This window comes from Somniosus microcephalus, chromosome 2 (genome assembly GCF_052327205.1).
Source record: "Somniosus microcephalus isolate GS21.2 chromosome 2, FLI_Smic_1.0, whole genome shotgun sequence".
Lineage (NCBI taxonomy): Eukaryota > Metazoa > Chordata > Chondrichthyes > Squaliformes > Somniosidae > Somniosus > Somniosus microcephalus.
In genome coordinates this window covers 340,178,447-340,250,535 of record NC_140988.1, presented here as the reverse complement: position 1 = coordinate 340,250,535, position 72,089 = coordinate 340,178,447, and the positions used below count along the sequence as shown (strand labels likewise).

Below are 72,089 nucleotides of genomic sequence, written 5' to 3'. Positions count from 1 at the left end.
AAAATAAAATCTGAGAAATTGCAAATCTACAATGCCTAAACACGGGAATATTAGCACCTTTGATAGTGACCTCGAAGATTGGGCCATATATGTTGAAAGAGTAAAAAATTATTGTAAGGCCAATAAAATTCGTGACCAAGATAAAGCTCTAACATTATTAAATTTAATGGGTGCGAAGACATACGGGCAATTGAAACACCTGTTATCACCAGATGAACCGGCGGATAAGACGTTCGATGAGATTGTTACTGTCCTGAAAGATCATCTAAACCCCACGCCGCTGATGCTAGCGGAACGATTTAAATTTTACGACAGAAGGCAGCTACAGCATGAAAGCAATGCTGAATATTTGCTGGAATTGCGTAAATTAGCGAAATATTGCCAGTTTGGAATGGGACTGACAGATGCACTACGAGACAAATTTGTGTGTGGTTTATTTAAACAGGATACACAAAAGCGACTGCTCGAGGAGAATGAGCTGACGCTTGAGAAGGCGGTCACTATGGCAGCAGCACACGAAGCCGCAGCGAGAGGCACGGCAGTAATGCAGCTACGGTCACCGGAGCTCAGTGCACACAAATTGGGTGTGAGTTCTGGCAAATGTTATCGTTGTGGAAAGACAACGCATGATCAGAACCAGTGTTGGTTTAAAAACCAAGAATGTAGAACTTGTGGTAGGCTTGGACATATAGCTAGAGTATGCAGGTCAGGGAAGAAGACCAGCAACAAGAAGTCACCGCAAGGAAAATACGCAAAGGTACACAAGGTGACCGAACAGGAGTCCGATTCAGACGCTAGCAGTAATGAACTGGCTAGCTTAACCTGTAATGAACTGGCTAGCTTAAGAGTACTCAACGCTGGTAAGGGTGCAGACCTCCAGACGATTTGGGTCACTCTTCAGATAGAAGGAGTCCAAGTAAAACTGGAATTGGACACTGGATCGGCATTGACGGTCATAAATAAGAAAGATTACGGAAAGTTATTCCAACATATTCCCCTACAGGATACGGGGATTATATTGAAAACATACACGGGGCAAAGAGTGTACCCCATCGGGAAAATAGAGGTTGCAGTGGTCCACAAGGGCGAAGACAGTCAAATAATGGACTTATATGTGATATCTGAAGGAGGTTCTCCACTACTAGGACGGGAGTGGATTAGGAAAATGAATATGGACTGGCATTTCCTACAAACAATAACGAGTGAGAACTCGGTGAAGATAGTCGGCCCAGACTCTGGAACGGATGATGGTAAGCCCAACTCAGGTGCAAAAGACAAAGTTTCAGCACAGAATTCCACTGAGCAACAACAACATAGTTTAACTGTGGATTCTGAGTCTGGCAAGTCTACTGATGTGCCCATTTCTGAGGGACACCGGGCTCGAACTCAACTCCATTTCAAACTACAACAGCAATTAGAACAAATGCTTCGCCGTTTTGAGCAAGAGTTGAATGCAACGAAAGAGTTCTTTGATATAGAGTTGGAGAATCTGGAAAGACAACAGAAGCAGCTGATGGAGAAAATGGAGCAGGAGCACACAAAACATCTGATGTCAGAGGAGTTAACGGTCAGCCAACTCCTGCATATGCTGAAGGACAGGACTCTGAAATGGGAAAAACTTGAACACGAACTTCAATATTCAAACGAAAGGGGTTCGGAGCTCTCAAAGGTTATTGGAAGAGCTGAGGTGGCAACACAGACTGAGATGACTGCAACAGAGCAGCCCTTGGATGCCAAAAGTACGCTGACTCACGTCAACGTAGAACAACAGACCGCTGAAACAGCTGCTCCGGTAGAGGGATTGAATAGTCCGATCAATCAATCTCCAAAAGAAGTTGAAGTAGTAAAATCTCAAATGAGGTCATTAGTAAACGACTTGCTGAAAGCCCAGAAAAAGCTGGATGAAGAGGTACGCATGAAGAAGTCTCTTCAGGAAAGATGTCTGGACTTGGAACAAAAGCTGGCTAACGCCCAGCTGGGTATGGAGGAAATAGAAGACCCTCTCGCTGGCCTAGATCAGGACGACACCGAATATTACTATGTCCTGTCCTGCCCAACTTGTAACTTCGACTCCCACCATACAGAAATCATGGAGGAGCACCGAAAGTCTACGGAACATCGGAAGAAGGTGGCTCTACTACGGAAAAAGGAGGAAGAGAAGGAGGAACTGCGCATGCAGCTGGCAGCTGACAGTGGAGCCCAGAGAGTCTCCAAGAAGCAGAAAAGGAAAAGTCGAAACAGAAGATGACCCATCTGAACCATTATTACCTCTACCAGATCACACACGTGGTCCCTCCGAACGGAGCCAATTCAGTTCGGAAGTTCAAACTGTTAAATCCATGGAAGGACTATTGAATGAGTCACTCCAGCAACGTGAACCGACTACACCACAGAGATTGAATCTGTGAACTGTTTTCCGCAGAGACTGAATCTGTGATCTGTTTTGACATGAAGTTATCTATGTATCTATGTTATTCTGTTATGTAAACCTGAAGTTATATATGTATATATGTTATTACGTTATGTTAAATGGGGAGATGACTGTAAAGCTAGGAAGGGAGGAATGTTGTGTATGTAATATGTGTGCTACTTTGAACCTATGGACAGGACTGCACTACTTGTTGGGCGTAGTGATACGCAGTACCACTCCTGGCCATAGGGGTATAAATAGTACTGTGGATACTGATCTCCCCTCAGTTCCCGCCTGTGGGCATGAAGTAAAGACCTACGTATAGTCCCTACCTCCAACCAGTAAAGACCTGTTTGAGTTATACGTTTAAGTCTTTGTGTTAATTGTTCAATACAATACACATACTTAACAGGTATCACTACTGCTCTGTAGACCATGAGCTTGGTGCTGGATATGAGGTCCTGGTCTTCAAATACTCTCTTCCTCAGGTGACCGAAGGCTGCACTGGCACACTGAAGGCGGTGTTGGACTTCGTCATCAACATCTGCCCTTGTTGACAGTAGGCTCCCGAGGTATGGAAAGTGGTCCACATTGTCCAAGGCCTCGTCATGGATTTGGATAATCGGGGCGCAGTACTGTGTGGCGGGGGCAGGTTGGCAGAGGACTTTTGTTTAGTGTAAGGCTCATGCTCTCATACGCGTCGGTGAAGTTGTTGACAATGGTTTGGAGTTTAACCTCAGAGTGTGCGCAGACGCAAGCGTCATCTGCATACTGTAATTCGATGACAGAGGATGGGACGACTTTGGATCTGGATTGGAGGCAACGGAGTTTGAACAGTTTCCCGTTTGTTCTGTAGATTAGCTCCACTCCAGTGGGGCGCTTACTGAGGATGAGATGGAGTATTGCAGCCAGGAAGATCGAGAAGAGCATTGGTGCGATGACACAGCCTTGCTTGACCCCGGTTCATACATGAATTGGGTCTGTGGAGGATCCATTGGTCAGGATCACGGCTTGCATGTCGTCGTGAAGCAGGCGGAGGTTGGTGACAAACATTTGAGGGCAGCCGAATTTGAGGAGGACACTCCATAATCCCTCACGGTTGACGGTGTCGAAGGCCTTTGTGAGGTCAAAGAAGGCCTTGTACAGCGGTTGGTGCTGTTCCCTGCATTTCTCTTGTAGTTGATGCGCAGTGAAGATCATGTCCATTGTGACAAGTCCGATTGCGGTAATTACAGAGGAGTCTCCTTGCTGTCTGCTACAGGGAAAGTCATCGCAAGAATCCTCCTCAATCGCCTTCTCCCAGTGGCTGAAGAGCTCCTCCCAGTGTCACAATATGGATTCTGCCCACTAAGGGGCACAGTGGACATGATCTTCACTGCGCGTCAACTACAAAAGAAATGCAGGGAACAGCACCAACCGCTGTACATGGCCTTCTTTGGCCTCACAAAGTCCATTCCACTGATGAGCGGAACAACAACAAGAACCTGCACTTATATAGCGTCTTTAACATAGTAAAACGTCCCAAGGCATTCACATTGCCCTTCCCTAATTGCCCTTCCCAGTGCAAGTTGGCCACATTTGCAGATGATACTGAATTAGGTGGATCGGTCGAGTCTGATGAAGCAGCCAAAGATCTACTTAAGGACTGAGGTAAAATTTGCAAGCCGGCAGAGCTATACTAAATTAAATTCTAAATCAGTACATGCAAGGTGTTGTATACAAGGAGAAAAATGGGGAACACCCTTAATGAATGAATGCTGGTGGGCTGCCTAGAAGACAAAGTGACAGTAAACTCAATAATTATGACCAGTCATCGCAAGCAGCACTCAGCAAACCTTTCTGATGAAAGGTCATCGACCTGAAATGTTAATTTTGTTTCTCCCTCCACAGATGCTGCCTGACCTGCTGAGTATTTCCAGCATTTTCTGTTTCTACCCAGAAAACTATTCTTGCTGATGAGAACTCTTCGGTGATGAAATGGTTCCTGACATTAGGCCACATCCCATAAAACGAATTAAAAAAATTAACAGACAGCTACTGTCTATTATCATCCTCGGGAACATTTTTAGCAGTGAGATTTTTGATCACACAGGGTGACTGCCAATCTGTTCAAACTCATGGAATTATGTTTACTTTTTTTAAGAGTGAAATACAATTTGCATTTATACAGCAAAATACTGCAAGTCTGAAACACAAGCAGAAAATCTGTGGAGGGAAAGGTCGGTTAATTTTCAGATTGATCGACCTGAAAAGTTAACCCTATCTTTCTCTCTCCACACAGATGCTGCCAGACCCACTGAGTGTTTCCAGCATTTTCTGTGCATAATGAAAATGGATGTCGAGCCAAGAAAAAGGAGACTGGGAGGGTTGACCAGACGTTTTATCAAAGAGATGGGTTTGAGGTGATTTTAAAGGCGGAGGAAGAGATGCAGAGGTTTTGGAAGGTGGTACCAATGTGTAAGACCAAGGTGGCTGAAGGCTCATCCACCATTACTGGGGAAAAGGACAAGGGAAGTGCAGAAAAAGCCTAATTCAGAAGAACAGAGCATTTAACACAGAAACATAGAAGATAGGAACAGGAGTAGGCCATTCAGCCCCTCGAGCCTGCTCCATCATTCAATGCGATCATGGCTGATCATCCAAATTCAGTACCCTGTCCCTGCTTTCTCCCCATACCCCTTGATCCCTTTAGCCTTAAGAAATATATCCAACTCCTTCTTGAATATATTTAATGAATTGGCCTCAACTGCCTTCTGTGGTAGAGAGTTCCACAGGTTCACCACTCTCTGGGTGAAGAAATTCCTCCTCATTTCTGTCCTAAAAGGCCTACCCCTTATCCTTAGACTGTGACCCCTGGTTCTGGACTCCCCGACCATCGGGAACATCCTTCCTGCATCTAGTCTGTCCAGTCCTGTCAGAATTTTATAAGTTTCAATGAGATCCCCTCTCATTCTTCTAAACTCCAGCGAGTATAAGCCCAATCGACTCAATCTCTCCTCATACGTCATTCCTGCCATCCCAGGTATCAGCCTGGTGAATCTTTGCTGAACTCCTTCCATGGCAAGAACATCCTTCCTCAGATAAGGTGACCAAAACTGCACACAATACTCAAGATGTGGTCTCACCAAGGCCCTGTACAACTGCAGCAAGACATCCTTGCTCCTGTACTCGAACCCTCTCACTACGAAGGCCAACATACCATTTGCCTTCTTAACCGCCTGCTGCACCTGCATGCTTACCTTCAGCGACTGGTGCACAAGGACACCCAGGTCTCATTGCACTTCCCCTTCTCCCAATCTATTGCCATTCGGATAATAATCTGCCTTCCTGTTTTTGCCACCAAAGTGGATAACCTCACATTTATCCACGTTATATTGCATCTGCCATGCTTCTGCCCAATCACCCAACCTGTCCAAATCATCCTGGAGTTTCTCGGCATCCTCCTCACAGCACACATGCCCACCCAGCTTTGTATTGTCTGCAAATTTGGAGATATTACATCTAGTTCCCTTGTCTAGATCATTAATATATATTGTGAATAGCTGGGGTCCAAGGACCGATCCCTGCGGTACCCCACTAGTCACTGCCTGCCACTCGGAAAAAGACCCGTTTATTCCAACTCTTTGCTTTTTGTCTGCCAACCAGTTCTCTATCCAAGTCAATACCTTGCCCCCAATCCCATGTGCCTTAACGTTACACGCTAATCTCTTATGCAGGACCTTATTGAAAGCCTTCTGAAAGTCCAAATACACCACATCCACTGGTTCTCCCTTATCTATTTTACCAGTTACATCCTCAAAAAATTCCAGTAGATTAGTCAAGCACAATTTACCTTTTGTAAATCCATGTTGACTTTGTCCGATCCTGTCACTGTTTTCCAAGTATTCTGCTATTACATCTTTTATAATGGACTCTAGCATTTTCCCCACTACCGATGTCAGGCTTACCGGTCTGTAATTCCCCGTTTTCTCTCTACCACCTTTTTTGAATAGTGGGGTAACATTAGCTACCCTCCAATCCATGGGTACTGTTCCAGATTCCATTAAATGTTGGAAGATGATCAGCAATGCATCTACTATTTCTAGGGCCACTTCCTTAAGTACTCTAGGATGTAGATTATCAGGCCCTGGGGATTTATCGGCCTTCAATCCCATCAATTTCCCTAACACCATTTCCCTACAAATACTGATTTCTTTCAGTTCCTCCCTTTCATCAGACCCTATGTTCCCCGACATCTCTGGGAGGGGATGTAAGGCTGAAGGAGCGTGGAGAGATGGGGTGGGGAGCAAAGACATGGAGGAATTTATAGTCCGAAATTTTGAACTCAATATGTTGGGGGATGGGGAAGAGCAGTGTGTATCAGGGAAGATGGGGGTGATGGGTGAGCGGGACATAGTGTGTGACAGGTTACATACAACAGAGATTTGGACAAGTAAGAATTTATGGAGAACGAGAAGGTCTGCAAGAAGAGCTTTGGAGTAGCTGAGTCTGGAGGTGACAAAATCATGTATAAGGAATTAAATGGCTGAGGTAGGACCGGAGGCTCATAACGTTGAGGAGGTGCAAACAAGTGATCTCGGGGTGGATAAGAAGTGGGGTTTAAATCTCTCCTCAGGATTGAACAGGGTTCCGAGACTGTGAAGAGTTCAGTTCAACCCTGATAGGGTGGGGAGGAAGGGGTGGAGTCTGTAGTAAGGGAATGGAGTTTTTGGTTGAGACAGCAAAGAATGGCATCAGTTTTTCTGATGATGAGTTGAAGGAAATTGTAACTCATCAGGACTTGGATGTGCGACAAGCAGTCTGGCAGATTGGAGCAATCGAGAAGTTGAGAGAAGTGGCAGAGAGGTAGAACTGGGTATCATCATTGTACATATAAAAGCTAATCCCCTGCCTGTAAATGATGTTGCTGAGGGACAACAGAAAGATAAGGAAGACGAGAAGGCAACGATAAATTCTTCGGGAACCTGGAGGTAACAGAGCGGGGTGGGATGAGAAGTCACTGCTGAAGGTGCACTGGTAGTGTTCCCATAGGTGGAAATGGAGCCATACAAGGGCGGTGCCATGGAGCTGGATAACAGAGAAGACGCATTTGAGAATGATGGTTTGATCAACCTTATTGAATGCTGTGGAAATTTCGAGGCGGATGAGGAGGGACAGTGCACCACAGTGGCAGTCACAGAGGATGCCATTTGGAACTTTGGCTAGGGCCATTTCAGGGCTGTGAAAATTGAAAAGCCAGACTGAAGAATTCATAAAGGGATTTTGGGAAAGTTGAGAGGCAACAACACATTCAAAGACTTTAGAGTGGAAAAATATGTTAGAGATGGGGTGGGAGTTGGAGAAGGCTTGGTCTATATATTAAAAAATGAAAGACTTTGGGGTCAAAATTAACCTTAGGCGGGACGTACAATGGGCGGTAGTGGGCATGCTGTGACCTAAATAATATCTGATATAAATTCAACATCGCTTAGTTGCTTTTATTTTAAATGCACTTATGTGTAAAACCCGGAATCTCATTTGTTGTTGTGAAGCACAGGTTTACGGGGCCTTCAACTTTTTCCATTGCTCTAAACATAGTTATATATAGAGAACAGAGTTAATTTAATAAAAACCAGTAACAAGTCAACAACTGCAATGACACTTCATCTTCCTTCCATGTACTGCGCATGTGCATGTTTGTGTGTCTCTGTCTCACTCTCTCTTTTCAAAGAACCTTTTGAATTTTGCCGTATATGCGCAGGGGTGGGAGCAGCCAACTCCATCTTCCTTGTCCACTCTCTCAAGATCATTCACTGCATAGACATAGACCAGAAAAATAAGAATTAAAGCAAGTAGCATAAATGGGTTTAAGAGGAAACTTGAAATGTTTCTTGAGAGAGAGAGCAGTGTGCCGTTGTTGGCCAACTGATCTATTTGTGTTCTTAAAATTCCCCAAGTTCCTATATAAATGATGTCATTGTGCATGCCCCTGTTTTTAAATAATGCCTCTTTGCAGGATTTGTTGTCGATTGCTTGTGATTTTCTTTGGATTTTGCTGCGGGTGCTTTAGAGCACAAAACCAAGCCCTGAAAATAGGCCAGTTTTAGTTTGGAAGTAAACCAATTTCTGTTGAAACTAACAAAGAAAAGAACGTTTTATGTTACAATGATAAGATCACAAGCTCACTGACTTTCCATGCAACAAAATCTCTATTCGAACAAGTAGGTCAGTCTTCTCAATAAACTGTCCTAAGCTTCTTTAATCATTCAAATGTAGGGGTGAGGCAGGCAATGTTGTGGAGGTGGAAGTAAGCGGTCCTGATGATGGATAGGATTTGGAGTTTAAAGTTCAGCGCAGGGTAAAACAAGACAGCAACAGTTTGGTTCAGCCTAATAGAGTGGTGCCATCAGAAAGAAAAATTCTTAAATCATCTTTCGTTGGGGTTCATGATCCTTTCTGTAGGGGAGATTTGAAAACTATGAGTACTTTAAACTGATGTGAAATATGTGAAAACCAAAGTATCCTTTCGCTGGATGAAAATACAGTACCATGTATTACAACTTAATAAAGAAAGAACTTTCATTGGTATAGTGCCTTATCACATTTCAAAGTATTTCATGTCATAAATTACTTTGAATTGACCTGCTAAGCAAATGTAGCAGCCACCTTCAATAAGAGCCTAAGGCCTAGATTTTCAGTGTGCTGTGAGGCAGGCTTTTAGGCGTGCGGGGGGCAAAAATCCTGAATTCGGGGGTCCCGACACCATCCCACCCAAAACCCGCCTCCACGTAGGAAGCGAGTACCCGCCCCGCACTGGGACCCGCTGACCCGAGGCGGGAAGGGATTAGTGCCAATTAACTGCCTGTTAACAGATAGTTAACAGGCAGTTTTTAGCCTAATCCCTATTTTGAGTGTGGGATTCCTGACGGCTCCAAACCACGCCAGGTTAGAGCAGGCGGGCCGTCGGGTTGAAGGACTTGGAGGGGTCGAGATGTCGGTGTTCAGGTGAGTGATGGGTGCATGAGTGCAAAGGTAAGTGTGTTTGGTGTGTCTAAAGTGTGTAAAGAAGTTTAAATTACCGGTACTTACCTTAACAGCCTTTCTTCCTCTAGGCGTCGGGAGTCCATCATTCAGCCGGCACTGAAAGCAGAATGGCTGCGATCTGTCAAAAGTGATAGCCTTCAGCTTTCAGTGCCGGTGAGAGTTCTAACTGAGTCTGCATAGAGGACTCAGGTTAGAAGTCAGACTGTCAGTGTTTGACAGCTTCAAACAGCTGTGAAACACTGCTATTTCATCTGTCAACACCTCCTGACAGATGAAATTTCAGTCTGTGACGTCACCTTTTGCCGGGTGGTCCTTAATTGGCCTGCTGAGCCCGCTGGGCGGGTTCAACAAGGTCAATCAAGGGAAAATCACGTGGATTGGCCGGATGTCAATGGAGGCGGGACTAAAACCCGAAAGTTGTAGTCCTGCCTCCTTCCCGACTGCTGAATGAAAATCCAGCCCGAAGAATCTACCTTTGAAATTCAATGGCATCAACATCCTCCTACAGTCCTCTTAGATCTCTGCGCTCCTCCAATTCTGGCCTCTTGTGCATCCCTGATTTCCTTTGCTCCACTTTTGGTGGCCGTGCCTTCAGCTGCCTAGGCCCTAAGCTCTGGAATTCCCTTCCTAAAACTCGCCACCTCTCTCTCCTCCTTTAAGTTGCTCCTTTAAGGCTATGGGCCCTGACAACATCCCGGCTATCGTGCTGAAGACTTGTGCTCCAGAACTAGCCGCGCTTCTAGCCAAGCGGTTCCAGTACAGCTACAACACTGGCATCTATCCGTCAATGTGGAAAACTGCCCAGGTATGTCCTGTCCACAAAAAGCAGGACAAATCCAACCCGGCCAATTACCGCCCCATCAGTCTACTCTCAATCATCAGCAAAGTGATGGAAGGTGTCATCAGCAGTGCTATCAAGCGGCACTTACTCACCAATAACCTGCTCACTGATGCCCAGTTTGGGTTCCGCCAAGACCACTCGGCTCCCAACCTCATTACAGCCTTGGTCCAAACATGGACAAAGGAGCTGAATTCCAGAGGTGAGGTGAGAGTGACGGCCCTTGACATCAAGGCAGCATTTGACCGAGTGTGGCATCAAGGAGCCCTAGTAAAACTGAAGTCAATGGAATCAGGGGGAAAACGCTCCACTGGCTGGAGTCATACCTAGCACAAAGGAAGATGGTTGTAGTGGTTGAAGGTCAATCATCACAGCCCCAGGACATTGCTGCAGGCGTTCCTCAGGGCAGTGTCCTAGGCCCAACCATCTTCAGCTGCTTTACCAATGACCATCCCTCCAACATAAGGTCAGAAATGAGGATGTTCGCTGATGACTGCACAGTGTTCAGCACCATTCGCAACTCCACAGATAATGAAGCAGTCCTTGCCCGCATGCAACAAGACCTGGATGACTTTCAGGCTTGGGCTGATAAGTGGCAGGTAACATTCGCGTCACAGAAGTGCCAGGCAATGACTATCTCCAACAAGCGAGAGTCTAACCACCTCCCCTTGACATTCAATGGCATTACCATCGCTGAATCCCCCACTATCAACATCCTGGGGGTCACCATTAACCAGAAACTTAACTGGACCAGCCACATAAATACTGTGGCAACAAGAGCAAGTCAGAGGCTAGGTATTCTGCGGAGAGTGCCTCACCTCCTGACTCCCCAAAGCCTTTCCACCATCTACAAGGCACAAGTAAGGAGTGTGATGGAATACTCTCCACTTGCCTGGATGAGTGCAGCTCCAACAACACTCAAGAAGCTTGACACCATCCAGGACAAAGCAGCCCGCTTGATTAGCACCCCATTCACCACCTTAAACATTCACTCCCTCCACCACCAGCGTACCGTGACTGCAGTGTGTACCATCTACAAGATACACTGCAGCAACTCGCCAAGGCTTCTTTGGCAGCACCTCCCAAACCCGTGACCTCTTCCACCTAGAAGGACAAGGGCAGCAGGCGCATGGGAACACCACCACCTCCAAGTTCCCCTCCAAGTCACACACCATCCTGACTTAGAAGTACATCACCGATCCTTCATCATCGCTGGGTCAAAATCCTGGAACTCCCTACCTAACAGCACTGCAGCCCTCGGGAACCGGCGCCTCATAACTTGAGCCGTCTCGAGGAAATACCCTCCGTGCCTTTTCATTCTGCACGGAGGTGTTTCCTGTACGGGCTGCTCCTGCACACTTTCCACTTTGTCATCTTCGCCTGCCGTCCGGACATGCCGTGGCATGCCGTCTTGCCTTCCGGCGGAGGCGGAGGTCCCTGATGGAGGGCTCTCTATGCGGGAGTCCTCCCCTGTTCGATTGGGGACTTGGCCTGGAGGGTGTTGCATGGAGCAGTCCCGTGCAACATAGTTTTAAGTAGGTTCACGGACTCCCAGGCCGCCTGTTTGTTCTGCGGCCTGGAGGAGTCCGTTTTTCACATTTACGCTGAGTGTGAGAGGTTGCAGCCCCTCTTCCATTATTTGAAGGGGCTGCTCCTCGATTTTTGGTTGCACTTCAGTCCCACGCTCTTGATCTACGGTCACCCGGTGCGGAGGGGAGCGGGCGAGTTGGAGGACCTCCTCGTGGGTCTGCTCCTGGGCCTGGCTAAGAAAGCCATCAATTGGTCCAGGCAACGGGCGGTCGAGGGGGTCGTCCGGCCAGATTGCCTCCCTCTCTTCTGCGGCCATGTTCGCGCCCGGGTGGCCCTGGAGATGGAGCACGCGGTGTTCGCCGGCACGCTCGAGGACTTCTGCGACCAGTGGGCGCCGTGGGGACTGGAGTGCATAATTGATTTGGATAACCAAATTCTGATTTGATTTGTTAACATTTATTTAAAGTTCTATTAGTTACAGTTTATTTGTTTATTTTTGATTGGTGCTACCGAAAGAGGAACAGCACTGCGGGAGTACCATCACCACACAGACTGCAGCGGTTCAAGAAGGCAGCTCACCACCACCTTCTCAAGGGCAACGAGGGATGGGCAATAAATGCTGGCATTGCCAGCGACGTCGTGATCCCATAAAAATGAATTTAAAAAAAATTAACACCAACCTCAGTGGTCAAGCTTTGGGTCACCTGTTCTAATATGTGGCTCGGTGCCAAATTTTGTCTGATAACGCTCCTGCAAAGCACCTTGGGAAATTTTACTACATTAAATGTGCTATAAAAATGCAAATTGTTGTTGTGGTGGTGGATCAAGAAAAAAGGCATAAACATAAGATAGCCACTAAGAGACCAAGTGTAGTATGGCCTACTTCTGCTCCTAATTCTTATGTTCTTAAATAATTTAGGAGGAATTTATTTAAGTGAGTGGTGAGAATGTGGAACTTGCTGCCACATTGAGTGGTTGAAGCAGAGAGCATTGCTGCATTGAAGGGGAAGCTTTCTGCATACATGAGGGGAAAGGGAATAGAGGGATACAGGGGCACAGTGGGAAGAGGTAATTACAATGTGGGGGAGGCTTGTGTGAAGTATAAATACCTGCATAGACCAGTTGGGCTGGATAGCTTGTTTCTAAAGTTGCCAACCCTTCAGGATTGTCCTAGAGTCTCCAGGAATTAAAAGATTAATATCCTGAACACTGATGCGAGCAGCCCAAGAGAAAAAAAAATAATTTTTTTTTCTCTTTTTTGAACATTTTCATTCATTAGTTCTAAAAATATTGGAGATGGAAAAAAATGCTGTTTGACTGGGCCGGGTTATTGGAGACAGGAGGTCATGTGATGAAACCTCCAGGGATACATCCACCCAGAGTTGGCAACCGTTGCTGTTTCTGTGCTGTAGATTCCCTGCAATCCTATGTAAAAGTTACTCAGGGGTGTGTTTACTTCATTAAATACAAGTATGCAATTTGACATGAAACACATCATGTGCCAACCACAGTGGGCCATGGGGTTTAACATAATGTGTGAAAAATGTAACTTCTGCTTCCTTGCATTCCTGGTGATCTGAATGAAAGCAAGCCCCTAAAGTCAATTTTTTTGTCTTATAATACTTCTGTGCAGCCCCTTGGACCGTTTTACAACGTTAAAGGCGCTATATAAAATACAAGTAGTTGTTGTTAGGCCATCGAGAAGAAACTGTCCACCTACAGTAGAGACAGGGGAGGAAGCTCGCAACGCATGCGCAGTAGCGGCGTTGTTACCTTCTCGCGAGGAGAACACGGACTCAGACTGGAGTGCATAATAGGTCCAAATGACCAAATTTTAATTTAATCTCTGATTTGAGTTTTTTTAAAAGTTACGGGTTTTTAGTTATATTTGTTTTTTTTGATTTGATTTGATTTAACACAAGAGGAGAACACGGACTCACGGCACTGCTAATTGGTCAGTTTTTGAAACAGCTGACCTTTAACCTAAGGAGCGGCCGCTTGTTATTGGACGCGCGAATAAACGGTCGGATTTTTAAAATTTGAGCGAGCGAGCGGCTCAGAGACTGAAAGAAGCGACGGGTCAGTCCAGCAGGCAGGTAATGGGCCGGAGGGAGCAGAGATTGAGACAGTGTGAGGTGACTTGCTCGGGCAATGGGGGCGCGCGGCAGGGGTGAAGAGGGAGTGTAAGCATTTGCCCTGGTATTTCCCGTGGCTCGGTGACAAATGTTGACCGATCGCGCGCTTGTTGCAGCGCCTTACGACGTTTTTGCTGTTAAAAATCCGGAGACCCGAGTTCCAATCCCACCACGGCGGCTGGGGGCATTTAAATTCACTTAATTAAATCTGGAAGTAAAAAAAGCTACCATCAGTAACGGTGACCATGACACTTATTGCATTGTTTTTTTTAAACCCACCTGGTTCACTAATGTCCTTTTTTTTAGGGAAGGAAATCTGCCATCCTTTCCTGGTCTGTATGTGACTCCAGACCCACCGCAATGTGTTTCTCTTCACTGCTCTCTGAAATGGCTTAGCAAGCCACTCGGTTGTTAAGGTGGCAGCTCTCCAAGCTAATTAGGGATGGACAATAAATGCTGGCCTTGCCAGTGATGCCCAAATCCCAGGAATAAAATTTTAAAATAGTGTTATATAAATGCAAGTTGTTGGGAGAGACAGATCCTCTCTTTTTCCCCCCCCCCCCCCCCCTTCCAAAAAAAAGGGACCCAGGGGGATGCATCATTTTCCCCCCACTCTGCCTAGCTGGTGTTTATTCCTGCCCCTAAATCACTCCACCTCACCTTTTTATGATGCTGCTTAAAACCTAACTCTGACCAAGCTTTTGGTTATGACCTAATATCCCTTTATAAAAAATTTGTAAAAATCACTTACGGGATGTGGGTGTTGCTGGCAAGGCCAGCATTTATTGCCCTTGAGAAGGTGGTGGTGTGCTGCCTTCTTGAACTGCTGCAGTCTGTGTGGTAAAGGTACTCCCACAGTGCTGTTAGGTAGGGAGTTCCAGGATTTTGACCCAGTGACTCTGAAGGATTGGCGATATACTTCTAAGTCAGGATGGTGTGTGACTTGGAGGTGGTGGTATTCTCATGTGCCTGCTGCACTTATCATAGGTGGAAGAGGTCACAAGTTTGGGAGGTGCTACTGAAGAAGCCTTGGTGAGTTGCTGCAGTGTATCTTGTAGATGGTACACACTGCAGCCACAGTACGCTGGTGGTGGAGGGAGTGAATGTTTATGGTGGTGGATGGCATGGGCTGCTTTGTCCTGGATGGTGTCGAGCTTTTTGGTGGAGTTGCACTCATCCAGGCAAGTGGAGAGTATTCCATCACATTACTTACTTGTGCCTTGTAGATGGTGGAAAGGCTTTGGGGAGTCAGGAGGTGAGACACACTGCAGCATACCTAGCCTCTGACCTGCTCTTGTTGCCACAGTATATGTGGCGGGTCCAGTTAAGTTTCTGGTCAATAGTGACCCCCAGGATGTTAATGGTGGGGGATTTGGCGATGGTAATGCTGTTGACTGTCAAAGGGTAGTGGTTAGACTCACGCTTATTGGAGATAGTCATTGCCTGGCAATTGTGTGGCAGAAATGTTACCTGCCACTTATCAGCCCAAGCCTGAATGTCGTCCAGGTCTTGTTGCACGCAGGTATGAACTGCTTCATCATTATCTGAGGAGTTGTGAATGGCACTGAACACTTGTAACTCTGTCAAATTTTGTTTGGTGATGCTCCTGTGAAGCACCTTGGCATATATACAGTCAGTCAGTCAGTCAGGCCTGTTCTGCCATTTAATGAGATCCTGGCTGATCATCCAAATTCAGTACCCTGTCCCTGCTTTCTCCCCATATCCCTTGATCCCCTTAGCCTTAAGAAATATATCTAACTCCTTCTTGAATATATTTAATGAATTGGCCTCTACTGCCTTCTGTGGTAGAGAATTCCACAGGTTCACCACTCTCTGGGTGAAGAAATTCCTCCTCATCTCAGTCCTAAATGGCTTACCCCTTATCCTGGGGTATTCAGGAAAGATAGGCGAAAAGGAGGTGGGGTAGCATTGCTGGTTAAAGAGGGGATTAACACGATTGAAAGGAAGGGTATTAGCTCTGATTTAGAATCTGTATGGGTAGAACTGAAAAATACCAAGGGGCAGAAAACATTAGTGGGAGTGGTATATAGACCTCCAAACAGTAATGCAGAGGTCGGGGATGGCATTAAATGGTAAATTAGAGAAGCGTGCAATAAGGGCACAGCAGTTATCATGGGTGACTTTAATCTACATATAGATTGGGCTAACCAAATTAGTAACAATACTGTGGAGGAGGAATTCCTGGAGTGTATACAGGATGGTTTCCTGGACCAATATGTCGAGGAACCAACTAGAGATCCGGCCAGATGAGCGGATTAATTGGCAATCTTGTTGTGTGTGGCCCCTTGGGTCAGAGTGATCATAATATGATAGAATTCTTCATTTAAGATGGAGAGTGAAATAGTTGACTCAGACTAGGGTCCTGAATTTAAATAAAGGAGACTACGATGGTATGAGGTGTGAGTTGGGTAGGATTGATTGGGGAATGTCACTCAAAGGGTTGACTGTGGATGGGCAATGGCAAACATTCAAAGATCGCATGGATGAACTACAGAATTTGTTCATCCAATTTGGCATAAAAATAACACAAAAAAGGTGACTCAACCGTGGCTAACAAGGGAAATTAGGGATAGCATAAGATCCAAGGAGAGGATATATAAATTGGCCAGAAAAAGCAGTAAACCTGAGGATTGGGAGCAGTTTAGGATTCAACAAAGGAGGACAAAGGGATTAATTAAGAGGGGGGAAAATAGAGTATGAGTAAGCTTTCAGGGAACATAAAAACTGACTGTAAAAGCTTTTATAGATATGTGAAGAGAAAGATTGGTGAAGTCAAGCGTAGGTCCCTTGCAGTCAGAATCAGGGGAATTTATAATGGGGAACAAAGAAATGGCTGACCAATTAAATACATACTTTGGTTCTGTCTTCACAAAGGAGGACACAAATAACCTCCCCAGAGATGTTGGGGAACATAGGGTCTAATGACAGGGAGGAACTGATAGAAATCAGCATTGTTAAGGAAATTGATGGGATTGAGGGCTGACAAATCCCCAGGGCCTGATAATCTACATCCTAGGGTACTTAAGGAAGTGGCCCTAGAAATAGATGCATTGTGGGTCATCTTCCACAATTCGATAGACTCTGGAACAGTACCCATGGATTGGCGGGTAGCTAATGTTACCCCACTGTTCAAAAAGGGTGGTAGAGAGAAAAGGGGGAATTACAGACCGGTAAGCCTGACATCGGTAGTGGGGAAAATGCTAGAGTCCATTATAAAAGATGTACTAGCAGAATACTTGGAAAACAGTGACAGGATCGGACAAAGTCAACATGGATTTACAAAAGGTAAATTGTGCTTGACTAATCTACTGGAATTTTTTTGAGGATGTAACTGGTAAAATAGATAAGGGAGAACCAGTGGATGTGGTGTATTTGGATTTTCAAAATGCTTTCGATAAGGTCCCGCATAAGAGATTAGTGTGTAAAATTAAGGTACATGGGATTGGGGACAAGGTATTCTCTTGGATAGAGAACTGGTTGGCAGACAGAAAGCAAAGAGTTGGAATAAATGGCTCTTTTTCCGAGTGGCAGGCAGTGACTAGTGGGGTACTGCAGGGATTGGTCCTTGGACCCCAGCTAGTCACCATATATATTAATGATCTGGATGAGGGAACTAGATGTAACATCTCCAAGTTTGCAGATGAGACAAAGCTGGGTGGGCGTGTGTACTGTGAGGAGGATACCGATAAATTCCAGTATGATCTGGACAGGTTGGGTGATTGGGCAGATGCAATATAACGTGGATAAATGTGAGGTTATCCACTTTGGTGGCAAAAACAGGAAGGCAGATTATTATCCAAATGGCAATAGATTGGGAGAAGGGGAAGTGCAATGAGACCTGGGTGTCCTTGTGCACCAGTTGCTGAAAGTAAGCATGCAGGTGCAGCAGGTGGCTAAGAAGGCAAATGGCATGTTGGCCTTTGTAGTGAGGGTTTGAGTACAGGAACAAGGATGTCTTGCTGCAGTTGTGCAGGGCCTTGGTGAGACCACATCTGGAGTATTGTATGCAGTTTTGGTCGCCTTATCTGAGGAAGGATGTTCTTGCCATGGAAGGAGTGCTGTGAAGATTCACCAGGCTGATACCTGGGATGGCAGGAATGACTTATGAGGAGAGATTGTGTTGATTGGACTTGTACTCGCTGGAGTTTAGAAGAATGAGGGGAATCTCATCAAAACTTTTAAAATTCTAACAGGACTAGACAGACTAGATGCTGGAAGGATGTTCCTGATGGTCGGGGAGTCCAGAACCAGGGGTCACAGTCTAAGGATAAAGAGTAAGCCATTTAGGACAGATGAGGAGGAATTTCTTTACCCAGAGGGTGGTGAACCTGTGGAATTCTCTACCACAGAAGGCAGTGGAGGCCAATTTATTAAATATATTCAAGAAGGAGTTGGATATATTTCTTAAGGCTAAGGGGATCAAGGGATATGGAGAAGGCAGGAACAGGGTACTGAATTTGGACGATCAGCCATGATCTCATTGAATGGTGGAGCAGGCTCAAGGGGCCGAATGGCCTACTCCTCCCATCTTCTATGTTTTCTGGACTCCCTGCCATTGGGAACATCCTTCCTGCATCTAGTCTGTCTAGTCCTGTTAGAATTTTATAAATTCTGTATGTGGAGCTGGCTCGAACGGCTTACTTCTGCTCCTATTTCTTATGTTAAATTTTCAGACTGACCCTGACTGGCTTAAAAACTGGAAATAAACCCAGTGTTTTTTAAGGAATAAACTAGGTTTCATTGTGAAGTTTTATGTTGCCATTAGCTGTGGCCCCAGTTAATAGTCAGGGTTTGGCAGTTGCTCAGTTGGGGAAAAACCTTGTAGCTCTGTCCCAAGGTCCTGGCGAAGATTTCCACCTGTTAGGTTTTGAACAGGACTATAATTTCTCAATGGTATCTGGAAACTTGCAGAATGCAAATGGGGAAAAGTTCTGACTTTTTAAAAAAAAAAACAAAGTTCCAGGATTAATTGTTTCTAATTACTCTGGTAAATAGCAGAATTAAAACCACACCCCACCCTTCTGTCTCTGATCCTCTTATGTTCTATTGAGTTCTGTATGGTGTTTAATGTGGCAGTTGGTTGGACACCTAGAATGATCCAGCATGGAAGGATGCCATTTTGGCCTGTGCCTGTGCTGTCGAGTTATCCAATTAGTCCCATTCTCCTGCTTTCCCCATAGCCCTGTAAATTTTTCCTTTTGAAGTATTTATCCATTTCCCTTTTGGAAGTTATTATTGAATCTGCTTCCACCACCCTTTCAGGCAGTGCATTCCAGATCATAACTTGCTATGTACATTTTTCACCCTCATTGCCTCTGGTTCTTTTGTCAATTACCTTAAATCTGTGTCCTCTAGTTACTGACCCTTCTGCCAATGGTGACTATTTCTAACTATCAAAACCCTTCATGATTTTTAACACCTATTCAATTTCCTTAACCTTCTCTGCTCTAAGGAGAGCAACCCCAGTTTCTCTAATCTCCCTGTAACTGAAGCCTATCACCCCTGCAAAACTCCTGGACCCTCCAAAGCCTTGACATCCTACTACTCCAGTTGGGGTTTGACTAGTGTTTTATAAATGTTTAGCATAGCTTCCTTGCTTTTGTACTCTATGCCTCTATTAATAAAGCCAAGGAACCTGTATGCCTCTAACAGCCTTCTCAACTTGCCCTGCCACCTTCAAAGATTTGTGTATGTATAGCCCTAGGTGTCTCTGTTCTTGTGCCCCCTTTAAAATTGTACTGTTTATTTTATATTGCCTCTCTTCATTCTTCATACCAAAATGAATCACTTCACATTTCTCCATTAAATTTTGGCTTGTCAATTTCACCAGCCTGATGTCGTCCTTATACTCTTGCTGTCCTCCTCACTGTTTACTACATTTGAGTTTTTGTCATCTGCAAACTGTGTTTATGCCCTGTATACCCAAGTCTAGGGCATTAATATATTAGAGCAGTGGTCCCAACACTGACCTGTGGGGAAACACCACTGCACATTTCCCTTCAGTCTGGAAAAACAACCACTCCCCATTTAGCCAATATTGTATCTATGCAGCCACTGCCCATTTAATCCCATGGGCTTCAAATTTGCTAACAAACCTGTGGTACTTTATCAAAAGCCTCTTTTGAAGTCCATATAGATGAACTGCACCACCCTCTGTTACTTCATCAAAGAACTCAATCATGTTAAACAGTATTTGCATTTAACAAATCTGTGCTGGCTTTCACTTATTAACCTATATTTTCCAAGTGACAATTAATTTTGGCCCAGATTAATGTCTCAATGTTTTTCCACCACTGATGCTGGGCTGATTGGCCTGCATTTGCTGGGTTTATTGACCCTTTTTTTAACAAAGGTGTAACATTTGCAAGACTCTTGTCCTCTGGCACCACTCCCATATCTAAGGAGGATTGGAAGATGTGGCCAGAGGCTCTGCAATTTCCATCCTTACTTCCCTCAGCAACCCAGACCTTTTTAAGTATCTCCTCTAATTTTTATCCTATCCAATTTCTCTAACTCCTTTACTGTGACATTGGCAGCAGCCTCTTTAGTGAAGACAGATGCAAAGTACACATTAGTACCTCAGCCATGCCTTCTGCCTCCATAAGATCTGCTGTTGTCCTGTATAGGCCCACCCTTCCTTTGACTACCCTTTTTTACTATTTGTTTATAAAAGACTTGGGTTCCCTTTGTTACCTGCTAATCTATTCTCGTACATTTTGTCCCTCCTGATTTCATTTTTAGTTCTCCTCTGTACTTTTTGTATTCAGCTTGGTTCTCCACTGAATTATGTACTTGACATGTCTGAGCCTCCTTTGTTCTATTTCATTTGAATCTGTTTAGTCCTCCAGGGAACTCTAACTTTGGATGCCCTTCCTTTCCCCTCATGGGAATGTCTAGTCTGTACCTGAACTATCTCCTCTTTGAAGTCCTTCCATTGCTAACTTACTGTTTTATCTGCCAATCTTATTCCAATTCACCTGGGCCAGATCTTTTTCAACTCCTGAAATTAATTCTCCAGTTGAATATTTTCACGTTTGATTTTTTTCCTTGTCCTTTTCCGTAACTATGCTAAACCTAATTGTGTTTACATGCTCCACAGCATTTCCCCAGAACTAGATCCAACATTGCCTCCTTCCTTGTTTGGCTGGAAATATACTGATCAAGAGTTCTGTTGCGCACTTCAGGCATTCCTCCCCCTCTTTGACCTTTTACACTGTTATTTTCCAAGTCTATATTGGGATAATTGAAGTTTCCCATTATCACTACTCTCTAGTTCTTGGATCTTCAATTTGCCTGCAAATCTGCTCCTCTCCTTGCCACTATTTAGTGACCTATAGCATACACCCAGCTGCATAATAGTTCCTCTATTCTTTAATTCTACGCAAATAGATTCTGTCTTTGAACCTGCAAGTACATCATCCCTTTCTAGTGGTGTAACAGTGTCTTTGATCAATACTGCCAGCCCCCCCTCTTTCCCTCTTCCTGATCTTTCCTGAATAGCTTGTAGCCAGGAATATTAACTGCCATTCCTCCCCTTCTTTGAGCTAGGTCTCCATATTGCCACTATCAAAATCCCTCGGTGCACCTTTGTATCTCCTCTCTAATGTGTCATTCTGGTGTCGCTTGCCCTGTCAAATTAGTGTAAACCCTCCCCCACAGCACCAGTTAACCCCCCTGCGAGGACATTAGTCCCAGCCCTGTTGAGGTGCAACCCATCCATCTTGTACAGGTCCCTCCTGCCCAGAACTGGGATTCTTGGATTCAGTGTGATCCTGTTGCGCTGTTGAATTCAAAATTAACATTTAAAGCTGTTTTTAAAAAAAAACTGACCAACTGTTGAAGCCTAATCAGCATGTAATCTTCTAAATGCCCACTGCCATCTGTTATGATTATTTGCAGTGGCTGTCTTTCAGTTATGCACCTTGTTTACATGTACTGTTTGGTTTTGTTTTAGCAAAGAGGGCATGGGATTTGCATACTAACTTACTGATTTCTGAGTTGAGTGAAATCTTCATCAGGACTTTGTTGGTTCCCTTATTGTGGAATCGGTACTGTTGAATCAACCCAATTTACACTGCAGGGCAAATTTTACTCTCTTGTACATGTGTGGTTTGCAACTCAGTGCATGTGACTTTTTGGTTCTACCAAGTAAATGTTCCTAATGCATGGGAGGGTCAGAATGGACCAGCAAATAGAAAACTACTGCATTTTCAGTTAAGTCCAACACAGCAAGTTAAAATGGTGACTGATGTCTGGGGAATGTCATTTTGGTGTTTCTCTGTGCTTATGGACACAGAATTGCTGTGAAAGTGGAGATTCTATTGTTTTAAATTGCTGTAATGTGAATGGTCTTGACTCCTGTCTACTAAATAACATTGCTGCTGTCTCCCAGCTGTAGCTGGCTTGCATTCATGTACAGATTTTTTTTGGCCATCTGCTTGTGGGGTCCAGATGAAGTGATATAAAAATATATATCTCTATTGCCAGCCAAATAGGAACTGTTAAACTTTCTGGTGTTTCCAACATTAAAGGAACATTTATTTGGTGAAGGGTGAGGTCCAAAGTAGTTCAGATTTCTATTCTCCCTTCTGCATTCTCCATGTGCTGTAGGACTACACCCTAATATTGTGAAGTGTTGAATATACACAAGAAATGGCACCTTGCAGATAAATGGTGCTTCACATAGTTTCCTACTCCTGCATTGTATAAAGCCCAGGCGCTGCCCCAATTATTTTCTCTTTTTCCAGGTCATTTTGTTTCAAATCTTGTACAATTAATAGAAGCTGTCTCCAGCTGTGGCAGCAGTAGGTTAGATGGTATCAAATGACTGATTGATCCAGAAGTGGCCAGATATATTGCAAATTAAGCAAATTATCACTGGCACACTTGGGGCTAGGGCACAAATTGGAATTTGTGTCCTTTTTTATGATATCATGCCCTCTGGTAATAACTTATTCAGTAATGCCTGTGGCATCAGTCAGTATTTATTTCAGCATAAATCTCTCCAATTATTCCTGAGTCCTTCTAAGCCAGTAACAATTAGTCCAGTAACACTGGACTCCTCCAACTTGCTGTTCAATAGGGCTTTTAATATACGAAGACATTCCTATCTATATCTAGTCAGTCTTGTGGGACCCATGCACTGGGAGCTGGTGGCACACCAGAGTCAATATAGAAGCAGCTAAACAAGATCCTACTGAAGTGGGATGAATTGAGCCCTTTGGGATTTTTGTTTTCAGCAAACTTTCTAATTAACCCCTCTGGCAGACAGCTAAAACTGCTAATGGGCTACGTTGGGTGTTTAAGCCTTTCTCCACACATGGATTCTATGCATGTTGGCAGAGGTGTGAAATTAATTTTATATAGGTATCTTCCAAGTGGAGTTTAGATTTTTGCTACATTTTTATATTAGTCCCTGCCAACTCTCTCTCCTGCAAATGGCAATTGCTACTAGATCAATTAACTGTAAATCTGAGATTGATAGCTTTTTGTTAACCAAGGAATATGGGCCAAAGCCAGGTATATGGAGTTAGGTCACAGATCAGCCAGGCTTGAGGGGCTGAATCTCCTACTCCCGTTCCGATCATGGACAGCAACATATATCGGTCAAATACTGTTTATTAAAAAAATGGTTACTGCCCACTGTGTATAGCAGGTAAATCAGTGGGAAACTTGCAATAACACCAACGTGCTTGCTAGAAGCAGTGGAGACTGTTAACAATTTCAGGCACAAGAAGGTAGTTGGTCCATCTTATCCACAGTAATCCCTTGGTACATTTCTAGTAACTCGAATCCCATTTGTTGATTAGAACCGGTCTTCTTGAAATCCGTTAAAGTTCCTTGTGTCATTACCCATGCTGGTAATATGTGCTACATTCTTGAGACTATATTAAAAAAAAAAAAAAAAGTTCCTCCTTTGTCCTTAATGTGTAAATATGGTCCCTTGTGCTTAAATTCTGTACGCAGCAGAAAAGCTTTTTGATCCATTTTGTCCAAACTTTCAAAATTAAACACTTATCATATCTCCTCAGTCTCCCCAAACCCAGGGTAGTCTCTCTTTCTTGTCATTCCCTTAAGTTCTGGGATCAATCATGTAGCCCTTCTCTGTACTGTCTTCCAATAACTGAATTTTCTTCTTTTAAAATGGGTGGGGTGGTGGTTGGAGGGAGGGGAGAAAGTGTAGCAGTGGTGCAGAGGAAGAGTGCTGGGCCTGTAATCCAGAAGTCAATGGACCTCTTCAGATTTGTTGTTGGGTTGCAGGGGACCAGCACTCCTGCAGTAGCTCCCCACATGTGCATAAGAGAATCAGGTGTGTACAGATGCCAGTTTCCTGCAATCCAACTGAAACTAAATTATCTGCAGGTAGTCACTGTTAAAAGTCTGAGGTCTGGAGTTGGGGAACAGAATAGTAAGCTGGGAAACTCTGCCCTTTGTCTGCTGGTGGAATGGCTAAGGATCACAGGAGGTCAGAATGTTGGGAGCTTGCAAAATCTGACCAACATCGCATTGCAATCAGCTGAGCGTCCTTATCATTTAGCATACTTGTCAGCTGTGGCTCAGTGGGTAGCATCCTCGCCTCTGAGTCAGAAGGTTGTGGGTTCAAGTTCCACACCAGGGACTTGAGCACATAAAGCTAGGCTGACACTCCAGTGCAGTGCTGAGGGAGTGCTGCACTGTTGGAGGTGCCGTCTTTCGGATGAGATGTTAAACCGAGTCCCCATCTGCCCCTTCTGGTGGATGTAAAAGATCCCATGGCACTTTCGAAGAGCAGGGAGTTCTCCCTGGAGTCTTGGCCAATATTTATTCCTCAAACAAACAGATTATCTGGTAGTCATCACATTGCTGTTTGTGGGAGCTTGTGTGCAAATTGGCTGCTGCATTTCCCACATTACAATAGTGACTACACTTCAAAAAGTACTTCATTGACTTTGAGACATCTGGTGGTCGTGAAAGGTGCTATATAAATGAAAGTCTCTTTTTTACACTTGTGATATAGATACAGCAGCTGAGGGAAGAAGGGTTAGTAGTGAAAATGTGGTCAGAGGAGGGTGATTTGCAGGCAATGAGGATACAGATGGAAGGAATTTGAGTGGGTGGGGCATAGACACTGAAGGAGCAGTAACCAAGTATAGCAGAGGATTGAGGAGTGGAGGATGCATGTAAAGGTATATAGCTGCAGGAGATTCTGGGGTAGTGAAGAAGCCATGTGCTCAACTCTAGTATGGCTTGAACCTGCAACTGTTGGCAGGCAGGTGCTACTAACTCAGTCAAACTGCCTCCTTGTGAACATAATTCCATGGAGCTGCATTGTGAAGGAGTGCATTTTATATATGGAATAATTGAGTAGCAACAGTGAGCCATGGTGACAATTTGCAGGATATGTTTGACTTTGATAAGTATTTTCTTGGTATGGTAGTGTGAAAGCTCGATTGGAGGGTTTTGAACAGTGAATGGTGAGGTTCTGTTGGACTGCACAGCCCAATTGTATCCCCTGCAGAATAAAACTCATACTGTATACTTGTCTATGGCCATGATGGGATGGTAGATCAGGAACTTTTATTTCCACAGCGCCACTGTCTAATAGTAATCCAGTTGGTTTGTTGCTGAACGCTTGATTATGTCTTGATGTCTTTCTACATTTAAAGGTGCTATGTAAATGCAAGTTTGATTTAGATGTAAATTATTTTGTCCCCTTTGCAGTGTGTTCTCAAACATTCACATTGGCTGTGCTTTCAATGATTTGTGTATTTACAACTTAATGTCCATCACTAAACTCCTGAATTGTGAAGTATTTAGAAAATAAATTTGGCAGTCTTGCACATTTCATGTGCCTAGTATTAGTTATATAAAAGCAGGCATCCTTATCTGTAGATACAGCTTTTTCAAGTGGATACTCTCTTATCTTGTATTTTTCTTCCCCTTACTAGCATGAGTTTGCATTTGGATGAAAACACTTGCTTGGATTTTGACGGTTCTACTATAATGGATGAACCATGCGACCCATTAACACTGGCAGAGACCACGGGGAGACCATCAATTCTTCGAATATCTCAGAAGGAAAACTTACCTCCCAAAAGTTCAATGAAACCACCCAAGGTAGACTTTCTGCATTCTTCCAGCAGTGGACATTAGGTTCTTGATCTGCTTGTTGGAGCTTTAATAGCTAATTTTTGTTTTAGTATAGTACATGTTTTCTGAAGTTGGGAGCTACATATATTAAATGTGTTTAGACTGAAATTACTAGGCATTTGTGGTATCTTACCTTGCCAAAATTAACTCAATTAACCTTTGAGCCCAGGCAGTCACTGATATTTAACAATAGAGGCATCACTTTCTAATCTGGACTTCTGCATTGAAAATGTTGATGCAATCTACAATAAGTTTGTCAATATAAAGTCTCTGAAATAAGGACCCCATCTCCAATTCCGGGTTACAGTAACTGTGTTTATGGTACTGGACTGGCAACCCAAAGTTGGAGTTCAAATCCCACCGTTGGCAGGTATATGGAGCCATGGAAGAATTCTACATGTAAAACAAAGGGAGTTTAACTTCAGCATGAACTGGTTCTGGTCCCTAATTTAAGCTTCAGATGTCTCCTGTCAATTCTCTGCTTTTGTTGTCGTCATGTGTATTTAAACAATAAATGAAGTTGTGAAGGGTAGAGGGGTAAGAATAGAGTGCAACCCTTTATTTTGAGGTGCTGGTGACTTTTCCTCTTAACTTCAACTTCAGCATAGCAGCTAACTCTTCTATTTGAAGTGTATTGGGTATAAATTTGTAAATGCTGTAATGTTATTGGTATATTCCTTCCAACTATGGAACAAAGTTTCAAGCTTTTTTAAAAAAAAAATCTAGGTATCCTTCCAAACTCCTGTAAGGGATCCTGTTACACGCAAAGTATTCAGTCCACACCGGACCAATAAATGGGATGGTAATATTTCATTTGAAGAAGCTGGAAAAAATGAAGAAAAAGTGAGCGAGACTGGGGGTTCAGGAAGTCTTAATGTGACTGAGGAAAAAGGGTAAGAACAAGTGCTTTGAGATGTTACAATGAACTACAATTTGGATACCCTGTTTTAAGCTATACTGATTTATTTTATTGCCTCTAAGACTTTGTTGGTACTGATGACCTTCTATTCTGGGATGCAGCCTATGTATTTAACTCTTAACTGTTCGAGCTATTCTATGAAGAATTTTAGGGTGCTTTCCATCTGGTCTGGATGTCCTGAGGGGCATGCCTTATTGATTACAATCCTGAGGTGAAATGACTGAATTTGTTATTTTGTTCAGTCTCGCTGCTATTTGTGAATGCCCTGATAAGGTTTTGGGTTGAATTTTTCTGGTGCTTGAACTTTGGCACCTGTGATTCAACTTTTTTTTCTTGAGCTTCCCATTTTGGAATTCTGCGTGGATGCAACTGGAGAGAGAGGGGATTTATGACTGAGGCTGCACCATGCTTCTGCTATTTGATATACATCTCTTCTGCTTGAACGCAAGACCCATGCTTAGTTTGGTCAAAGTCCACCTGATGTGTGCTGCATTTGTTGACCTTCCTTTACCACCCAAAACATTCCAAGCTCTGCACTCACCTGAGTCTTTGCTGTTAAAGGGACCTGTGGTAACATTCATGTATGCTGCATATATAGAATAAAATCTGCCCTGTGAAGGCTACCTTTCCATAGCCTCCTTGCACCCTGTTCACTTTTCTTGACCCACATGACTAACCTAGCACCAGTTACAGAAGTTTTGTTCAATCCTTCTGTATTTTGCACACAGGCCATTAACTTTGTCTGCTCTGGACTTGCATTTCAGCTATGTTTAAATTGGTTTTAGTTTTGAAAATACTTAATCAAGTGTAATCACTTGCTTAGAAAGACTGAGTGCTGCTTCAACAATGTTGGGGAGGGAGTGTGGAAGGGGAAAGGCAAAAGGACAGTCATAATGTTGGCAAAGGGTGTGTGTATTTGCTTGCATTCTGCCACATGTAAAAGATTTTCCATAAACATTGGATTTTATTTCTACCTCCGGCTTTGTTCCTAAAGTTGCAAAGCTCAAAACCATGTTTGACTGAGTCGGATAATTAGTCAGTGCCTGAACTTATTTATACTAAATAAATTCCTTTTTATTATTCTTTCTCCCTTCCCCACTTAACCTTATAGGGTTCTGTAGTATTTCTATAACCGTCACAAACTGCTTATAGTTTGAAGTTGAACTTTGTGCTGTTAAAATAATGGATGTCTGTTTTGTAGAATGCTTTTCCGCATTAGCATTCAGTACTCTTGGGCTGGTGTACTGTGGGAGACACAAGCGGAACTTGCTGCTCTGGCAATGTATGCTAATCCCAATGTTAAAATATCTTGACTCTACTGTTTTGGATCTCTTGATATTCTGTGAGCTACTTATTTTGATATCTACCAATTTGTGCTAAATGTATACTTTGGAGCAGCACCTATTAGAAAGTGAACTGAAACTGCCCAAAATTTTGTGCAGGTCCTTATTTAATATTTTATTGTTTTGGACTGGATTTGAGCTCATGTCCTGGAGCTTTTTTTCATCTCTGATGGTGTTGACTCTTTTTACTGGGTTATCGTTTTATGGGTGTCAATTGTCATCTGGTACTTCTAAGTGGCTTTTTATGAGCCTTAATAGTGAATGAAGGTAGAGTACCTGGATAGCATGTAGTGACACAGCCTAATCCTATCCTCTCAAATTCCACAAATGCTATTTGATAACTAGAGCAGGCAGTTTTCCTTCTCTCATCTGGGTACTGCAGCTAGTTGTAGTGCCCCTACTGACTCCCTAACACAGATTTGGAATTAAAATTGGGATCTTGTTTGTACGTCAACTGGCTCATCAGATTGCTTAAGTTTAAGTACTTGGAATTACATAGTAGTTACAGCACAAATGGGCTGTTTGGCCCAACAGGTCCATGTTGGTGTTACGCGCAACACAAGCCGCCTCCTCCACCCTTCATCTAACCCCCTCATATATCCTTTTCTCCCTTGAGCTTTTACCTAGCTTCCTCTTTAATGCACCCATGGGTTAGACAACAGTTGTGAATGGCTTTTTTTTGGTATACAATAGTGTTCCCCAAGGTTCGGTACTAGGACCACTGCTGTTTCTGATGCACATTAATGACTTTGGGTACAGGGCACAATTTTTGAAATTTGCAGATGAGACAAAACTTGGAAATGTAAAATAGTGAAGATAGTAGACTTCAAGATGACAGGCTGGTGGAATGGGCAGGCAGATGCAATGCAGAGAAGTGTGAGGTGATCCATTTTTGTAGGAAGAATGAGGAGAGAGTACATGCTAAATGGTACAATTTTAAAGGGGGTGCAAGAACTGAGACCTGGGGGTGTTTGTGTAAAAACCATTGGGTGGCTGGACAGGTTAACAAAGCAAAATACTGTGGATGCTGGAAATCTGAAATAAAAGCAGAAAATGCTGGAAATACTCAGCAGGTCAGACAGCATCTGTGGACAGACAATGGCCCAGAAATTCGGGTCTCCACGGGTGAGTACGCATGGGGTACTCGCCCGTAGGCCCAATGGAAGTGCCGGTTTCGTGCATGCGTGTGAAACCGGCACTTCCGTTCCCCTGAAAGAAGGGGTTCAGAAGTCTAACACGTGCGCAGGAGAGGCAGCACGTGCGCATCGAACTTACGTTTTTTTTGCAGGTTTTCCTGGGAGGGTAAGTCTCCAGAGGTTAGACATGTAAAAAGCAGTTGCAAGGCCTGCTTTTTACAAGGTAAGTGGTGAATTAATTAAAAAAAACATTTCCACAAGTTTATTTTTACATAAATACTTTTAAAGCAAAGTAAGATTTTTAGCCCCATTAGAAAATGTAATTTTTTCAAATTTAAATTATTTCATTTATTTTAAGTGATTTTTAAAAATTTATTTGAGGTTTGATGTTTTGGGGCTTATAGTATTTTTAGGTTTGACAGCCCTTCCTGTCAAACTTATGAAGCATTCCCTACTACCATTGGCTCTCCATGGCCCATGTGATCCCAGGGGACACATCGAACTAACTGCGCCCCTGGGATACGCAAGCACTGCGCGCCGGCAGCTGGAGGAGGCCCAAGATCGCAATTCCACAGGGGCCCACCGCTCAATGGCTGGCGCGCAAGGTAAGTGCAGGTCGGAGGCTTGCACCCGTGGGAAGCCCCCGACCCGAATTTCTGGGCCAATGTTTCAGATCGATGACCCTTCGTCTGAGCTGGAAATGTAACAGATTTTAAGCAAGGGCAGGGGGAGGGAGGATAGAACAAAAGGGAAAGTCCGATGGGGTGGAAGGCAGGAGAGATTAAATTGAAGGTATGATTGTACAAAGCAAAAAGAGATGGCAATGGGATGAGTAAAGAAACAGATGATCGGTCAGGTGTAAATGTGAATAGCAGAATCATCAACAGCTGCCATCTGGGGGAAAAAAAATAGGGGCAGAGGTTATGGTCTAGAATTGTTGAACTCAATTGAGTCCAGAAGGCTGTAATGTGCCTAATTGAAAGATGAGGTGCTGTTCCTCACTTGCGTTGAGTTTCGTTGGAGCAGTGCAAGAGAGGTCAGTGGAGCAGAGAATTAAAGTGACAGGTGACCAGAAGCCAAGGGTCACACTAGTGGACTGAATGGAAGTGTTCAATGGTCTCCAATGCAGAGGAGACTGCATTGTGAGCAGCGCACTAAATTGCAAGTAGTACAAGTAAATTGCTGTTCACCTGGAAGGAGTGTTTGAGGATGGTGGGAAGGGAGGAGGTGAAGGGGCAGGTGTTTCATCTCCTGCACTTGCACGGGAAGGTGCCTATCCGACTTTTGTTCGTTCTTCCCTACTCTTCACGTGCTTGAAATCTAACATTTCTAACTTTTTTCCAGTTTTGACAAAAGGTCATCGACTGTAATGTTAACTCTGTTTCTCTCACCACGGATGCTGCCTGACCTGAGTATTTCCAGCATTTTCTGTTTTTTATTTCAGTTAATAAAGCATATGGGATCCTAGGCTTTATAAACAGGCATAGAGTACAAAAGACAAGTTCTGAAAGTTATGTAAAGCTAGTTCAGCCCCAGATGGATTATTATCCAATTGTGGGCACCACACTTTATGAAGGATGTGAAGGCTTTGGAGAGGGTACAGAAGTGATTTACTAGAATGGCTCCAGGAATAAAGGATTACAGTTACATGGAGAGATTGGAGAATCTGGGGTTTTCCTAAGAGAAGGCCGAAGGAGATTTGATTGCAGTATTTAAAATCATGAAGGGTTTAGATAGAGTAAATCAAGAGAAACTGTTGCTAATGGCTGATGGGTTGATAACCAGAGGGCACAGATTTAAGGTGACTGGCAAAAGAGCCAGAGGCAACACATGGTAAAACTTTTAAAGAATGAGTGGTTAGGATTTGGAATGCACTGCCTGATAGGGTGGTGGCTACAGATTCAATAGTAGCCTTCAAAAGGGAATTGGATAAATACTTCAAGGAGGAAAAAATTGCAGATATGAAGAAAAGAGCAGGGATGTGGGACTAACTGGATTGCTCTTCAAAAAAGCTGGTGCACATTAGATGTGCTGTGCTCTGTGCCCATCTTTCCCTTAACTCCATGTTTGAATCCCTCCAATCAGGTTTTCACCTTACCATAGTACCAAATCAGTGCTCAGTCACATGACATCCTTTGTGATTACGACACAAATGTTATCTCGACTTGTCTGCAGCCATTGACACGGTTGACCACTCATGCTTCTCCAACTCCTCCACAGTGGGTGGGGCTGGACTCGCCTGGTTCCATTCTTCTAGCTAATCGTAGCCAGAAAATTGCCTGCAATGGCTTCTCTTTCTGGTCCTGCATCGTTACCTCTGGTGTCCCCCAAGGGTCTATCCATGACCCCCTCCTATTTCTCATCTACATGCTGCCCCTTGGCGACATCATCTGAAAACACCATCAGTTTCCACATGTACACTGACAACACCAACTCTACCTCACCACCACTTCTCTTGACCCCTCCATGGTCTCTAAATTGTCAGACTGCTTGTCCAACATCCAATTCTGGATGAGCAGAAATTTTCTTCTATAAAGTATTGGGAAGACTGAAGCCATTGTTTTCAGTCCCTGCCACAAACTCCATTCCCTAGCAACTGACTCTATCCTTCTCCCTAACATCTGTCTGAGGCTGAACCACACTGTTTGTTTACAACCTTGGTGTCATATTTGACCCCAAAATGAGCTTCTGACCACATCTGTGGCATGACTAAGACTACCTATTTCCACCTTTAACATCACCCCTCTCTGTCCTTGCCTCAGCTCATCGGCTGAAACCCTCATCCATGCTTTTGTTAGCTCTAGACTTGACTATTCCAACGCACTCCTGGCTGGCCTCCCACATTCTACCCTACGTAAACTTGAGGTCATCCAAAACTTGGCTGCCTGTGTCCTAACTTGCACCAAGTCCCATTCACCCATCGCCCCTGTGCTTGCTGACCTATATTGGCTTCCAGTTAAGCAACGCCTGTTTCAAAGCTCTCTCTCCTTGGTTTTCAAATCCCTGCATGGCCTCGTGCCTCCCTATCTTTGTAATTTCCTCCAGCCCCACAACCCACCACCCCCAAGATATCTGCACTCTAATTCTGCCCTCTTGAGCATCCCTGATTATAATCGCTCAACCATTGGTGGCTGTGCCTTCTGTTGCCTTGGCCCTAAGCTCTGGAATTCCCTGCCTAAACTTCTCTGCACCTCTAACACATTCCTCCTTTAGGATGCTCCTTAAAACACCAGCTCTACCTCATCACTTCTCTCCACCCCCTCCATGGTGTTTCAAAGTTTTTGGTCATCTGTTCTAATTTCTCCTTGTATGGCTTGGTGTTGCATTTTCCTGCGAAGTGCCTTCAATGTAATACTGTTAACTAATTTTTGCAGGTAAATTACCTAGAACACCATTTTATTAACAGATTGTGGACCTGTCCAGCATCTAATTCAGTGAGAATTGTGGCTTTTCAACAGTAAAGTTGCTCCCAAATGGTTAAGTCTGCATTTACAAAACATTTATCCAATTAACTTTTCAGACAATTGAACAGGCAATGGTTAAAAGGTCACTTGTTTTATACTGCAGATATGTTCTGTTCAACTGAGCATGTTCAACTTTCTGCCCCATTAGCAAGAATAAAGATTCTGGAGGTACCTCTGAAGTTCTAGATTCTAATCTGGGACCTGAAATGCTACTAAAACCAAGTAAGCATGTGGTTAGATTTAAATTTGTAAATGACGCATGGGTATTGACCATAACTTTTCAGTTAAATCTATTTCATTGACACTATATATGCAAATTGTGAACTTATTTGCTTTGTAATTTGTGTAGAATTTAAATATTTAAAAGGGAATCTTGGTAAAATATAGTAATGGGTAGAAACTAATGCAATACTGTATTACCAAAACCTTAACTTTATGCTATTTTTGCTGTCTGCATAACAATTACTGACAGACTTTGCTTTTGTGTAAAAGAGTTTAAAAAAAAAAAAAAGTCCTAAATTTTCAAGTTCTGTTTTCATTGTTACAATTACCTTAAAATCTGTATATTGAATACTTGCTATGGCAGCCAGTGCACATGACAAAAGGTGCACTAAACTGATTTACCCTGTGATTTGTAAAACTAAAGATTTCATTGTACTAAAACTTAATTCTTATTGGTTGGGTGTTTGGCAAAAAATCTTACTCATGGATTGAATTTTGGAACAAAAATAAATATTTTGGATTAATTTGTAGACTTTTCTGAACAATTAGATGTGGCACCAGGTTGCTCGCTAACTTTTTTTGTGAATCATTTATTGCTATTGTCAGGCATTAATGAAACTACTGCCAGTGATGTTGGTCTTGGGGATGAGGAGCAGATTTCATCTAAAGGAACATATGCACTTGATTTTGACATGCTTGATGCAATAAACCCTTTTCAGGGTATGTCAAAAGTCTTAAACTCCCCAGCAAAGAAATTGAGTGACTCTGAGCTTGACTGTCAGGAACAATGTATTTCCTCTGTGAATGACCAAACACTGCTGAAGAAAACTGAGCAAATGCCAGAAGTCACACCTTGTAACAGCAATGCAGAACATGGTATCCATGCATCAGCAGACATCTCTTCACAAGTGGAAAGTCAAAGCAACAACATTGAACAAGACTCTGAGATGATCAAGCCACAGACCTCATGCAACTTTGAGGAAGACAGTCTTGAGAAGATTGATCCTTGTGCAAGTGAGATGAAAGTGCAAATGCCACAACTTCCCCCAAAAGACTCCTACAATCTTGATTTAGAGAACATTGACTCAATCAACCCATTCCAAATGGGAGGGCCAGGACTTCAGAATTCATTACCTGGGCAGGATATTTTGTCACAAAACATGAAGAAAGATGTTGTAGATGCTGACCCAGTACAACCAGTGAAGTTGGAAATTGAATTTAATGATCTTGTTGAAGGTGAGAAGAAACCTCCCCTGAAAAAGTTGGCTAAAAGACCTGGAAGCTGGTTACAGCTTAAAAAGCCAAGTGTAACTACAGAGAAGACTGCACGCAGCAAATCAGAAAAGCCAAAGAAGGAAGCTGGGAAGCCAAAGACTGATCCTTTAGTCCCGAAGTTGGTGTACAATGTTGAGTGGGACAAACTGGACGATCCAACTTTTGACCCTTTTGGTGGAGGCTCTAAAATTGGTAATTCTCCCAGTTCTGCAAAACTGCCAGCAGCCAATTCTGATGAAATACTTTCACTGCAAGATACAGTAGAAAATGTTGAGCCTATTGCAAAGGAAGTGGAAGAGGTGCAGAAGCCAACAAGCTTTTCTCAGACAGACAACACTAGTGGAGTTCCTACTGAGGCTGTAAAGCAAACTGCCAAAAAGTGAGTGGATAAATCTAATATGCATAAATTTAAGTAAAAATCTTATTTTCCTGACTGCACTCTCTCCTGACCACCCCTTGCCCCCAAGAACTAGTTTTCAAGCATGCACATTTAAATTGGATCCTGGAAAAATCAATTTACAGGAAACTTTTGTTTAACCAGAGGTTAAATGTCCAGAAAGCTCTACCGGCAAAATTCAGGAGCCGTTTCCTATAAGTTTTTTTACTTCTCGTTGCTTTTTTTTTCCAGTCAGGCTCTGCAAGGTCTAGCTGAAGCTGTTGCTTAGCTACAGAGACACTTTTAAGCTGCGGCCGACTGTTTTGAAGCTGTTGCTAAGCAACAGGGTTTGTTGATTCTCACGGAGCTCAAAAGCTCCGTATGTTTTAACATTAGCACTGGTTTCTACGGCAGTTTTGATTGGACTGAGCTGGTGCCGTACCGTCACTGCCGGATACCAGAAAGTTTCCTGTATTTGAGAAAGTAGTATAAAAAAAAGTGTAAGTATAGCAGGGCATTTACATGCCAGCATTCTCCAATTGTACAAGGGTTGTGTTCAGATCCCATTTTAAAAAAAAAAAAACCATGTTCTGCAGTATCCTAAAGTTGACTCCTTCATGGCTTTGCACCAATTGGTGTTCTAACCTGGGGGTGATGGTTACTATGTCTCATTAGCCATTTGATCAAAGCACTTGTAATGCATGTGCAGAAGTATGCTTAACAGGTGCTCTTCAATTTTTTGTCTCGACGTCACTGAACCTACTCTTTCTAAACCTTAATCAAGTCTGTCCCTCTGCATGCTTCATAAACAAGTGTCTAATCCTAAACTGCCCTCTTGCATTGCCCTTCCTCTGTACATAGGAATTCTCCATCTCAACCTAGTCTCAATGTTTTGGGATATTGGGAATGGAGAAGACCAATGCATTCTTTGTGGCTTTAGCAGGTTTATTTATTTTTTAACCTTGTGATCTGTGTAATGGTCATAGTCTTTGGCCTTGCCTGCCGATTTGTAGCAACTACAGAAGTTTAACCTCTTTGGGCAGGAGGTTCTGAACACCTTGTCCATTAACTCTGGACCTTTGGAAAAAGTAACACAACTGACTTCTGTTTAGCAACCAGAGACCTGTTTCGTAGAATTTTCTTCGAGGAGGTGCATGAGAGCGCCATCGCCAAGTCTCGCACCATCCAGACTTTAATATATGTTGCTGTTCCTTTGTGGTTGCTGGTTCAAAATCCTGCAGCTACCTAACTGCACTGTAGACCACATGGACTGCAATAGTTCAAGAAGGCTCACCACTTAGTCCAGGGTAACTAGTGATGGGAATGCTGGCATTGTTGGCAATGCCCATATCCCCAAAATGAGTTTTCTATTTATAAAAAAAAAAAAAAAAAATTCAGATGTGCATTAAGTAACTATAGAAAAGGGAGCTTTTGGTTTAAGTAGTTGGCCTGCAGGAATATTACTTCATTGTACACACTGATGAAATTTTAAATGCTCTTGTAGCATTTCCTTTTTCTTTTAAGTGCACCCATATTACCATCAAATTAATGATCCATGAATAAGATGGTCAATGTTCCACCTTCTCCTGCCTGAGTCTTGCACTAGCTAGGCCTTTGTCACCAGTTCGCAAATGTTAACACTTGAATTTTTGTACCAAAAATTCTGCCTGACTTTGGACAAGGAGAGAATTTCCAGCAATGTAAATGCATTTCCTGCTTTGGGGAACATCCTGATCCCTGTCCCAGGATGAAGCCACCACTATGCAAAGTGTCCCATGAGTTCAACACATGGGTAGATTTTAGTTGGCAGCTGTGGCCTTGAGGTAGAGACTACATTATGGGAGGTATGATTGCTTTCACCACCACCATCCCCCCCCCCCCCTTAAAAATAAATAAGTGCTTATGGTTAGATGCCTGTGTTGTGGATATAACGGTTATGACCCCTCCTCTTGTCTGCCTCCTCCCTTACCCAAAAATGGAAATCTCAAACTTTTGAGCATTTTTTCCAGTTCCCTATCAAACTGGTTTTGCTTTGACTCTTAATTTATTAAAAATAATTGTACTTGTCTCCATATTCACAGGAACACTTGTAAAGTTAAACCAATGATGGAGGTCTCGGCAGTTCCTTTATTGCAGGTAGGTAGAAATAACTTCTGAATTTCAAATGGACACTAATCTGGTCTACCTCTTTTTGCAGTTTCAAGGATTTGAAATGTACTATGAAGTTTGGGCAAGATTTGTGCTGTGCTGAAAACCTTGATTCTTGGTATATGTGGTATTTAACATCTTGTAATCAAAGTTTCCAGGAACAGGACAAACCAGGAGTAAGAAATACAAGTGCAAACTGGATGAAGTTGCTTGGATTTTGTGGGCTGGATTTCCCTCTAGGACATTAAGATGTGCAATGCTGAAAGAATTAATGGGTTTTTTTAAACTCCAGAAATGCATGCGACACACAGGCCATAAAGTTGAAGACTTGTATTTACAACTTGCAATTTTGATGGTGCAGGATGCTGTGGCAATTGACAGTTGACTACAAGACTACCTTTTCTTTGGTTCCTCTTAGCTATTCCAAAACATCACCTGCAAAGATTTTCTCCCACCCCCTACATCTCTAAAATAGCTTTGGTCTCTATTCCTTGGCCCTTTCCCTTTTTGCCCTTTGGAGATATCTGCAGACACACAATCTCTTTCCATATGTATGTTAAATAACCCAACCCACCCTTGTGCACAACAGCCATGTGTTGTCAAACTGCTTATCTGAAGTGTTGGATGATTCTGAACTTTTTCAGTCTAACCGGGAAAACAAAAGTAATCTTGCTTGCCTTGCCAAAAACTTGATATTGTCATATCCTCCACAACACTGCTTGTTCAGACTGAACCAGACAGTGCAATCTGCTTTTTCACCCAGAGATGATCTTGAAACCCCCACCTCTTAACCATCCCAATGATCACTTACACTCTCCTCTGCTGTGTTGCATGGCTCTGACTTGCCACACCTGAGACCTTGTCCACTGTTTTTCTATCTTAGCACTTGGCTGTTCCAATGCTTTCTTCACTGGTATCCTGACCATCCTACAAAAAGTGGAATTTTGTCCAACTTTACTTGCATCCCCGCTCCTATACGTACCCATTCATCAATCGCCTTTGTCCTTGCTGGCCTTCACTGGCTCCCTGACCCACATTGCACTAAACCCTCTCTGGCCTTACACAGCCTGACTTTCAGTCCTGTTATTCTGGTCCTGTGTTTTTTCCTCCATCCTGCTGCATATCATTAGGTTATCAAATCTTGAGCTGTTTTAGCTCTACTTTCTGATACTTTAAAGACAGAACAAAACAGTATGCTTCCTCACTGGATGTAATGAAATGAGCAAGTAATGGTGGTGTCTTGAATTCTCTCTTCCCACCCACCATAGAAGTTCATTTATGGACAGACTATTTAAACTGACCAAGTTTAAGACCGCTTAACTGTTGAATTTAAAGCTTGGCAGTTGGGCTGTAGACTTGCTTTAACAGGATAATGAGGAAGTGCTTGTGTAGTACAGGGATGTCCCAGAAATGCACGGTGCCATATAACTTGTTAACATGGCTGCTGAAGATAATTGTCAACTATGACTGGTAGTTTATTCATTTGTAGGATCCTGTACTTTCACCTGCTGCTGGAAATGTCACCGAGACCAGGCTGGCATCCAGTTTTGAAAGGACAGCTGCTTACAACACCAGAGTACAACCAACAGGGAGTGATCCAGAAACACTGGGCATGAATGGCCTTGACTTCTCCATGCCAGGAACCTCTGCATTCCTTAATGCTATTATTGAAGGTGAAGCTGAAGAATTCAGGCCTGCTGACCAAAGTAAGATTGGTTTTACTTGGCTTTTCCTCATCAAACTGCTATTTGTCAATCATATCCTATTTGCCTTTTGGAGTTTGATTCTTGACTCGTGCTTAATTGTTTAATTTGCAGTAAATGGGCCTCTTTGAACTGTAATCTAGCTGTTGTCCAGTTTTCACTTGTTCTCTCTAGCTATAGCCAGACCAGTGGCATGCAAGTAATCAGTCCTGATGTCACTGGAGGGAGGGGTGACCAGGAGTAGCAGCTACAATGAGCATATGGAATGTTAATTCAAGCAAAGGAGGAAACTCACATTTCTTCTAGAGCTAAGGAGGATTGTATTAATGTGCAACATAACTTTAAAGCATTGTTTGAAACTGCTTAATTGTCTTCAGGAGAGTCTATTCTAACTCTGCCATTGAAATAGGCTAAGCTGAACCATTGGCATTTCTGCAAAAGCAAAGTCTCTTTTTTAAAAATACAATACAATTTAACTCCAAGCTCTTCATTCTCCATTAATATGGTTGTCACATCCACATGCTCCATTAATATGGTTCACATCCACATGCTATCTTTAAGAGCTGGTCCTTTCTACCCTGTTGTCTGGCCCATGGTTGAATTTTGAGGAAGTGCTTGTGTAGTACAGGTAGACTACCCTTTATCCGGACTTCCGAAAACCGAAACCCTCTAAAAACCGAAGGTTTTTTCGTTCAGCGTAAGTCGTGCGTACGAACGAAAAAACCTTCGGTTTTTAGAGGGTTCCGGTTTCGGAAGTTCGGATAAAGGGTAAGTCGTGCGCACGACCCCCCGCCGACCCCCCCCCGCGGACCCCGACAACCGCGGACCGCCCCGACAACCGCCGACCCCCCCCCGCCGACCCCGCCCCGACCCCGACAACCGCCGACAACCGCCAGCCCCGACGGCCCCGACTGACTTACGCTGAGCGTCAGCGTAAGTCGTGCGCACGACCCCCCGGCGACCCCCCCCCCCCCCCCCGCCGACCCACCTTCCGAAATCCGAAATTCTCCTTTATCCGAAACTCGGCTGGTCCCGAGGTTTCTGGATAAAGGATAGTCTACCTGTACAAGGATGTCCCTCATTTTTTCTCCTTCCACCCCACCTAGTTCGTTCATTGTGAGCAGAATCTCCAGCTGATTCTTAGTTCAGACTGGTTTCTTGATTGGGAATTTAGCCTGCTAATATTGTAGCCTTTCTTAAAGTTTGATACTAATGTCTTATAAACAACTAGAATTGAGTGGGTTTGATATCTGCAAACCTTAACAAATAGCAGCTTACACATGCTGTCTTAAGACACTTGGTCAAGGAATGTGACTGCTACCCAGATATCCATGCCCCAGCATGGAAATTGATGCCTTCAGGAGTGAGGTTAGGTGGGGGTGGGGGGGAAGGCATATAGTTAGGGTAATTTGCTTGTCAAAATGAAGTTTCTTGCACTCTCCACAATCTTTGGATGAATCTCCAATTTCCTGTTAGTAATGCCTCCCAGTTGTAGCACCATGTGCTAACTGTGAATAAATATTTATACTGAAGGGTCAAACAGCAAGTGTATTTTTGCAGAAAATGTTTAGGAACTTTTTTTAACATTGGCATCACTGGCAAGGCCATCGTTTATTGCCCTGAGAAGGTCATGGTGGGCAGCCTTTCGCAACTACTGCAGTTTGATGCAACGGAGTAACTCGCTAGGCCACTTCAGAGGCTAGTTCAGCCAAACGTGTTGGTGTGGAATTGGAGTCCGGTATCTAGGCCAGACTAGGTAAGCACAGCAGTGGGCTCTTGTCAAGCTGGACAGCTTCATGGTCACATTTTACAATACCAGCTTTTTATTTCCAGATTTTATTTAAACTGAATTCAAATTCTCAAACTGCCATAGTGGGATTTGAATTTGTGCTCTCTGGATTATTAGTCCAGGCCTCTGGATTACTAGTTCAGTAGCCAAACCACTTTTCCATTTCATTATACAGTAGGTGATTCCACATATTTCCTTGTATAGTTTAGAAAATTCTTAAACTAGTGTAAATTTTCTGTTTTTTGTTACAGTCCCAGCATTTAATCAACCAATAGAAATTGATTACCTGGAACAGTTTGGCCACTCTTTAGTAAGTATAAATCTAATCTTGTTTTCAAAATGTCATGACTTGATTGCATGTTCTGTCAGTTAATGAAATCCACACTTGCTTTGTAGTCACTAATAGGATAAGCATATTTACTTGAGCAGTAAACCAGCATAAACCAACACTTCATTGATGCTGGATAACTACAGATCTGTCCTCTGGTCTAAAGCTGCATTTAAAAATGGCATGTGTTTTATTTCTGGCTTTATACAGCTGTCACTGACTACTTGAATATAACTTGCTCTCATTCTGAACTAAACAGTTGAGTTTACTCACCTTGTGGAAGGCTATTTGGAACTTGTGTATTTTGACAGATGCTGTTTTAGCCCCAAATAATGTATCCAATTGTAGGTGTTTTGGGATTCAGACAAACGGGAGAAATACTTGGAAGAGATTAGTTGTGAGGTCAGTGATTGCTCATTATAGCATTCATCAAGGTAATGAAACTTGAGCCCCAAACTATGCTTCTCTCAACCCTGGTATTCATTCCTGATCTAGACAAGTTCACATAACTTTCATGGATGTTGTTTCCAGAATGCCAGTGGTGCAACTTACAAACTGGGAATTAGGTCACTCTTTTCCCTCCCTACCTATCCATTCTTTCTCCTCCCACAAATAAAACAATGGCAGCTGATTAACTGTTTTCAACTGCTGATGGGCTAGTCTATAATTCAGTATAATGGTTGTAGAGTGGCACGCCCCATTGGAGCCCCAGCATGTGGCAGAATTGTCCAGAGTGCATGTCTAGTGTAGTTACTGTCATCTGAGTTCTTGTTTCACTATGTAGTGACATTTCCATACTTGCTCCTCTAGGGTAAAGGGACAAAAGTCATACAGGGCTATGCTGGTGCTTGCTTAAGAGTACACATCTGGTTGCAAAAATCAAACTTAATGATAACTGAAGTTGTCTTTTTCTAAATTGTAGCACTTTTTTTTCAGTTCCACGCATCTGCTTTGAGAAAGCAATCTCTGTACCTGAAGTTTGATCCTCTGTTGAGGGAAAGTCCTGTCAAACTGCCAGTTAAGCCGGTGGAGACTAAATCTGGTCAGTCTGACCCAACAACCAGTAGGTAAATCAACTGCTTAACTTCCTAATTAGTTTATTACTGTATGCCTGGTCAATATAGCATTTTTGTAGTTGAGTAACTACCATTTGAGAACTGTCAGTAAAAGTGAACTTCAAATCACTTGAATATTTATTTGAATCCACAGTATCTATGGTAGACTTTGGTTAAATGGCTTTAAATTTCAGTGATTCTCTCCCCATCTGAAATTTAAGAGTCAAATTTCTTTAAATCTAATTTGTCTATCTTTCAGCTGCATACAATTATTTCAGCTCCTGTAGCATGCAATGTTTTTCACCAGTATACAATCCATAAAGAAATATTAACAATTGAGGCAATGGGTAGCTTGCTTTAGACTAATGCATAGTAATATGAATGACTCTCACTGGGTGACCAATACATGCATATTTTTGAAGTTTAAAATGCTTGGCAAACTTGAGACCTGGGTTGCTTCACTGAAGTTCAGTTGAAGATTCATTTGCTTATTTTTCTATTTTAGGTCTCCCAGCAACTTGCATTTTATATACCATTTTTTAAAAAGCAAAACCTCTCGTCTATGAAAAGTATTGTTTGCTCTTTGCGTTTTCCCCTTGATATCTCAACTACATATCCGCAGCATAACAAAGACTACCTACTTCCACCTCTGTAACATCGCCATCTCCGTCCTTGCCTCACCTCCTCCCCCTGCTGAAACCCTCCTCCATGCCTTTGTTGCTGCTAGACTTGACTATTCCAATGCACATCTGGCTGGCCTCCCACATTCTACCCTACATAAACTTGAGCTCATCCAAAACTCGGCTGCCTGTGTCCTAACTCTCGCCAAGTCCCATTCACCCATCACCCCTGTGCTCGCTGACCTACATTGGCTCCTGATTAAGCAGCACCTCTATTTCAAAATTCTCATCCTTGTTTTCAAATCCCTCCATGGCCTTGCCCCTTTCTATCTCTAATCTCCTTCAGCCCCACAACCCCCTGAGATATCTGCACTCCTCTAATCCTGCCCTCTTGAGCATCCCTGATTATAATTGCTCAGCCTTTGGTGGCCCCGCCTTCTGTTACCTAGGCCTGAAGCTCCAGAATTCCCTGCCTAAACCTGTCCACCTCACTACCCCTCTTTCCTCCTTTTAAGACGCTCCTCAAAAGCTTGGTCAAAGAGGTAGGTTTTAGTCACCTGCCCTAATTTATCCTCATGTGGCTTGATGTCGTCATTTTTTTTGTCTTAAAATACTCCTGTGCAGTGCCTTGGGATGTTTTGCTATGTTAAAGATGCTATATAAATACATTTTTTTCAGACTTGTAGGAAGGGTGAAACTTGGCTATGGCAGCCATAAATAATGTTTTGAAAGTAGCCTGTGCAAGTGAGTGCTTCCCACCTGTCTAGGCCTAATGTATAGAGTATTTGTCGTCCTGTTCTGCTACACTATGCCTTCCTAAGGCTCAGTTATGGGATCACTGCTCCCTTGCCATATGGCACACTCATTTGATATCTGATCTACATAGTTTTGAATGTGGATGCCTGTTGTGTAGATACTGGGAACAGGAGTGAGATGCTGAAATGTGGGCAACCATTTAAATTTGGAAATATAGTTGTAAATCATTAAACACGTCTCAAATGTCCTTTTTTTGTTTACAGTTCTAGCATTGTAGATCTTGAAATGAGACAATTTACAGACCAACAATCAAATGAAATGGACATAATGGAAATGGTCGTAAGTACCTAATGTGTGTTTGTTTTTTTAAATTCATTGATGGGATGTGGGTGTCGCTGGCTAGGCCTGCATTTAGTGCCCATCCCTAATTGCCCTTGAGAAGATGGTGGTGAGCTGCCTTCTTGAACCTTGCAGTCCATATGGTATAGGTACACCCACAATGCTGTTAGGAAGGGAGTTCCAGGATTTTGGCCCAGCGACACTGAAGGAATGGCGATACAGGTCCAAGTCAGGATGGTGTGTGGCTTGGAGGGGAACTTGTAGGTGGTGATGTTCCCATGCGTCTGCTGCCCTTGTCCTTCTAAGTGGTAGAGGTTGTGGGTTTGGAAGGTGCTGTTGAAGGAGCTTTGGCGAGTTGCTGCAGTGCATCTTGTAGATGGTACACACTGCAGCCACAGTGCGCTGGTGGTGGAGGGAGTGAATGTTGGTGGATGGAGTGCCAATCAAGCGGGCTGCTTTATCCTGAATGGTGTCGAGCTTCTTGAGTGTTGTTGGAGCTGCACTCATCCAGGCAAGTGGAGAGTATTCCATCTCACTCCTGACTTGTGCCTTGTAGATGGTGGAAAGGCTTTGGGGAGTCAGGAGGTGAGACACTCGCTGCAGAATTCCCAGCCTCTGGCCTGCTCTTGTAGCCACAGTATTTATATGGCTGGTCCAGTTCAGTTTCTGATCAATGGTAACCCCCAGGATGTTGATAGTGGGGGATTCAGCGATGGTAATGCCATTGAATGTCAAGGGGAGATGGTTAGAGTCTCGCTTGTTGGAGATGGTCATTGCCTGGCACTTGTGTGGTGCGAATGTTACTTGCCACTTGTCAGCCCAAGTCTGAATGTTGTCCAGGTCTTGCTGCATATGGACACGGACTGCGTCAGTATCTGACGAGTCTCGAATGGTGCTGAACAGTGTGCAATCATCAGCGAACATCCCCACTTCTGACCTTATGATGGAGGGAAGGTCATTGATGAAACAGCTGAAGATGGTTGGGCCCAGGACACTGCCCTTTCATTGCAAGAATGTTAGTGAGACATGTAATTTCAATATCTCAATTCACAACACCAAGTCTTACAGCCTCTTTTTTTTATAAAAACATTTGAGGATTTTTGTCTAGCCGTGAATATTTTTGCTTTCTATTAACTTATTACTTGCCCAGTATGATGCAGCAAATGCTGTCAGTCACAATCATATAATTGTATAGCATAGGTTATTTGGCCATTTCAAGAAACGGGAAGATTTGCATTTATATAATCCCTTTCTCAACCTCAGGACGTCTCAAAGTGCTTTACAACCAATGGTGTACTTTTGAAGTGATGTCACTGTTGTAATATAGGAAATGCGGCATCCAATTTGCAAACAGCAAAAATGACCAGATAATTTCAATGATGGTTGAGAAATATTGGCCAGGACATCGAGGAGAACTCCCCCTGATCTTCAAAATAGTGGCATTGGATCTTTTGCGTTCACCTGAGCGTATCTGGATTGATTGATTGTACTGTTTGACTTGCTCTGTTGGGTGAAGTTATTGTTTCTCATCGGTTTCCATAATGTTTTTGCAACATAAATGGGAGGTTGAGAGATTAACTGGGCTCTAAGTAACAAGATGTTTCTTTTGTAAGGATATTGAACTCCAATCTAATTGAAGTTTTAAATTGTTAAATATATGGTTGGTTGTTCAAAGATGGGTCCTGAGAGTTGTGACTGTGTACAATTTCTTACTGCAAGTCTGTCTGTTTTAGAATATTGCTACTTTTATCCCTGATGGGCAAGCCAATCTAATCGATCCAGTAGCTGATTTCACATCAGCTACAGTTCCCGCTGAGGATGCTATTGTTGAGGTGCTAAAATACAGCCAGAAGGACATGGATGCGGCAATTCTAGCTGTAAAACAAGAGGCAAGTACTAATTGGTTTTGTCTGGGTTCTCTCTATAAACTCTAGTACTCTATTTGCCTTCAAGATGGCCCCTCTGCACTAGTTGTGCACCTTCAGAGACTTGTGCATTGACTCCTAGGTCTCTTTCCCACTCAACAGATTTTAATTTAATAAACGAGCATTGGAATTTGGCTGACCCAGGTGCATGATGCTACGTCTCCCAGATGTGGGTCCAGTCCCCATCACATCTAGATCGGATTGTAGTCTTCCTCCATTGAGGTTCCTAACACTAGCGCAAACGTTTGTATAGCCTGTGGACAATATCCACAATGCCTTCATCTAGATAATTCATAGTGGGCCTAAAACTGATTCCTGTAGGGTTCCACTAATAACTGATCTCCACCCAAAACCACTTCTGTCGCAAAGCCCTCTGACTACAAAAACTCAACGAATTCCCTGTCCAATCCAGGATCTGCCCTCCCATCCCATAGGGTTCTATCTTGTGAAGTAACCTATTGTGGTACTTTGTCAAAAGCTTGCTGAAATTACAAATACACAATGTCGACAAGGCTACCTTCATCTATTGACCTAATTATGCATCAAACAATTCAACCAAGTTAGTGAGACATGACTTTTCCAGAAGTCATGTTGAGAGTCTCTAATGCCTGTTCTTTCCAGGTGGTCATGGGGCATCTCTGATCATCTCGACAACTTTCCAATAACTAAAGTTAAGCTACTAGGCTATTGGTTTCCTGGTTCTGACTCAATTGTCTTTTTTAAACATTGGAGGGAGGCTACTGTAACACCAATGTATGGGAACATTCCCTTTCTCTCGTGAGCTTTTAAATAAACGTACAAGTCAGAGGTTCACTTTACACATTTCTTCAATACCTTGGGTGAATGCCTTTAGGCCCAGCTGCCCTATCTAATTTGAGGCCCCTTTCCTGGATTATATGTGCATTCACTTTGACGTTCTCAACTTTAATGTTAACTAAGTTTTATTAATAGCGACTGAGGCAAAATAGCCATTTAATACATCCGCCATGTCCTTGGGAGTTCGAGTTTGCCTTGTTTGTTAATAGATCTATGGAGTATTTTATTGCCTTTGACTCCTAACATGGCTTTTTTTTAAAAATGATTTCGCTATTAAGTTATCTATATTCTCTGCGACTAATCTTTGACTTGTCCTGTCCTGCTTGCCCATCCACGCTGACGTAAATGGGCAGAATGTCACCACTGTATTTGCTGCTCTACTCTTTCAAAACAGTAGGTGACAATAGAGCACTGAGTCTGAGCTCCAGTTCTGATGCGAGGCTTGAGCTCAACCTACTGAGACATGCTGACACAATTACCCCAGTCTCTTCTAATATCTTGCATGCATTGATGTAATTCTTCCTCCTTTCTAGACTGTAGAATTGGAAGTTGTCGAACATTGCCATGTAGCTCATTCCCTTTACACTTCAGAGTTGTGGTGCACCTTCTCCAGTAATTTTTTTGTGACTAGCATTAAATGTAGTACTCAATGTGGTTTGATTGCATTGAGCCTTACTGTAACCTTTGGAGAATTGGACATCTCGGCATTTACTGCTTTTCTTAAATTGCTGTATGGTTGGACCGTGTGATGTTTTGGGATGCTTTCCAAGTTTTACCTGCAGCAGATAAAAACTTTTTTTTGCATGGGTTTATGTGCTGTATCGTGTGTTTTCTGATACTTAGAGCCACTTGCTGAAATTTATTTTGTAGGTTACTCATCAGGAAACCATAACTTTAGAATGGAAACATAAGCATGAGGAAAGCCTTGCACAGTGTGCTGAAATGAGGTAAGAATACCTTTCATGTATATGGTTTTCTTGTAATTTTGGCTATTGAAAACAAATGTAATCTTAACATTGAAGACTAACTGTCCTGTCATATCTTTGTAGAAAAATTGTTAACGAATATTCTGAGACGACCTTTCAAATGATGGGTGAGTTTTATTGCTGTTTTAGTTAATAAATATGTAGCTTGGAATAGTTGAATTCCTCTTGGCATTTGAAACTCAAGCTAAGTTACAAACATTGTCAAAAGTTATGAAACTTGCAAATTCTGGTACTGCAACCTTTTTTGTAAGTTGTGATTAGCATATTGCCTTATCAAATAGCTGGACTAAATTGCCTAGAAATGGAAATGGTAGATTTTTAAATTTTATTTTGAAACTATATTTCAGAGGCGGCTGGCAAAAACAGTGAATTGGCCAAGGCAGAGCTGGAGAAAGTAACAGAAGAAAAACTGCAAGCCTTAAAGGAACTAAACTCGGTTGAAAAATCATTTTCTGAATTGTTCAAGCGATTTGAGAAACAGAAGGAAGCACTTGAGGGCTTCAAAAAGGTAATTCAATACATTTTCTAAGCCACTCCAACTGTGGCCTAACTAATGCTATGCACATTAATCAACCAGCTTTTTTTCTGTATTTAATTCAATTTCAATTTTATTTGCCATATGTAACGAGTACAATGGAATGCTTACTCCCCGATCACTCACAATAAGCTGTGGGAGCTCAGATGTCTTAGTGCCTTGTATATAAAACCCAGAACCCCATTGCCCTTGAGTGGTCTGCAGAGTGATCCTAAACTGCTTCTAAACAGAGTTCTAAGGGAGGGAATTTGGAGCCATAGTGAAAGAGCAGGTAGATACCAGATGGGATAAAAATTGATCGAGGAGGTACTAGAAAGGCTGGCTGTACCTGAAGTCAGTAAGTCACCAGGACCAGATGGGATGCATCCTAGGATGCTGAGGGAGGTAAGGTGGAAAATGCAGAGGTACTGGCCATAATCTTCTAATCCTCCTTGAATACGGGGGTGGTGCCAGAGGACTGGAGAATTGTAAATGTTACACCCTTGTTCAAAAAAGGGTGCAAGGAAAAACCCAGCAAGTACAGACCAGTCAGTTTAACTTCTGTAGTAGGGAAGCTTTTAGAAATGATAATCTGGGACAAAATTAAGTCACTTGGACAAGTGTGGATTAATTAAGGAAAGCCGGCACTGATTTGTCAAAGGCAAATTGTATTTAACAAACGTGTTTTTTTGACGAGGTCGGAGGGTTGATGACGGCAGTGGGGTTGATATAGTGTACATAGATTTCCAAAAGGCATTTGATAAAGTGCCACATAATCGGCTTGCCAGCAGAGTTGAAGCTCATGGAATAAAAGGGTCAGTGGCAGCGTGGATACGGAATTGGTTAAGTGACAGGAAACTGTAGTGAACGGTTGTTTTTTGGACTGGAGGAAGGTACAGTGGTGTTCCCCAGGGGTCGGTACTAGAACCATTGCTTTTCTTGATGTATACAGGAAACTTTGGTTTATCCTGAGGTTAACTGTCCGGAATGCTTGAGCCACCGGCAAAAATCAGGAGCCGTTTCGTTTTTTTTTTTTTCACCAGTCAGGCTCTGCAAGGTCTCGCTGAAGCTGTTGCTAAGCTACAGAGACGCTTGCAAAGTACGGCCGACTGTTTAGAAGCAAGCAACAGGGTTTGTTGCCAGATACGGAGCTCAAAATCTCCGTATGTTTCAACATTAGCGCTGGTTTGTCCGGCAGTTTTGATGGGACAGCAACAGCTCAGTGCTGGATAGCGCACAGTTCCCTGCATTAATGACTTGGGTGTACAGTGCACAATTTCAAAATTTGCAGAGGACATAACTTGGAAGTGTAGTGAACAGTGAGTAGGATAGTGATGGACTTCAAGAGGGCATGGACAGGCTGGTTGAATGGGCAGATACAAGGCAGATGAAATTTAATGCGGAAAAGTGCGAAGTGATACATTGTGGTAGGAAGAATGCGGAGAGGCAATATAAACTAAAGGTACAATTCTAAAAGGAGTGCATGAATATACTTGGGCTGTATGTTCAAGAATTGTTGAAGGTGGCAGGGCAGGTTGAGAAAGTGGTTTAAAAAAAAAAAAAAGCATACGGGATCCTGGGCTTCATAAATAGAGGCAGAGTACAAAAGCAAGGAAGTTATGATGAACCTTTATAAAACACTGGTTCGGCCTCAACTGGAGTATTGTGTCCAATTCTGGGCACGGCACCTTAAGAAGGATGTGAAGGTCTTGGAGAGGGTGCAGAAAAGATTTGAGTGGTTTCAGGGATGTGACTTCAGTTAGTGGATAGACTGGAGAAGCTGGGTTGTTCTCCTTTAGAGCAGGGAAGGTTGAGAGGAGATTTGATAAAGGTGTTCAAAATCGTGAAGGGGTCTAGACAGAGTAGATAGAGAAACTGTTCCCATTGGTGGAAGGGTCGAGAACCAGAGGACACCGATTTTAAAGCAAAAGACACAAAGGCGACAAAATCCTTTCCACATAGTGTGGTTAGGATCTGGAATGCACTGCCTGAAAGGGTGGTGGAGGCAGATTCAATCGTGGCTTTCAAAGGAACTTGGATAAGTACCTGGAAGGGGGGGGGGGGTGGTTGGATTTGCAGGGCTACAGGGAAAGGGTGGGGAAGTGGGACTAGCTGAAGTGCTCTTGCAGAGAGCTTTGACAGGCCGAATGGCCTCTGGTGCTGTAACCATTCTATGATTTGGATTTCTTTTGTCTTTCCACCTGCAATCCTGCCTTCTAAAGATCTGTACTTGTAGATCTTCACTCCCATTTCCCAAAACTTACCACTTTATATTACAATAGCAAAATACTGTGGATGCTGGAAATCTTAAATAACAGAAAATGCTGGAAACACTCAGCAGACCAGGCAGCATCCGCAGAGAAACCGCGTTAACATACCTGGTCTGACCCTTCGTCAGAACTGGAAAAAGTGAGATGGAACAGGTTTTTATGCAAGTGCAGAGGCAGGGAAAGGGAAGAAAGAACAAAAAATTCTGTGCTAGGGTAGAAGGCAGGAGTGGTTAAATGTTGCAAATGGGGACGGCAGAATCAACAGCTGCCATGTGAAAATATAGGGGCAAGGGTTCTAGTCTGAAATTGTTGACAGCCTGAGTCCAGAAGGCTGTAAAGTGCTCTCCATTAGCTGCATTTGCCACATACCTGCCTACTCTTCTAACTGGGCTGTGATTTCCTGGGTTCTTGTGCTTCCAGTCATCACAGTTTTTTAATATTGGCCCTTTAGTGTCCATGTCCAATGTATAGGCTGTACAACATGGAATCAGCAATATTCAAGTCAATTGACTAATTGCAATCATTGTCAAAAAAAAGGTAAATTTCCATTTTCCCCCCCCCCCAAATGGGTTTAGAATGAAAACTCTCTAAAGACATGTGCTCAAGATTATCTTGTAAGGATTAAGAAGGAAGAACAGAGGTACCAGGCTCTGAAAATTCATGCTGAAGAAAAATTAAATCAGTGAGTATCCTTAAGTAGTTTTATAGTTTCAGTATTCAAATTTCAGTTTGCTAACTGCATATTGAAAATAACACTCTTTGGCTTGATCAGCTTCAAATAATCCATTAAATGCACAAGAGGAAACTGGGCACCATAGCAGGTTAAATGATCTGCCATTTCATGAGACTTTTATCCTATCGGTCTGCTGTGGTTTTGAGGCCAGGTCCATTGGCTGTAAAGGGCCAGTCTTAATCCTTTCTTAATAGACATTATTTAAGAAATGTGACACTCCTTTTTCCCCCCCCCCCCCCCCCCCCCCCAAATTTGGCAACAAATAATCTAAGGACACAGGATGGTTTGTGGCAAATCTCCAATGTCTTTGTCCTCAACTTCAAAACATTCTCTACTAAAATGCAGAGAAGCTTTACTTTGCACCTAAATCAAAATGTACCTTAAACTGAGTGCATGATTCTGCCTGAAATGGAAAATGTTCAGTTTCTCAGCACATGTACATTAAACTCAAATAGTAAAGCTGCACTATAGTCGATCGTGTATAGTCTAGACTGAGACTTAAATATAGTTCTTAGGGAGTGCTGCATTGTTTTAGGTGCCATCTATGTTAAACTGTCCACCATTCAGGTGGGTATACAAGATCCCATGACACTATTGGGAGTTTTCCTGGTCAATATTATCTCAACCAGCACCACCAATAACCGATTTGTTCATTTGCTGTTTGTAGGACTTGGCAGTGCAAATTGACTGACTACACATCAGCTGGTTGTAAAACTCTTGGTTGTATGTACTTGGTATTTATTCCCTTGGCTGAGGGGGTGATCTAATTGTCTTTAAAATGGTAAAGGGATTCAGTGGGTTGGATACAGACACTTTTTTTTTCCCTGAGGGAAGGACAAGAGCGCATAAAATTAGAGCTTGGGCATTTAGCAGTGGTCAGGAAGAACTTTCACAAGGTATTGGCAATCTGCAACACTTCTTCACCACCACCCCCCCCCCCCCCCCCCCCCCAAAGCCCCCAATGGTTGTGGCTGTTGGGTCAATTGAAATTTGAGAGTAACAGATTTTTATTGGGTAAGGAGTATCCAGTGGTATAGATCAAAGGTGGGTCAATGAAGTTGAGGTGCAGACCAGCCCTGACGTAATTGAATGGCAGAACAGGCTTGAGGGGCTGAATGGCCTACTCCTGTTGCTAGTAACATGCTTGCTGCTGTAATGTGCATAAAGCTTGAGACATGTAACAAATTGGAGTTTAATAGTGACATTTGTTTACTCTTTTTTTTTTTTCCCCTGTTCCTGAAAAGAGCAAATGAAGAGATTGCACAAGTACGTAGCAAATACAATGCAGAAATTGCTGCTCTCCAGGCTCATCTGCGCAAGGAGCAAATGAAAGCCAATTCCATGGAAAGAAGTCTGGAACAGAAGGTGAGTTTATTATAAATTTTGCTACAGATCCATTTACTTGTACAACCTTTGTGTATATCTTCAGGTATTCAAGACTTATTTTCCACATAACCTTGATAACCCCTCCCAATAAATCAAGATGAATATAGGAGGCCATTTAGTGAAAAATTTTCAAAGGAAAACCACAATTTCTGCTGCTCCCTCTTGATTTTCCCCCCCATGTCCTTCAACTGGCATTTGAATTTTCCTTCCTGTTCTTCGTGAAGGGCATCATCAAGAATTTTCTTGACATCTGACTTGATGCTGTTAATCTGAGCCTATACCCCCCCCCCCCCCCCCCCCCCCCCCAATCCCCAGTTCTATTTTCTTGGCTTTTCTAAGTAATACTAGTTTATCTAACCTATCCTTGTAACTCTGGAGATTAACTCATAGCCTCCAGAGTTTGACTTTTTTGAACTGACTAAACTGGGCCCAGTACTATGTAATCTGACTAGAATATTAGTTTCATCACAACCTCCTAACTATCAATGCATGCTTACACTTCCATAGGTCTTTAAATAATTGCTTAATTGGCCACAATTCCTCCTGGCCTTTTACAGTATGGTCTATTAAGATGAATAACTGACTTTGGTTTAAGCCTGGTTCTGTAATGTGGATACTTGCACATAGATTTAAAGCCAAATCAATTTAAATTTTCTATTTTTCTCCTTGTTGAATTATACTTTAAGATTATCTTTAAATCCTCTTCTGACACTGGTGGTGTTGTGGAATGACTACCACTAAGTTTCTGCAGTGTGATCCAGAGCTGGGCACTACCAATAATTTTGGATATATAAATGCTGCCACCCATGTGCAAGAACCTGTTACTGCAGAAACATTGAAATACACTATAGATCTCTCAAATACAGGACCATGACCCCTCTTCCAAGTCCTAACCATTTCATTGCAACAAAACAACTTCTTAAATAAGTCATATGTTTTTGAAGTAGGTGTATGCCAGGTTGTTATTGTGGCCAGTCATAATTTTGAACGTCCTTTGTACATTTGACTGTCACTGGAATTTTGCGTATGAGCACTTGAATTGGGTGGGGGAGGTGCAAGAGACTAAGCAATGTCTAAACTTAGTTGTGCCTGGAGAGAACAAAAAACCACAGCATGTCGGGATTCCTAGAATTTTACTGTGCCTTAAGGCCATTTTCTACCATGATCCCACCTGAACTCTGGCAAGAAAATTTAGTATCTAGCAGGTCAAACCAGTTTCTGTGCAAGTGTTTTTAATTTTACATCTTTACAATGTTTTTAAAAGTGTGGCACATATTAACTATTCACTGGACTAAAAAAAGGCAGTAATTTTAAACTTTTAAATCTGTTAAGGAAGTTTAAGATGAGATGGATTAAATTGGCAAATTATTTTGCTGCAATGTAACTTGTAAGGGGATCATTGGTCTTTAGCCCCATAATATCAATTAAAAATCATTTTCACCACTTAGCAACCTTTAACAGAGCAAAAACAAATGGCAGTGAAGCGGTCACAAGTTATCCACAGCTCATTGTGAAAACTTCAAACCGTGGAGCTGTTTGGAGGAGGACTGTGTCCAGGGGTGGACAGTGTACGTTTTCAAGGGCTCCCAAATTTGCACCAGTTGGATGTTGTGCAACATTCCCAACCAGGTGATGGCTGGTGCTGCAGCTGCCATTTTGTTTAATCTATAAAAAATTAAAAGTAGGGGAAACATTGGGAAATCCAGCTGTCTGTAACTTGATGAAATACAGAACTCATAGGCCTTTGATGGGGCAAAATGCTGATAATTATGTCTGACTGGTGATGGGGGTCACAGTCTAAGGATAAGGGGTAAGCCATTTAGGACTGATGAGGAATTTCTTCACCCAGAGTGGTGAACCTGTGGAATTCTCTACCACACAAGGCAGTTGAGGCCAATTCATTAAATATATTCAAGGTGTTAGATATATTTTAAGGCTAAAGGGATATGGGGAGAAAGCAGGGACAGGGTACTGAATTTGGATGATCAACCATGATCTCATTAAATGGCAGAACAGGCTCGAGGGGCTGAATGGCCTACTCCTATCTTCTATGTTTCTATGGGAGTAAATTCAGGTGATTATAAATTGGTAGACCATTAAAGCATATGACTTTTTTCTTTGTTTACAAATGGTAATAAGCTAGTGACTGTTGATTGCATTGGTAAACTAGTGTCTAATTCTAGAACTTTGTTTTTGTAAAGGAACTGGATTGATGTGCTAAGATTCCCTCAAGTAGCTACTAATTACCACTTCCAAGCTCAGTTCAGTAAATGCTACAAGCTTTTTTTTTTCCCCCTAATTGCTGGTGATTGAAGTCATAACAGCACAGAAGGAGGCCATTCGGCCCATTGAGTCTCTTCAGAGCAATCCAGTCATTTCCATTCCCCCTCTATTCCCATAGCCCTGCAAGTTTATTTCCCTCAAGTGCTTATCCAGTCTCCTTTAAAATCATTTGAGTGTCTCTGCTTCCACCACTTCCGTCGGCAGCAAGTTACAGGTCCTTGCCACTTGCTGCGTAAGTTTTTCCTCCCATCCCCCCCCCCCCCCCCCCGAATCTCTTGCCCAAAACTTTAAATCTGTGTTCCCTAGTCCTTGTACCATCAACTAGTGAGAACAGCCTTTCCCCATCTAGTCTATCCAAACCATTCATAATCTTGTACACCTCTAGCCTTTGCTTTAATGAAAACACATCTAGCTTCTCCAACCTGTCCTTATAGCTAAGATTCCCCCATCCCTGGAGCCATTCTGGTAAATCTCCTCTGCACCCTCTCAAGGCCCTTCACATCCTTCCTAAAGTGTGGTGACCAGAACTGGATGCAATACTCCAGTTGTGGCCTAACCAGTGCTTTATAAAGATCCAGCATAACTTCTCTACTTTTGTACTCAATACTTCTATTTATGAAACCCAAGAGCCCATGTTTTGTTAACCACTCTCAATATGTCCTGCCACCTTCAGGGACCTATGCACATTAACTCCCAGGTCCCTCTGTCCCTGCACACTCTTTAAAACTGTGCCATTTGGAAAGGGCGCAAGCAATGTAGCTAGTTCATCGATGGGGGTTACTATAGTCTTGTGGTAAAGTTACTGAACTAGTAATCCAGAAGTCTGGACTGATAATCCAGAGAGTACAAGTTCAAATTCCACCATGGCAGTTTGAGAACTTGAATTCTGTTTATTATAAAAAAGAAACCTGGTATCTAGGATTGTTGTAAAAGCACAGTTTGTTCATTTCACCTTTTTTAGGGAAGGAAACTTGATGTCCTTACCCAGTCTGGCCTATGTGACTCCAATCTCAGACCAATGTGGTCTTAACTGCCGGTTGAAGTGGCCTAGCAAGCTGCTCAGTTCAAGATTATCGAAACATAAGATTGTGAGGGGGCTTGATCGGGTGGATGCAGTGAGGATGTTTCCACTGATGGGTGAGACTAGAACTAGGGGGCATAATCTTGGAATAAGGGGCTGCTGTTTCAAAACTGAGATGAGGAGAAACTTCTTCACTCAGGGTAGTAAATCTATGGAATTTGCTACCTCCGAGCTGTGGAAGCTGCAACATTAAATAAATTTAAAAGCGAGACACAGTTTCCTAGCGAATAAGGGGTTACGGGGAGAGGGCAGGGAAGTGGACATGAGTCTAGGTTTGGATTAGCCATGATCCGATTGAATGGCAGAGCAGGCCCGAGGGGCCGTATGGCCTGCTCCTATTTATGTTCTCTATATTCTTGAGTTTAGCAGAATGAGGTGATCTCATTGAAACATACACTTCTTATGGGGCTTGACAGGGTAGATGCAGGGAGGATGTTTCCCCTGGCTGGGGAGTTTAGAACCAGGGGTTGGCCATTTAGGACTGATTAGGAGAAATGTCTTCACTCCAGAGGGGGGTGAATCTTTGGAATTCTCTACCCCAGAGGGCTGTGGAGGCTCAGTCGTTGTATATTCAAGACTGTGATACATTTTTGGATTTTAAGTGATATGGGGACAGTGCAGGCAAGTGGAGTTGAGTTAGATCAACCAACCATGATCTTATTGAATGGTGGAGCAGGCTAGAGGGGCCAAATGGCCTACTCCTATTTATGTTCTTATGTAAGATGGCCCACTATCTTCTTGGGTGCAACCAGAATAAATGCCAGCCTTACCAATGATGCCCACATCTCAAATCCATAATCAATGTATAGATTTAAACTAGGCTGTACAAGTACTAAGTGAGTGATATCTGGCATTTTACAATATGTAATGAGCCTGACTTTTAATATCTTCTACAGACTAAAGAAAATGTGGAACTGTCAAAAATCTGTGATGAACTAATTTCCAAGATGGAGAAGATCTGATTTCCCTCATCTGACTTGTAAAAACGAATGTATCCTGTCCTGCTTCTTCAAACTCTCGACTTTTGTTTTTGTTTTTTTTTGTATGTATGACCATCTGAATACATTTTGTTGCTAGAGAAAAATAAAGTTCAATATTAGAAGTCTGCCTTTTTAAGTGGTTGTGTACAAGATTTTTCTGGTAACCTTTTGTAGTATCGTGTGGCAAACATCCTCAGTAAATGTTAGAAATTTAATTGGCTTTCTAAGAATTTAAATTGGTGTCCATTTTCAATGACCAGTTGGAGAATACCTGGGCTGCTAAGTGATGAGCTGCATGTTGGTCATTAGAAGTAGAGAACATCCAGCATGTGACTAAATCATTGTAACTAGGAGATTAAATGCTTGTTCGAATGCCACTTGCAATAAGGCCAAGAATGGGAAGGCCATACTTTCACTAGTACTAAAACTTCCTTAACATCAATCTTTTCCACTGCTTTCCTAATGGATTTTTCCAAATGTATATTGCATTGAGTAAAGACATTCTTGTGTATTTTAAATCTGTCCTCTCACCCCATACCTTTTTTGAGTTCATCATTTAATGCTTTACAGACCTTGTGACTAGAAATCTTTCCTCAGTGTTCATTCCCCAGTACATGCTATTTTCTGCATCCTCTCCAATCCATATTGGCAATATCTTTAATGGAGTGAGAACTTCCATTTTATAGTGCCGTTCACATCCTTGAGATATCCAAGCACTTGCAATCATACAATAATACAGCAGCGTTCAGCCCATCATGCCTGTGTTGGCTCTTTGAAAGAGCTATCCAATTAGTCCCACGCCCCTTTTTCCCATAGCATGCAAATTTTCCCTCCAGTATTTATCCAATTACCTTTGAATATGGTTATTGAATCTGTTTCGACCACCCTTCAGGCAGTGCATTCCAGATCATCATTTTTCCTCGTGCACCTCTGGTTCTTTTGCCAGTTAGCTTAAATTTGCGTCCTCTGGTTCTCGACCCTTCTGCCACTGGAAATCGTTTCTCTCTTACTCTTATCAAAACCCTTCCAAGATTTTTACCACCTCTCATCTCCTTTGCTCTAAGGAGAAAACCCAAGTTTCTCTTGCCTCTATAACTGAAGTCATTCATCCCTTGTGCCATTCTAGTATATCTCCTCTGCACTATCTAAAAGCCTTGACATCATTCCTGTGGTGCCCTGAATTGGACACAATACTCTAGCTGTGGCCTAAAGTGTTTTATAAATGTTTAGCATAGCCTCCTTGCTTTTGTACTCTACCTCTGTATAATGCCAAGGATCCCATATGCCTTTTTAACACCAATCTCAACTTGTTCTGCCACCTTCAAAGACTTGTATGTACACCCCTAGCTGTCTCTGTTCCTGCACCCTCTAAAATTGTACCATTTAGTTCATATTGCCCCTCATTCTTCTTACCACAATGTATCACTTTACACTTCTCTGCTTTAAATTTCATCTGCCATGTCTGCCCATTTTACAGGTGTATGCCCTCCTGAAGTCTCTTACTATCTTCTTTACTGTTGACTACAATTCTGAATTTTGTGTCATCTGCAAACTTTGAAATGATGCCCTGTATACCCAAGTCCAGGGCATTAATATACATCAAAGAGCAGTGGCCTGAACACTGACCCCTGGGGGACACCACTGCACACTTCCCTCCAGTCTGGAAAAACAAGTATACACCACTTTCTGCTTTCTCTCAGCCAATTGTGGATCCACTCAGATGCTGCCCCTTTAATTCCATGGGCTTCAATTTTACTAAAGTCTATTATGTGGTACTTTGTATGGCTTTTGAAATTCCATATACAGATCAACTCCACTTTCCTGCACTATCCTCATATCCCTTGATTTCCCTTAATAGCCAAAAATTTATCAATCTCTGTTTTGAATATATTCACAACTGAGCCTCCACAGCCCTCTGATGTAGAGAATTCCAAAGGTTTGCACACTGAGTGAAGACCTTTCTCCATCTCAGTCCTAAATGGCCGACCCCTTATTCTGAAGCTGACCCCCTAGTTCTTGACTCCCCAGCCAAGGGAAATTTCCTCCCTGCATCTACCCTGTCAAGCCCTGTAAGAATTGTTTCAATCAGATCACCTCTCATTCATCTAAACTCTAGAGAATATAGGCCAAGTCTACTCGATCTCTCCTCATAGGACAATCCTCCCATCCCAGGAATTAGTCTGGTGAACCTTCATTGCACTCCCTTGAAGGCAAGTATATCCTTCCTTGGGAAAGGAGATCAAAACTCTATGCAATACTCCAGGTGTCGTCTTAGCAGGGCCCTAATATAATTGCAGTAAGATGTCTTTACTCTTATACACTCATCCTGTTATAATAAAGGCCAACATACCATTTGCTTGCTGTACCGGCATGTTAACTTCCAGTGATTTATGTACAAGGACACCCAGGTCCCTCAACACCAGCATTTCCCAATCTCTATATTAAAAAATATACTCTGGTTGGAAAAATAGAAAAGCAAAGTGGATAACTTCTCATTTCTCCAATATTCCATTTGCCATGTTCTTGGCCACTCACTTAGCTTCTCTCCCCTTGAAGCCTCTTTGCATCCTTCCTCACAATGTACATTCCCACCCAGCTTTGTATCATCAGCAAACTTGGATATATTACATTTGGACACCATCTAAATCATTGATATGATTGAATAGCTGAGGCCCCAGCACTGATCCTTGCAGTACCCCCAAAGTTACAGTTTGCCATCCCGAAAATGACCCGTTTCTCCCTACTGTTTTCTGTCTGTTAACCAATCCTCAATCCCGTGAGCCCTAATTTTGTTTAATAACTTTGTGTGGCACCTTTATCGAATGCCTTCTGAAAATCCAAATACACCACATCCACTGGTTTCCACCTGAACTATTCTGCTAGTTACAACCTGATTCATCAAACTATTTCCCTTTCATAAATCTTGTAGTAAAGGAGCCTTTAGGGAAGAGTGACCATAATATGCTGGAATTTTATGTTGAGTTTGAAAGTGATTGTTAACTCAAACTAGGGTCTTAAATCTAAACCAAGCAAACTATGTAGGTATGAGGGGTGTGTTGGCTAAGTTATGCGTGCTCCCAAACCACACCTATTCCAAGGCTCATAAACAAGTTGACTCCAGACCAGACCAGACCAGACCAGGTGAGGTTAGCAGGTCACTCCAGCCTAGGTGCACACAGCAAAGAAAACTTGGCCATTTTTCCCCAGATTGGGCATTTTGTCCCTATAGAGGACGGGAGTGGGCAAATATATGGCAGTCAGTTCAATAGAGAAAGGCACTGAGATGTGAAATTTCTTCAGAGGGTGGTGAATCTTTGGAATTCTCTACCCCAGAAGGCTGTGGCGGCTCAGTTGAGTATATTCAAGACAGAGATCGATAGATTTTTGAATATTAAGGGAAACCAGGGATATGAGGAAAGTGGAGATGAGGTAGATCAGCCATTGTAGGGGGTTTCTCTTGCTCGTTCTGGTCTCCTGCCAGGTTTCGTGCAATAATTACCCTTGAGTGGTTCGACCCACTCCCCCCAACGGTTCTAGACCTTGGACTTAGATGCAGAGAACAGTAGTGCAGAGAAAGAACTCAATAGACTAGGTTGAATAGCACGAAATGGATGCTTTTATTTTTAAACAGTTTGAAGCATTACAAAATACATGTCATAGGCACAGATTAAAGTTACTACAATCATACACAAATTTATGAACTTGACTCTATGGAAATGGGGAACACACAGCACATCGTAAAAGGGGAAACACATTACGAATACCCTTAACTCCCTCCCCTATACCTAAACTAAGTTTCAACCTGGGGAACTTGGGATCATGCTCACCACTCGAAATCGCGAAAAAGGGGGTTCGCAGCCTTTTGGCACCGCTTTCCGTCGTCACGTGGATTTGGAAGCTTCTGGCGCAATCGATATTTTCTCTCCCTCGAGGCGGTGGGGTAGACACAGCCTCGATGAGCGCTCGTCAAGGTTGAGATCCACTATTTGGGTTCATGGAGCAGACTTAGATGCAGGCTGCTGAAGAAGTGCATGTGCATGGGAGAATCTTTTGGCCTGGATCGCCGGTCCTCCAGAGGGTTTCTTCTCCGTCGGCCTGGGTCGTTGATGATCTCCCGACCTCAGTACCCGGGCCCTTCTCGTCGTGGCCGAGCCTTGTTTGGCTGAACACCGACCATGTTGTCTTTTCACCGAAACCATCCGTCTTTAAAAAGACGAAAACGTTTTCATCGATTCTGCATCTGCCGAAGTGGAAGAGGCGCCGATCCTGGCACCGTCCGTCCTTCGTTCGTTCCTTGTAGAAGTTCTTGAAGAAAATGCAAGTCTGAAGTCGTCGAAGAAGAAGCAGCCGCCGTCCAGTCAAGTGAAGTTTTTGATGGACTTTCAATCCATAGTTATACTCTTTTGGGACAGTCTTATCTCCTGCCAAATCATAGTCCTGTCTTTGTATTAATTTTGGCGGGCAGAAATCTCTGCAGGGGCGCTTTGTCTTGTAACGGAGCCGGTGATAACTTAAACTGGCCTTCCTGGCCGATAATGTCTTTTAATGTCTTTTTCATTGTCACCGCGGCTCGGTTCGCATATTGATCGGTCCGGAGATTTTCCTTGATGGCTGCTAAACGGTTTTTCCTTTGTACAATAAATGGGTATAAGTGTTTTTGCATTGTCTGCCCATATCTTGATGGGCCCCATCCTGTACTTAGAATCCATTGAATATGTATGCTGTTTCTCTGAGTTTCAGTTCCCAGATACTGGCTTTCGCGGGCTTACTGTCTTCAATCCACAAGCCTGTCTGGCTTGCAGTAACAGAAACAAAATGGTTCAGAAACTGATCACGGGGCCTGGTGGCCATTTTGTATGCCCTTTTATCAAAGGTTTTTCTGTGCAAGCTTACTTTGGTCAATAAACAGTCTTATTTCATCCAGTTTTCTTGCGTGATTTTTGCGGAAAATTTCGAATCTTATACCATGATCTTATTGAATGGCTTGAAGGGCCAAATGGCCTACTCTTGCTTGTATTTCTTCTGTTCTTCAAATCAAATCAACTTTTATTGTCATTGTTAGTGCACAAGTGCAGTACAACGAAATGTAGGCTTGCGGCTCCCGAGAGTACATTTAGATTAAGACGTTTAAACATTCAACATACATTTGGCTTGTAATACATTAACATAAGCATCACCATAATAAAGTGCATTGGCAGATGTGCAGGCTTTAGAGTTTATTTGTGGAGTTCAGTAGGATGACAGCCCTGGGAAAGAAGCTGTTCCTAAATCTGGTCGTATGGGTGCGAATGCATCTGTAGCATCTCCCAGATGGCAGGAGGGCGAACAGACTGTGGCTGGGGTGGGTAAGGTCTTTGATGATGGACCGTGACCTCCGTAAACAGCGTTTCTGGTATATGTGCTCTATGGTCGGTAGCCGGGTGCCGGTAATGTGTTGGGCAGTTTTGACTACCTGCTGCAGGGCTTTCCGGTCATAGTAGCTACAGCTGCCATACCATACTGTGATACAGTTTGTCAGGATGCTCTCTATTGTGCAGCGGTAAAAGTTAGAGAGGATCAGGGGTGACAGGTTACATCCTTTCAGCCTCCTTAGGAAATATAGGCGCTGCTGGGCCTTCTTCACCAGAGAGGAGGTATTGAGGGACCAGGAGAGGTCTTCCGTGATGTGGACTCCGAGGAACGTAAAGCTGTCCACCCTTTCCACCACAGCCCCATTGATGTGGATGGGGGTGTGACTTCCACCTTGGGGGAGGTTTGACTTGGTGGCAGGGGAATGTGGGGGGGGGGGGGGTGGTGGTGAAGCAGCACTGTAAGCATCGGCACAGGCCCCCAAGGATTTGTATGATTGTTACTGCTGATTGACCAGCAGCCTGTTTGGCCCAGTGGTAGGAGCGTGGTGCAGTTGGACCTAGCAGCACAGACACACCTGTGAGTTTCAATTTAACTATGGAAAAGACCTTTACTTTGGACAATGAGTGTCTCGGTTGGTGATTTAACAGTGAATAGATTTAACTTTGGACAATGAGACTGTTTTTTAATGGGTTTCGATGGATCTTCAATTGGATAAGACAATGATGCCAGTTTCGCTGGAACAATGGACTTCCTGGCCTCAGTGAAAAACACTTTAACCTTGGGCAAAACACATCAGCAGTAAGACTAAATCACATCAAATATGTACCACAGGGAGGGGGAGACAAGATAAGGAATTGTCTTCCATCCCCCAGCCCTGTACATGTCCTGTGGTTTGGATTACTGGGTGTGTATTGGAATACAAGAGTTGGGGGAAGGCCCAGACTCAAAGGTGGGAACCAGACAAAGAAGGGTGATTTAAAAGACGTCACTGCAATACACAGACCTGAATGAACTTTTAGGGTATACTGAAAAGGCAGCTTTGATCATTCTCACGTTCTCTCTCCCTTGCGTGCCCTCATTCTCTGAACCAAGAACTGAGCACTCCGTCCGGGACGGAGAGAAGAAACCACGAGCGACAAGAGCCTCGCCTTGCTCTTCGACTGTAGGAACGAACCTCAAAACTGGGGCTTGGATACTGCATCGGTGATACGTTCTACACAGGGAAGCAGCGAGCAAAAAAATGGACAATCGGGTGAGCATTGTCCAAGCCCACGCATCCTTAAGACCACCGGTACTGGGTGAGGGGGTGTTGTGTGTCCCAACTAATCCAGAGGGGTTTAGTGGGGAAGTTCTGTGTGTATTATATAGTGTATGTTCCGGGGTTTGTGAGACAAGTCCAAGTTATACTCTATTGTAACACAATGTGATTTTAGGCATCTTAATGCGAGACAGTGGCCTGTTCGACGGGCCAAGTTGTATTGTTGTACTGTTTTACGCCACCAGGCATTTTACGTACTGGAGGCGGGTGTGTGTGTTAACCTTATTAAACACCGTACGGTTGAGTCTGAAAAGCTTGTCTGTGTTCCAATCCTGTTCACCGTAATGCCTGTCGTATAGAACTAAGTAGGAGGGGTGATTCGAACCACCAAAGCAAACCACCTACAAAGCAGACAGCTGAATGGATGATCTAATTTATAGTGACAAGTCCATGAGTGCTTCGCACTTGTTGGAGGTGGAGAGCGGTTTTAGGAGATGGCTGGTAGTGGAGTAAAGAATCTGAGGGTTATCTATGCTATCCAGGATGATCCAGGAGTAGTGAATGGTTTTGGAAGAATAGAGCGAGGCTCAATAGTGCTTGATGTGGTCCAGCCAGATCTGGTGGTGGACTGCTAAACCAATTGTGCACCAGACACGTTCAAGTTTGTGTCTTGGACTTGAGAAAATGGGGACCATAACAAGGGTGGGAGATACAAAGGATTTTACTGGGAACAAAGGCATTGAAATTGGAAAAGAGAGAGTGGTTGATCAGATCAACAGCTGCAGAAGTTTTGTGGGAAAAGGAGGGCCAAAGCCTTGACAGCTGGAAGTGTGAAAGTGTGATTATAAGTGACTTTTGGGAGGGTAAAGTTTTTTCCAGAGGTGGACGCAGAAGGAAGTGGGATTGGTGCGGGGAGGGGGAGTAGGGCGATGTGTGTGGTGAGGGAAACAAGCAGATGGCCTTGTCTGTGATTGAGTAGAGGCTACGTGAGCAATGTTTCCCCTAAGGTGTGCGGTCGCGCACCAATCGCGAGGTACCACGCAGGCCATTCACCAGCTCCGGCCGTGCAGCGAATTTAAAGGGACCGGACGCGAAAAAAACATTAGAGGTAGCATTGCAGATGAGATAGCAAGGCTGAGGGGTAATTTGCAAGTAATTAACAAGTACACATGGCAGATGAAATTTAATGAGAAGTGTGAACTGATACATTTTGGAAGGAAAAATGAAAAGAGGCAATATCATTTAAATGGAACAAGTTAAAAGGGGGTGCAGAAACAGAGTCCTGGGGGTTCACATACACAAATCTTTGAAGGTGGCAGGACAAGTTGACAAGGCTGTTGCAAATCCTTAGCTTTATAGACAGGGGTAGAAATTTGTTTTTGGTGGTGGCACAAAATGGGTGGTATCGGATCGGCTGCCCGTTATACACAGCGCCTGATATTCAGTCAATGGAATTAAATATTAGGCGCTGCGAAGAAAGGGCGGCCAATTCAATACTGCCTGTTTTGGCACCATCACCCGAGACAAATTTCTGCCTGTTAGAGTAACATAGAAACATAGAAGATAGGAGCAGGAGTAGGCCATTCGGCCCTTCGAGCCTGCTCCGCCATTCAACGAGATCATGGCTGATCATCCAAACCCTAGCACCTGGTCCCTACACCGACAGCCATCCCACCCAAGCCCTATCCCCGTAACCCCGTAACCCCACGTATTTAATCCCCCCTAACACTAAGGGTCAATTTTTATCATGGCCAATCAACCTAACCCGCACATCTTTGGACTGTGGGAGGAAACCGGAGCACCCGGAGGAAACCCACGCAAACACGGGGAGAATGTGCAAACTCCACACAGGCAGTCACCCGAGGCCGGATTTGAACCCGGGTCCCTGGCGCTGTGAGGCAACAGTGCTAACCACTATGCCACCGTGCTGCAGAAAAGCAAAGAAGTTATGGTATACCTTTATAAAACACTGGTTAGATCTCAGCTAGAATATTGTGCCCAATTCTGGGCACCATGCTTTAGGAAGGATGCCGAGGGTGCAGAGGAGATTTAGTAGAATGGTACCAGGGATGAAGACATTTCGTTATATAGAGAGACTAGAGAAGTTGGGATTGTTCTTAGAGCAGAGAATGTTAAGGGGAGATTTAACAGAGGTGCTCAAAATTATGAGGAGCTTTGATAGAGTAGATAGGGAGAAACTGTTTCCACTGGCAGGAGGGTCAGTAATCGGAGGACACAGATTTAAGATAATTGGCAAAAAAATCCAGGGGGATAATGAGATTTTTTTTTAATGCTGTGAGTTGTTACAATGTGGGCCGAAATGGCCTCTATCTGCACTGTGGGGTTTCTGTGATTCTGTGAATGTGGAATGCAGTACCTGAAAGGGTGGCGGAAGCAGATTCAATAGTAATTTTCAAAAGGGAATTGGACGTATACTTGAACAGGAGAACTTTGCAGGGCTATGGGGAAAGAGTAGGGGAGTGGGAACTAATTGGATAGCTCTTTCAAAGAGCCGACACAGACACAATGCACCGAATTACCTCCTGTGCTGTATAATTCTATGAAGTACATGTCACTAATTATAATAATTCTTGGGAAAGCAGAAGTTGTCTATTACTCACTAGATGGCACTGTAGGACAGTTTTATTTTCAAGAGTTAATAAGATTTGCACTGGTGTTTTGGAATATAATGTGTACAGTTGGGAGGAACATCATAAAAAGTTGTTGTCACCTGGGTATTGGAAATTACCCCAACTACCTTGGAATAATGAGACTTAATTAAGGTTTTGACCTGGATTTCTGTCTGTACATATTTCCTGTGTCTATAAAACTGCAGGGTCTAATTTCTTTTAGTAGAATAAAACTTAATAAGGTTTCAATATTTTGTACTCAATGTGGCAGAATGTAGTAAAACCCACAGCAAAGGTGTCCTCTTCACTTGAAACCTACAGTCCAATTTTAACCCAGTAAAAGTCTGTTTTCAAATTAAATTTCTGCGACAAAATAAAATCCTTTTACACAGCGGTCTGAAATGTATTTTTTCCTGAAGTAAGGCTCTCTTTCAACCAACCTTTTAAAATTCCTAAGCAGTGATTCAGAATTTGTTTTTTTAAAAGTGGGTGCTTATTAAGAGATAAAAAGAAAAACAATTGCAAATATTCAAATTCTGAAGTAAAAAAAAGAAAGTGCTGGAAATATACAGAAGGGTGGTCAACATCTGCTAAGAGAAAATACAGCTTAACATTTTGAGTGTATATCCTTCATCAGAACTAAAAACGGGAAGACAGTCACATCTGAACTATTAGTCAATACTTCCTTTTTTCCGATGCTAACGGACCTGGTGTTAGGGTTCCCAAACTTCCAGGACTGCCCTGGAGTCTCCAGAAATTAAATGATTAACCTCCTGGACACTGCTGTGAGCAGGTGGGTCTTTGGGAAAATGGTGCCCTGGGCGAACTTGTATTTTGGCACCCTTTCTTTGAGTTCAAGCATGTAGTAGTATTAGCGAAAGTATCCAAAATAAAGCTGTAATCTCAAAAGTCTTTTATAATTTAAATAATAAACGATATATCCTAAAAAATAACATTATAACTAAGTGACAATAAACTAAACATGAAATTAAACACTAAACTAACATAACACTAACAAATAAAAAACTTTGTTCACCAAGATATTTTGAGCCACATCATTCTTGATAGGCAGGATGCCCAGTGAATATAGCCTGTCGTCTGCCGTGGTCGATCGCAAATATGTTTTTATGAGCTTCAACTTTGGGAAGCTCTGTTCATTGCTCGCCACCGATACAGGCCTGGTTAACAGGATCCTGAGTGCTATCCATGTGTTTGAGAACTTGCTCTTGAAACTTGAAGTTTGCTCTTCTCGAGGAGCGCTGCAGTCCATTGGGAGCAGATTTGGAGATTGCCAAGTTCTTTGCAGAGGTCGATGCTGTTAATGTCAGACCCTCTTGACCACGACGTCCCCCTGACCACGGCATCCAGGGCAGTCATCCACGTCACCCACCTGTAAGGCCGGCCCTGGCTACAAGTAACCTTGGAGAAAAAAATAGGGGCGTATCACAGAATCACAGAAACCCCACAGTGCAGATAGGGGCCATTTCGGCCCATCGAGCCTGCACCGACACATATCCCACCCGATCCCCGTAACCCCTACACCAACACATATCCCACCCTATCCCCGTAACCCCACGTATTTAATCCCCCTAACACTAAGGGCCAATTTATCATAGCCAATCCACCTAACCCACACATCTTTGGACTGTGGGAGGAAACCGGAGCACCCGGAGGAAACCCACGCAAACACGGGGAGAATGTGCAAACTCCACACAGACAGTCACCCGAGGCCGGATTCGAACCCGGGTCCCTGGCGCTTGTGAGGCAACAGTGCTAACCACTATGCCACCGTAGTGCATTTTTCTTATTTTATTTGAACACTTTTGGTTATTAGTTATAAAAGTATAGGAGATGGTGGTGGGTGGGGGGGGGATGGTGGCGGGGAGAGGCTGTTTGACCGAGTGGTGTGGTTGGAGGTGAGTGGTCATATCACAGAAATCACAGAAACCCCACAGTGCAGATAGAGGCCATTTCGGCCCATCGAGCCTGCACCGACACATATCCCACCCGATCCCCGTAACCCCAACACCAACACATATCCCACCCTATCCCCGTAACCCCACGTATTTAATCCCCCTAACACTAAGGGTCAATTTATCATAGCCAATCCACCTAACCCGCACATCTTTGGACTGTGGGAGGAAACCGGAGCACCCGGAGAAAACCCACGCAAACACGGGGAGAATGTGCAAACTCCACACAGACAGTCACCCGATGCCAGATTCGAACCCGGGTCCCTGGAGCTGTGAGGCAACAGTGCTAACCACTATGCCACCGTGATGAAACCTTCAGGAATACATCCAACCACAGTTGACAACCCTAACCTGGTGTGTATTTCCAGACAATAAGGTAATGGCAGATCTATTAAATGAGTACTTTGTATCTGTTTTCATGGTAGAGGAGGAGGATAAAATACCAGTGATAGAAGAGAAACTAAAAAATAAATCAAGGGGAGGAACTTATTGGATTCAATATAAGTAAAAAAAAGGGTAATGGAGAAAATAATGGGACTTTAGGATAGAAAAAGCTCCAGGACCTAATGGTTTCCACCCCAGGATATTAAAATAAGTAGGTGAGGAAATTACAGAAGCATTAGTCATAATCTTTCAAAGCTCTCTTGATTCGGGAATTGTGCTGTTAGATTGGAAATTTGCTAAAATCACTCCATTATTTTAGAAGGGTGGGAGAGAGAAACCAGGTAACTACAGATCTGTCAGTTTAATAACAGTTGTGGGGCAGCTACTCGAATCTATCATTAGGGATAAAGTGACTGAGCACTTGAACAAATATGAGTTGATCAGGGAGAGCCAGCATAGCTTTGTTAAGGGTAAGTCATGTCTGACTAATCTAACTGAATTTTTTGAGGAGGTAACTAATAAGGGAGTGCCTATGGATGTTATCTCTATGGACTTCCAGAAGGTTCCACACAAGGTATTATTAGTAACTTTCTTGACTTGGGTTGGAAATTGGTTGAGAGGTACGAGTGGGGAGAGAGTGGGGGTAATGGGTATGTACTCTGATTGGCAGGATGTAGGAAGTGGTATTCCCCAGGGATCTGTTCTAGGGCCTAAATTTTTTTTAACCATATTTCTCCTCCAAAGATTGTGGATGCTGGATCACTTGAAATTTTCAAGACTGAGATCAATAAATTTTTGTTAGGTAAGGGTATCAAGGGATATGAATCAAAGGTGGGTAAGTGGAGCTGACATACAGATCAGCCACGTGGACTAGTAAGCTCAGAACATTATGTTATGATGCTTTTTCGTGTTTGTGTGTGTGATGATGTCACGATGCACTATTGAAACTGGGTGCCAGCCCCAGTACAATTTGGGGCCAGAAGACCAAGTGGACAACAGGACTTCTTTACCATCAGGTTGAAGTTAATATGATTACTGGATGCGGCAGATCAAGCTATGGGAGCTGGTGCCCAAAGAAAAGTATTGAAACATCTTTGATACAGAGCTAAATGACAGAATTAGATAACAAAACCACAAAATACTGAATTCAAGAGCTTGGTGTAACTTTTCCTGTCAACTGACTCCAGTTGTGGTTCTCTCATTGTTTGAAGTTTTATTAGTTGGTGTTTGAGGATTGTGGTTTGTGTTTTCTGGCATTCTGTCTTCATGCTGCACAATGCTGAGTTGTGATGTGTGATTATCGTCTCTCTTTGCGCACTGTATTGTTGGTATGTTTTACTTTTATTTTTGGTGTAATCCTTGCTTGACAGGTATAATTGATTCATGCCAGCCATGATACAAATAGTTTATTTCAGGTAAGCCATAGTTCCCAACATGGATACCATTTGTACATCATTTGGTTTGTAAAAATCTGGAGATTAAATTCTTTTCTTTTAACCCAACAGCTTCAGTTAGACTTGGATTTAGTGAGAGGTTACAGGTGACACCTTGTGACATGGGCCCAAATCAGCAAAACAAAAGCTTGAAATGTTTATACTGTATCATTTTTTTCTCCCTAAAATGTATTCCCTCCTCATAAATAATTAAAACGGGTGGATTTCCAAAAAGAAAGTGTTCCTGCTCCACAATGTGAGGGGGATTAAAGTGTTGCAGCGATGGCTCAGAAAAGGCAAGAGTACATTGTATTAACTGGATTGCCCATTCTGTATCCTCTCTTTTTCACTGCACCAAGGCTAATTAACAATGAGTTAAAAGAGGCGTGCCTGCTGGCAGCATTAGCTGAGGCTGGTGGAAGTGAATTTGAATGAGATTTGGAGACTGTAGCCTGAAGAAACTGAGGATGATTGCTGGAGTTCTAGAAGGGCTTTAAAAGCGATTTGTTTTTGCTTTGGATAAAGTTGGTCTTGCCACTAACACGCTCAGTGCCCGTGAGACCACTGGTAAATCCACCCCCCAGCCCCCCCCCGCCCCCCCCCGCAACCACCCCTCCGCACCCGCATCCGCACAGGTCTAAGATTTCCAATCAGCATTCCCTTGTTGGCAATTTTAAAGTAGGAGGAGAAGGTTCAGCATAGGATGGAGGAAAGGAGAGCACTTAACGAGGATGTGCCCTTCAAGATAGTATCCTCCCCTCCAAAATTTAGTCCACGCAGAACTTATGAAGATCTCAGTGAGGAACTCTTGCATGCGAAGAGTGCGTTTCACAAGGGAGGTGGTGGGGTGGGGGGGGGTGGGTGGGGCGGGTGGTTGTGCCAGCTACTCCCTGAAGAACTGCAGCCAAAATCATCTGCCTGGATGGCTCTGCCTGTTACTTTGGAAGAGACGGCTGCACTGAATTTTTAATGCCAGAGGCTCATTTCACACAACCACAGGACAATCTGTGTTATATCACCCAGGTTGCAACCCGGGCATGTATTCGCCAGGTAAGAGGCACATTTTTTTGGAGAGCTGGGGGAAATCATCTGCTCAATGCAATGACATGACGGCAAAGCAGCAGCATCATAGGGCCATCCGGTTTCACTGCATTTCTGGGCACCCCAAAATGCAGGCTGCAATATACAGCACGCACGTAGCTTTGCAAGCTCCGACAGTTAACCCCCTTCTTAATAGAAGTAAATGTCACTCACTGGATGTCCAGACGTGTGTGACCACATCTGAAGAATCCTTCACATCAATGCCAAATTTGCTGAAAGTTGCCATAATGCAATTTTCCTAAGGAATTCTACCCTCCCTAAGTTCTTCAAGATAGTCAAAAGAGCAGAGGGAGTGTGGGTGACAATGTGTACCCCTAGCTGCTGTGGAAAATGACATGGAAACATCGAAGATAGGAGCAGGAGTAGGCCATTCGGCCCCTCGAACCTGCTTCGCCATTTAATGAGATCATGGCTGATCATCCAAATTCAGTACCCTGTCCCTGCTTTCTCCCCATATCCCTTGATCCCTTTAGTCTTAAGAAATATAGCCAACTCCTTCTTGAATATATTTAATGAATTGGCCTCAACTGCCTTCTGTGGTAGAAAATTCCACAGGTTCACCACTCTCTGGGTGAAGAAATTCCTCCTCATCTCTGTCCTAAATGGTTTACCCCTTATCTTTAGACTGTGACCCCTGGTTCTGGACTCCCTCGCCATTGGGAACATCCTTCCTGCATCTAGTCTGTCTAGCCCTGTTAGAATTTTATAAGTTTCAATGAGATCCCCTCTCATTCTTTTAAACTCCAGCGAATATAAGCCTAATCGGCGGCACGGTGGCATAGTGGTTAGCACTGTTGCCTCACAGCGCCAGGGACCCGGGTTCGAATCCGGCCTCGGGTGACTGTCTGTGTGGAGTTTGCACATTCTCCCCGTGTTTGCGTGGGTTTCCTCCGGGTGCTCCGGTTTCCTCCCACAGTCCAAAGATGTGCGGGTTAGGTTGATTGGCTATGATAAATTGACCCTTAGTGTTAGGGGGATTAAATACGTGGGGTTACGGGGATAGGGTGGGATATGTGTTGGTGTAGGGGTTACGGGGATCGGGTGGGATATGTGTCGGTGCAGGCTCGATGGGCCGAAATGGCCTCTATCTGCACTGTGGGATTTCTGTGATTTCTGTGAATCTCTCCTGAAACGTCATTCCTGCCATCCCAGGTATCAGACTGGTGAATCTTCGATGCACTCCCTCCATGGCAAGAACATCCTTCCTCAGATATGGTGACCAAAACTGCACACAATACTCAAGCTGTGGTCTCACCAAGGCCCTGTACAACTGCAGCAAGACATCCTTGCTCCTGTACTTGAATCCTCTCGCTATGAAGGCTAACATACCATTTGCCTTCTTAACAGCCTGCTGCACCTGCATGCTTACCTTCAGCGACTGGTGCACAACGACACCCAGGTCTTGTTGCACTTCCCCATCTCCCA

The 72,089-nt window shown here is 43.3% G+C and overlaps 1 protein-coding gene across 3 annotated transcripts; it reads left to right on the top strand.

Moving 5' to 3' along the window:
- The first annotated feature begins 13,795 nt into the window (after nt 1–13,795).
- Nucleotides 13,796–56,660, top strand: LOC147123636 (transforming acidic coiled-coil-containing protein 3-like). Of its 3 annotated transcripts, none has more exons than XM_085975429.1 (17): nt 13,796–13,897; nt 25,885–26,053; nt 26,813–26,979; nt 33,097–33,170; nt 33,777–34,824; nt 36,903–36,957; nt 38,459–38,675; nt 40,713–40,771; nt 41,726–41,856; nt 43,484–43,559; nt 45,293–45,448; nt 47,171–47,247; nt 47,350–47,393; nt 47,634–47,794; nt 50,646–50,752; nt 52,048–52,168; nt 56,450–56,660. In XM_085975429.1, exons 2-17 carry the CDS (start codon nt 25,886–25,888, stop codon nt 56,513–56,515), a joined length of 2,727 nt encoding a protein of 908 aa, XP_085831555.1. In that variant the 5' UTR covers nt 13,796–13,897; nt 25,885; the 3' UTR covers nt 56,516–56,660. The 3 variants fall into 3 exon arrangements, with proteins under 3 accessions (XP_085831555.1, XP_085831557.1, XP_085831556.1); XM_085975431.1 differs by having other exon boundaries at nt 13,805–13,893; XM_085975430.1 differs by having other exon boundaries at nt 13,853–13,936.
- The last annotated feature ends 15,429 nt before the right edge of the window (nt 56,661–72,089 follow it).

Excerpts from the sequence above, each read along its gene's own strand:
- LOC147123636 (XM_085975429.1), top strand. The coding sequence starts at position 25,886 with ATGAGTTTGCATTTGGATGAAAACACTTGCTTGGATTTTGACGGTTCT. Across the intron at positions 26,980-33,096 it reads AATGTGACTGAGGAAAAAGG|CAAGAATAAAGATTCTGGAG; the intron begins GTAAGAACAAGT and ends CTGCCCCATTAG. Across the intron at positions 47,394-47,633 it reads GACGACCTTTCAAATGATGG|AGGCGGCTGGCAAAAACAGT; the intron begins GTGAGTTTTATT and ends ACTATATTTCAG.